The sequence below is a fragment of the Humulus lupulus genome, chromosome 5 (assembly GCF_963169125.1).
Source record: "Humulus lupulus chromosome 5, drHumLupu1.1, whole genome shotgun sequence".
NCBI classification, from domain to species: Eukaryota; Viridiplantae; Streptophyta; class Magnoliopsida; order Rosales; family Cannabaceae; genus Humulus; species Humulus lupulus.
In genome coordinates this window covers 104,251,666-104,323,754 of record NC_084797.1, presented here as the reverse complement: position 1 = coordinate 104,323,754, position 72,089 = coordinate 104,251,666, and positions in this window count along the sequence as shown.

The following is a 72,089-nucleotide window of genomic DNA, read 5'->3' as shown; positions in this document are numbered from 1 at the left end:
CTTTCGAGTGGAGAGCCTTGGATCCCTCATCAGGGAAATCCAACGACCCTCCTCATGTGGCCTTTCACGTATATAAAAGGGGTGGCCACCTTACGCATGGGCCACCCGTTCATTTGAAAATTTTCAGAAATTTTCTTCTTTTTCTCTCTTCATTTTCAAAAGAAAAACCCTCTTCTTTCCGACTGCCATTCCTAGCGCTCAAGAAGTTTAGGTGAAAGGTCCCCCTTGAAGCTTTGGAATCAACTGATCTGACGAAGTCCCAACCTAGGTGATCCCTTCATCCTCTTCTCAGCCAAAACACTCTGTAAGTCTCCTGGCTGTGCATGTTTCGAAATTATTTTTCACTGTAGCTTAGGTAAATATTTACTGTAGCCTCATGCAAGGTTTTGCTGGTTTTTTGTGGGCATGAAGGGTGAAAGCCTTTTAGGTTAGGGTATCTTTTATAGTAGGAAACCATTTAGGAGCATTGGTGCGTTTTTTGGAGAAATTTTCTGGGTAGGATTTTAGGCATGCTTGTTTAAAATACCTAGTATTTTGGGTGCAAAACCAGGTAGCTTAGGGGACACGCTTCACAGGCAGTTTTGCCTTTCTTGCCTACTGAAACTTTCCTTCCAAGGAAAATTCTATCCTGACCCTCCTGACACACGAATTCCGAGTAATCGGGGATTTGTTGGGAGCATAGGCGCGTATTCATAGAACCGCGTGGTCTCACTCTCCACGGGCTGGGCTTACCTCAACTCGTGTCAAGGAAACACATTTAGATGCTTCTCCATTTTTATGTCGCCTTTTTCTAAAATTTATTCTTTTCGTTCGCTAGGCGACCGGATTGGACCCAAGAAGAGCGCTCCCAAGAAGTCCGTAGGCAGCTCGTCCTCCCAGCAAGACAAGGGAAAGGAGGTGATGGTTGAGTCTCCAATTCCCAACTTCGGGCCAGCAGTGGAACGGGAGCTCGAGGTGGCCCCCGACGCATTCTTTGAGGCGGAGAGGATCGTCTCGAAGATTACTGACCAGGCAAAGGTAAACAAAATATTCCTCTCCCACAACATCGAGCTGGGGAGAGGAACCGTGATTGCCCGACCTCCCTTAGAAGGTGAGCGGAGTTGCGCGCCGCTTGATGAGGCGTTCTCGGCCTGGAGCGACGAACATTTCAAGGCGGGGGCCTTCCTCCCGTTGGACCAGTACTTCGCCGATTTCCTCAACTACGTGAGGTTGGTCCCATTCCAGCTCCCCCCCAACTCTTACCATTTTTTGGCGGGGTTAAGATACTTGTTCTTGAAACAGGAGTGGGAGGTCCCCACTCCTGCAGACATCCTGTATTTCTTCTACCTCAAGGCCAGCCTGGAGCAGCGGGGGCGAGGTGACGGGTTTTATTACTTAACCCGGTTCCCCAACACGGCTGCGGTCATCGAGCTGCCCAGCCACCCCAACGACTTCAAAGATCAATTCTTTATGTCGACGGGGTTCCGAAACTGCGAGCTGCACTACTTCAACCGTCCTCGTAAGTGCCTCTCAACCTTAGCTCATAAGTTAAGTATCGGTTAACTCCCCCTATATCCGTTTCTGACTTAGAATTATTCTGCAGCTATCTTCGCGAGGACAGAGAAGTCTGTGATCCTCGGGAGCTAGTACGAGACACTGGCGGGCTTGCCCCTAGTGAAAAGGACTATCGTCAGCTCATGACAGACGAGACGATGCTGGCCTGTAAGCTGATCTCCCCAGGCCAGACTCTGAACCTGAGGAGGCCCCGAGTGCTTCCCCCAGCCCGCGATACGAGGCCTATCATTGTGGAGGTGGTTGCAGGGGATGAAGATGAGGAGGACGAGGTGCCCCTCGTGAGGACGAGGAAACGGGCGTTGGAGGTCGCCTAGAGAACGGACGAGGATAGGATCCGGTCCGGAGCAGTTGCAGGTCCCTTCGGCCAAGGTAACCCTTATACATTTAGGAACTTAGATAGGGCCACTGCAGACCCCCGGATAGCTAGGTTCAATCCCAGACAGATTTTCCAATGCCATCAAAGTGATCCAGACTTAGATGAAACCCTGCTCCATTGCGTCGACCAGCTCGTGCTAGACTATGAAAGTAGCCGCCCTAGGGGGACCATAGTTGTAGACAACACCCTAGCTTTTAGGTCGGTCCTATTCGAGGAGTATGGGACTAACCTTCGGTCATGGCCATCACTCCGGGAGGGTACTGTAGCTCCAGGTCTTAGGCAATACGTAGAAGAGTCTAGTCCTGAGACAGGCTCGGATCCAGAACCTGCGCTGGCTCGGGAAATAATTGCCTTAGATTCCCCCGCGGAAGCTCCGGGGCCGATGGTCGTAATCATAGATTCTTCGTCTAGCTCGGGGGGTAGGATTCCCTTTAGTATACATACATACGTGAAATTTGCTTTTTTCCCCTTTGTTTTTGTTTTTGCATGACTGTTAACTTGTGTACTAACCATGTCTTTGTTTTGCCAGAGGAGATGTCTCAGCCCGGGGGAAAAATCTGCGGTCTGTGTTCACCAGGGGGAACTCTTCAGCCGGAGCCTCTGGGCCCAAAATGAAGAAGCTCCAGATGTCGAAGAAAGCCGCCGGGACCCCCACCAAGTCTCTTGCAAAGGAGAAAGAGCAGCCCCCAGCCGCCCAGGTCGAGGAAATTGTTCCTCCTGCTTCAGGGGGGAGCATGCCCCCACCCCCTCCGCGAGCTCCGGCCTTCGTCTAGGATACAGGGGCGGAGCCCGGGGCTTCGGCGATCGTGCCTGCCGAGGTGCGCATCCCGGTTGATCCCCAGGACCTGGAGAAAATTCCAGACATCTTTCGGGGGACGGTGTATGAGACGGCGAACTACGCCGTCAGCCACTTCTACTGCTTCAGCGAGAAGAAGCTCAGGGCCATCGAAACCAGGAGCCCGGTGGGGGTACTGGAATCTTCATTGGGCATGGCCCTAACGGTAAGCTGACCTCACCCTTTTATGGTTTTTGATTATCATTCCTTGCCCTGTTTTTCCTTTCTCCCTTCTCTTTTTTTTTTCTAAGGCAGTTGCCTCTCCATTTTTGCAGAGCGCCCTGGCCCTTCATCAGAGCATAGCCAGGACCAAGGCCCAGCTCGAGGATATGAGGAGCGAGCATCAGGCAGTTGTGGCCACCCACCAGACTTCCTTGCAGACGGCTAAGGATGCCCTGGCGGGCGCACAGGCCGAGCTGGAAGAGGTCCGTCCCAAGCTTCAAGAGGTCGAGGCAACCAAAGCCACCCTCGCTGCCGCTCTGGCAGAGCTAGACACTGCAAAGGCTGGGGCCGAGGAGGCCAAGGCCGCCCTGGAAGCTGAGAAGGCAGCTTCAGGCACCGCCATGGAGGACATGTTCTACCATTACTGGGCCTATAACCTGGACGGCGACTTCTCCTTCTTGGGAGCGGACGTCTGGGAGCCCCTACTGGAGGGGTTTAAAGCTCGCCTCGAGAAAGAAGCACCTTCCGAGACCGGGGAAGTCTCCGGCGCAGCTGAGCAGGGCGAGACGACGACCTCCACAAGGCCGACTGGTGGAGCCTAGGGTCTTTCCATTTTGCAACCTTTCCTTTAATACTCAATTTTTTTTGTGTAACTTTTGCATGAGGTGTTTCCACCTCGAGACAATTAATTTTTACTTTTAATTGGTTTACTTCCTTTTGCCTTTACGCATTTTAGTTACTATTTTGGAAAACTTAGTTCGCGTTAATTTTTATCAATATCTCGTGCTTTTTAGGAAAAACAACGATCAATCGACTTAAATTATCTTCTAAGTTTTATGACCTGGTTATGTCCAGGAACTTAATTTGAAAACTTAGTTCGTGTTAATTTTTATCAATATCTCGTGCTCTTTAAGAAAAGCAACGATCGATCGATTTAAATTAACTTCTAAGTTTTATGACCTGGTCATGTCCAGGAACTTAATTTGAAAACTTAGTTCGTGTTAATTTTTATCAATATCTCGTGCTCTTTAAGAAAAGCTACGATCGCTCAATTTAAATTAACTTCTAAGTTTTATGACTTGGTTATGTCCAGGAACTTAGTTTGAAAACTTAGTTCGTGTTAATTTTTATCAATATCTCGTGCTTTTTAAGAAAAGCAACGATCGATCGATTTAAATTAACTTCTAAGTTTTATGACCTGGTTAGATCCAGGATAGGACATAGTTCGCGTTGATCCCCTATCAATATCTCGCGTTTTTTAAGAAAAACAACGATCAATTGATATGAATCAACTTCTAAGTCTTTAAGGCGACCTGGTTATATCCAGGTACCATATGCCCCCCAAGTAACTGGGAAAGGGTCTTTAGTGGTTACTTTAGATTACACTTGTAAACATGTACAATCATAAACGAAAAGTTAATTCTCATTGCGTAATACATGAAAAATGGCCTTTTAGGCCTTACAAGGGAATCATTGATAATATCTCTTCAAATGGATGGCGTTCCAAGTTCGTGGGACTGCCCCTCCATCTAGCCGATCTAATTTGTCAGTTCCCTCTTTAATGACCTCGATGACTTGATATGGCCCTTCCCAATTCGGTCCCAATACTCCATCTTTGGGATCCTTACCGGTTAAGAAAACCCTCCTGAGGACCAGGTCGCCAACGCTAAAGGCACGCTCTTTGACTTTTGAGTTGAAATAGCGAGTGATTTTTTGCTGGTAATGTGCGAGCTAGAGTTGCGAATCTTCTCGTCTTTCATCAACCAAGTCAAGGGAAGTGCTAAGTAGCTCGTGGTTGCAGTCCTGGTCATATGCCTGGACCCTATGCGAAAGTACCTTAATCTCCACAGGGAGGACTGCCTCACTCCCAAAGGTCAGGGAGAAAGGAGTATGACCCGTAGGAGTCCGATGCGGGGTCCAGTATGCCCACAGAACCTGGGGGAGCTGTTCTGGCCAGACCCCCTTTGCTTCGTCTAGTCTCTTTTTGAGGCTCGCCTTTAACGTCTTGTTGATGGCCTCGACCTAGCCATTCGCCTAAGGATAGGCCACGGAGGAGAAACTTTTCACAATTCAGTACCTTTCGCAAAATTCGGCGAAGAGATCGCTGTTGAATTGAGTCCCATTGTCGGAAACTATTTTCTTGGGCAGCCCGAATCGGCAGATAATGCTCTTAACCACGAAGTCGAGGACTTTTTTGGAAGTTATCGTTGCCAAAGGTTCTGCCTCAGCCCACTTTGTAAAGTAGTCGATGGCCACCACGGCGTAACGGACCCCGCCTTTTCCAGTAGGGAGGGCGCCAACCAAGTCGATCCCCCAAACTGCAAATGGCCATGGGGACGAGATCATCTTCAGCTTGACCGGGGGAGCTCGGGCGACGGTGGCGAATATCTGGCACTTATCGCACTTCTTGACATATGAGATCGAATCCTTGGACAGAGTGGGCCAGTAATATCCTTGCCTCAGGACCTTTAGGGCCAAGCTTTGCCCCCCAGTGTGATCTCCGCAAAAACCCTCATGCACTTCCTATAGGATGGCCTTTGCTTTGCCTAGAAGAACACATCGTAGGAGAGGTAGGGAGTGTCCACGTCGGTAGAGTATCCCATCCACCATCGTATACTTGGGAGCCTGATACAGCACTCGTCGCGTATCATTACGTCCCTCAGGTAGTTTCCCCTCGGTGAGATACTCAAGGATGGGAATCATCCAGGTCGGCCTAGCGTCGATCATCTCGACCTCCATCCGGACTTCTTCTATACTTGGTTTCTCCAAGAATTCTACCGGAACTAACCCGAGAGCCTCCGTCTCCCCGGAGGTGGCGAGCTTGGCAAGAGCGTCTGCGTTAGCATTATGCTCCCGAGGTATCTGCTCGATCGAGCCTCGCCCGAATGCGGATAGCTCAACTTTTACCCTTGCTAGGTAGGCAGCCATCTTGGGTCCCCATGCTTGATATTCGCCTAGAACCTGGTTTACCATGAGCTGGGAGTCACTGAAGCACTGGACGAAGCTCGCCTTCAGCTCCTGGGCTATCCTCAGCCCGACCAGCAAAGCTTCGTATTCGGCCTCGTTATTGGAGGCCTTGAATCCGAATCTCAACACCAAGTGGAATCTATGTCCCTCAGGGGATATCAAAATGATTCCAGCTCCGGAGCCGTTCTCGTTGGATGAACCATCCACGATGATCCTCCACGATGCCTGGGCCGAGGTGACCTGGGGTGAGTCTTCTGCAGGATCCCTCCGGAATCCTGTGCACTCTGCTACGAAATCGGCCAGGGCCTGACTTCTTATAATAGTTCGTGGGGTGTACAAAATCTCGAACTGACTGAGTTCGATAGCCCACTTTAACAGACATCCCGATGCTTCAGGTTTTTGCAAAACCTGCCTTAAAGGCTGATTGGTCATGACGTGTATTGACTGGGACTGGAAGTACGGCCTGAGCTTTCGAGAGGACGTGAAAAGGCAGAACGCCAATTTCTTCATCAACGGGTACTGGGATTCAGCTCCGAGAAGTCTCTTACTGATGTAATAGACAGGTCTCTGAACCCGGTCTTCTTCTCGGACCAGTACGGCACTAGCTGCATCCTCTATGACAGCTAGGTAGAGAAAAAGAGGCTCTCCTGCATTTGGTTTGGTTAATACGGGTGGCTCGGCCAGATGTGCCTTCAGGTCGAGGAAAGCGCCTTCGCATTACTCTGTCCATTCGAACTTCTTATTTCCTCGGAGTAGGTTGTAGAATGGCAGGAACTTATCGGTGGATTTTGAAATAAACCGATTGAGGGCTGCCACCCTTTCTGTCAGACCTTGGACATCTTTGCGTGACCTGGGTGAGGGAAGCTCGAGTAATGATCTGATTTTGTCGAGGTTTGCCTCGATTCCTTGGGTATTGACGATGAAACCCAGGAATTTTCCCGATGGGACTCCAAAAGTGCATTTCTGTGGATTTAGCCTCATGCCATACTCCCGTAGTACCTTGAAGCATTCTTCCAGGTTGGAAACATGGTTATCGGCAGTTTTTGACTTGACTAGCATGTCATCAACGTACACTTCCATGTTTTTCCCGATCTGGTTTGCTAACATTCTATTTACTAACCTTTGGTACGTAGCACCGACGTTCTTCAGCCCGAACGGCATGACCTTGTAACAATAAATGTTAGTCGGGGTCATGAAGCTGGTGTGCTCCTTGTCCGCCGAATTCATGGCGATTTGATTGTAGCCTGAGTACGCGTCCATTAAGGACATGAGCTCGTGCCCCGCTGTGGCATCCACCAATTGGTCAATCCTTGGCAAGGGAAAACAATCTTTGGGGCAGGCTTTCTTCAGGTCGGAGAAGTCGATGCAGGTCCGCCACTTCCCGTTGGGCTTCGGGACTAGCACGGGGTTGGCGACCCAAATCGGAAACTTGGCTTCCCAGATAAAGCCGCATTTCTTGAGCCAGGCTACTTCTTCATCTAAGGCTTCAGCCCGAGTTGTTCCGAGGCGCCTTTGCTTCTGGGATTTTGCAGGAACGTTTTTATCCAGATGAAGGGTGTGCATGATGACACTCTGTAATGCCCTGGATAGCCAAGACCGCTACACTCTGTGTTTGTAAGGTGCAAGACTTGCTAATCAAGTCATTTAAATAAAACTGTGTCATTGAAACTATAAAGGAACTAGGGTTAAAAACGTTTTGGTCTCAAAAGCCACATTTTCATTAGAAAGTATCATCTGTTACATGGGATCCCAAAAATATTAAGTTCAAAGATCGTTTACAAAAGACACAAGGTTTATGTGCAACAACCGGCCATACTAATGCAAAACAAGCAGTAAGGTGATCCCTGTCCTAGTCCACTCCTCGACCGTGGCGGTCGAACCGCTGGCTATGTACATTTCACCTCGGAGCTCTCCACCTCAGGCTTGGTCCAGCTTGCCCTTGCCTTTACCTACACCACGTAGCACCCGTGAGCCAAGGCCCAGCAAGAAAACACAACAACAACAGAGCATAATCGTTAAGCAGTCAAGTCAATATCTCACATTGCATCACATAGCCTCAGTCAAATAACCATTCAATATAGTCAAGTATTCCTCATACTAGGCATATCAATTCATAACATACACAGTTTATAACGACAACCAGGGCTAGCGCTCACAGGCTGCTCCCTCTGTTATCCCAGTGTTCATGGCTCCCAGTGGCCAAATCACGCTCTACGCGCTATTAGTATGTACGACACCCTTAGGCCGCTTTTACATGTCCCATGGCGTGATACCAACATTGACATAATACAACTCATGGGAGCACTTAGTCCCATCACAATTATATAACCGGGTGCAGTTTTCTTACCTTTAGCTTTCAAATGAATTAGCTACGGGCGACACTCCTTGAACGCGATCCGATCCTCGAGTCCTAGCTAGACACCTAGTCACAACCATGAGAAAAGACACCATAAACAACCTTAAATGAGTTCCCAAGCCAAGTTCTAGTACTCAGAACATTGAACTTCACCAAATATAGTAAAAGACTCAACCCCGAGCACCCTAGGTTAAATTTCCAAGCCTAAAATCTTAAAATCCCAAAATCCCTTAAGCACCGCGGCATAGGCCGCCCATGCCGCGGCATGGCTCCCAAACAGAACCTACTAAGGCCCAAAAATAGGTAAGGGCCGCACAGAACCCCGTTGTGACTTTTCCCGCTATCTAGCCCTAGGATCGCATCGAGTCGCTGGCTGTAGAATTATCCACATCATAATGTGGTTCTCGCATATATCTCAAACATTTATACCACATCATCATATAATATCATCAGTTATCATAATCACGCAATTAATCATATATTTACGCATTTAAATCAATAGCATTCATTCTAATCCCAGTTATGCCCTCCCGGCACACTAATCAAGGCCCTTAAGCCTTATTAGCGAATTTGGGTCGTTACAACTATCCCCTCCTAATGAGAATTTCTTCCTCGAAATTTACCTGAATAGCTCGGGATACTGATCCCGCATCGCTGTCTCTAACTCCCAGGTCGCTTCCTCGACCTTGCTATTTCTCCATAATATTTTCACCAATGGAATTGTCTTATTCCGTAAAACTTTGTCCTTCCGATCCAAAATCTGAATTGGTCGCTCCTCATAGGAAAAATCTGTCTGTAACTCTAAATCCTCGTACCTCAGTACATGTGTCGTATCAGAAACATACTTCCGCAACATGGAGACATGAAACACATTATGAACTCCTGGCAACGATGGCGGCAAAGCTAACCTGTACGCCACCTGACCAATCCTTTCCAGGATCTCGAAAGCTCCAATGAATCTAGGGCTTAGCTTGCCCTTCTTACCAAACCTCCTCACCCCTCGCAGAGGTGAAACTCGAAGAAAGACGTGGTCCCCAACCTGAAACTCCACGTCCCTACGTTTAGGATCAGCGTAGCTCTTCTGCCTACTCTGAGACGCGAGCATTCTAGCCTGGATCTTCCCTATGGCCTCACTTGTCTTCTGTACCATATCTGGCCCCAGATATCTCCTCTCACCCATCTCATCCCAATGAATGGGTGATCTACACTTCCTCCCATATAACATCTCATAGGGAGCCACTCCAATCGTTGACTGATAACTATTGTTGTATGAGAATTCAATCAACGGAAGGTACTTACTCCATGAACCCTCAAAATCAATCACACATGCTCTGAGCATATCCTCCAACACCTGGATTGTCCTCTCAGACTGTCCATCAGTCTGAGGATGAAAGGCTGTATTTAACTTCAACTGAGTTCCCAAAGCTTTCTGTAAACTACCCCAAAACTTGGAAGTGAAGATAGGATCCCGGTCTAACATAATAGACTTAGGAACCCCATGGAGACGTACGATCTCACTCACGTACAGCTCAGCGTACTGATCCACAGTGTAGGTCGATCTTACTGGAAGAAAATGGGCCGACTTGGTGTATATATCCACTATCACCCATACTGAGTCATGAAGTTCTACTGTCCTGGGTAAACCTCCCACAAAGTCCATGGTAATGTCCTCCCATTTCCATTCAGGAATACCTAATGGCTGAATCAGCAACCCTGCGGGTCACTGATGCTCAGCCTTCACCTGCTGACAGGTCAAACATTTGGTAACGTACTCAACCACATCCCTCTTCATCCCGGGCCACCAATACAAAGTCCGTAGATCTTAATACATCTTCGTGGTACCCGGATGAAGTGAGTACGGCGTCGTATGAGACTCATATAGTATCTCTCGTTTGATCCCCTCATCAGCTGGAACACAAATCCGTCCCTGATACCGAAGTAAACCAACCTCAGAAACAAAATAGTCCTTAGCCACTCCCGCTATGACATCATCTCTAACCCTCTGTAACTGAGCGTCTACCAACTGCCCTTCTCTGATCCGCTCTAGCAGGGTTGACTGCAGAGTAATATTAGCCAATCGGCCTACCACCAACTCTATCCCCGCTCTAACCATCTCATCAGCTAACTTCCTCGAAATCTAAACAGAACTATAAAACTAACCTGGACCTCTGCGGCTCAAAGCATCAGCCACTACATTGGCTTTCCCTGGATGGTAAAGAATATCACAATCATAGTCCTTTACCAGCTCCAGCCAACGCCTCTGTCTCATATTCATGTTCTTCTGTGTAAAGAAATACTTCAGGCTCTTATGGTCAGTGCATACCTCGCACTTCTCCCCATATAGATAATGCCGCCAAATCTTCAGTGCAAAGACCACTGCTGCTAGCTCCAAGTCATGAGTAGGATACCGCTGCTCATACTCCTTCAGCTGTCGTGATGTATAAGCTATGACCTTCTCATTCTGCATCAACACACAGCCTAAACCCAACCTCGATGCATCACAATAGAGAACAAACTTTCCTTCCCCCAAAGGAAGACTCAACACTGACGCCATAATAAGTCGTCTCTTCAACTCCTGAAAACTGTCTTCACACTTGTCTGACCAGATAAACTTCAAATTCTTTCTTGTCAATTCTGTCATGGGTGCTGCTATCTTCAAGAAGCCCTCTACAAACCGCCTATAGTAACCTGCTAACCCAAGGAAACTCCGCACCTCCGAGGCATTTCTTGGCCTCGGCCAATCTCTAACTGTCTCTATCTTAGACAGATCCACCTTAATCCCATCTGCGCCAACAATGTGTCCAAGGAATGTCACTTCAGGTAACCAGAACTCACACTTCTTAAACTTAGCATACAACTGATGCTCCCTCAACCTCTGAAGTACCTGTCGAAGATGAAACTCGTGCTCTATCTCTGAACTGGAATACACCAAGATGTCATCAATGAAGACTATAACGAACTGATCCAGAAAATCTTTGAACACCCTGTTCATTAAATCCATAAAGGCTGCTAGAGCATTGGTCAAACCAAAAGACATGACCAAGAACTCATAGTGCCCATACCGCATTCGGAAGGCTGTCTTAGGTATATCCTCATCCTTGATCCTCAGCTGGTGATAACCAGATCGAAGATCAATCTTCGAGAACACCGTCTTACCCTGCAGCTGGTCGAACAAGCCGTCAATCCTTGGTAGGGGGTACTTATTCTTGATGGTCAATTTGTTCAATTCTCGGTAGTCGATGCACATCCTCAAAGTCCCGTCCTTCTTCTTAACAAACAGAACTGGAGCACCCCACGGCGAATAACTAGGTCTGATGAACCCCAAATCCAAAAGCTCCTGCAGCTGTATCTTTAACTCTTTCAGTTCCGCCGGTGCCATCCTATATGGTGCCCTCGACACTGGCTCTGTCCCTGGTGCCAACTCAATAACAAACTGAATCTCCCTACGTGGCGGCAACCCAGGAAAATCCTCAGGAAACACATCCAAGAACTTGCAAACCAATCTGGTGTCCTCCGGTCCAACTGGTGAGACTCTGGTGGTATCCACCACACTAGCCAAAAAGCCTATACATCCACCCTGCAATAGATCTCTGGCCCTCAATGCAGTTATCCTGGGTATGTGGGGACCATGCACCGCTCCCACAAAAACAAAGGGATCCTCACCCTCTGGCTCAAAGGTTACCATCTTCTTCCTACAGTCAATGGTAGCTCCATACCTAACCAGCCAATCCATACCTAGAATCATATCAAAGTCCTCCATACTCAACTCAATCAAGTCTACTGATAACTCCCTACCATGAACTAACACTGGAAGTGCTCTAATCCACCTCCTAGATACTACTAGTTCCCCTGTAGGCAATATAGTCCCAAACCCTGAAGCACTATACTCACTAGGCCTACACAGTCTATCGATCACCCTATCAGATACAAATGAATGTGTAGCACCAGAATCAATCAAAACGGTAAAGGGAGTGCCGGCACTAGAAAGCTGACCTGTCACTACCGAGGGACTAGCCTCGGCCTCCGCCTGTGTCAAAGTGAACACTCGAGCTGGAGTCAAGCTGTCCACCTTTCCTGTCTCCCCCTTCTTCACCGTCGGTCAATCCTTCATGAGGTGTCCCACCACCCCACACACATAGCAGGCCTTAGCCCGACACTCGCCCGGATGGCGCCTCTTGCACCTCGTGCACTCTGGATAAGTCCTCCATGAATCACCGCCTCCCTGACGGCCGCCCTGAGTACCTCGACCTCTCCTATCGGGACTAGGAGCGATCGAAGCATCAGGAGTCTTTCTTTTCAAATCACTGGGGCCTCCGCCCCTACTAGAACCAGAATATGGAGGCACCGCCCTGCGGCCCTCCCTTCTTGCTGCACTATCCCTCCATATCCTATTTTCCGCTTCTTCAGCGGTCAGAGCCCTCTCCACAGCCTGGGCATAAGTAGTCACTCCAGGAACTGTGGTAATTCTTACATCTCGGGCTATCATAACATTCAGCCCTCTAACAAATCTGTCCTGCCTGGCTGCATCAGTAGGCACAAGATCTGGTGCGAACTTTGCAAGTCTATCGAACTTCAAGGCATATTCTATAACTGTCATACTGCCCTGAACCAGTCCCACGAACTCATTTACTTTCGTTGCCCTAATGGCAACGTTATAATACTTCTGATTAAACAAATCCTTAAACCCTTCCCAAGTCAATGTAGCAACCTCTCTAGTCTGTGATGCCACCTCCCACCAAATTCGGGCATCATCCCTCAGCATGTAGGTGGCACAGTCCACCCTATCATGTCCTTCCACTCTCATAAAATCAAGGATGGTAGTGATCAAAGTCATCCACTGTTCAGCTTTCAGTGGATCTGGTCCACCCTCAAAGGTCGGGGGCTGTTGCTTCCTGAACCGCTCATACAACGATTCCATCTTGTTCCCAACATCAACCGGCTGTATCACAGGTACCAGTGCCAGTGGCACAACAGAGGTAACACTCCCAGATGGAGCCTGCTGCAGAATTCGGATATGTTCGTCTTGGCTCTGAAGCCTAGCTTGCATTTCTACCATTAACTGCTGCCAGTTCTCAGGGACTGGCGGAGGGGTCGGGCCCTGGTCGTCGTCTCTAGCCCCTGACCTGCCGGCTAGTCGTGTGGATTTCCTTGAATGCATAACTATTCAAGTCAATCTACAATCAATGACTCGGCAATTAGGCTACGATGACAGGCTAATAATCTTTCCATAATCCATCACTGAAACTCCACTCATTCACAAGCAATCAAAGTATAGCAATTTATCCAGATATTCATCCACATGCACAGCAATGCTAATAACCACGCCTCAATAACATCATGCAATAGTCAAGGGCCAGGCCCTATCAGTATCTCATGCTCCCTATTCATCAAACAAATGTCAACAATCATATCTCACTCAAATCATTTAAGCACATAATCATGCATACACAATTACCAAACCCTGAGTTGAGCTTGTCTCCCGCGGCGAATGTACATATCCAGCCAGTCTTCAGGACCCATAAACCTAGAACGCTTTGATACCAAGTTGTAACGCCCTGGATAGCCAAGATCGCTACACTGTGTGTTTGTAAGGAGCCAGACTTGCTAATCAAGTCATTTAAATAAAACCGTGTCATTGAAACTATAAAGGAACTAGGGTTAAAAACGTTTTGGTCTCAAAAGCCACATTTTCATTAGAAAGTATCATCTGTTACATGGGATCCCAAAAATATTAAGTTCAAAGACCGTTTACAAAAGACACAAGGTTTATGTACAACAACTGGCCATACTAAGGCAAAACAAGCAGTTAGGTGATCCCTGTCCTGGTCCACTCCTCGACCGTGGCGGTAGAACCGCTGGCTATGTACATTTCACCTCGGAGCTCTCCACCTCAGGCTTGGTCCAGCTTGCCCTTGCCTTTACCTACACCACGTAGCACCCGTGAGCCAAGGCCCAGCAAGAAAACACAACAACAACAGAGCATAATCGTTAAGCAGTCAAGTCAATATCTCACATTGCATCACATAGCCTCAGTCAAATAACCATTCAATATAGTCAAGTATTCCTCATACTAGGCATATCAATTCATAACATACACAGTTTATAATGACAACCAGGGCTAGCGCTCACAGGCTGCTCCCTCTGTTATCCCAGTGTTCATGGCTCCCAGTGGCCAAATCACGCTCTACGCGCTATTAGTATGTACGACACCCTTAGGCCGCTTTTACATGTCCCATGGCGTGATACCAACATTGACATAATACAACTCATGGGAGCACTTAGTCCCATCACAATTATATAACCGGGTGCAGTTTTCTTACCTTTAGCTTTCAGATGAATTAGCTACGGGCGACACTCCTTGAGCGCAATCCGATCCTCGAGTCCTAGCTAGACACCTAGTCACAACCATGAGAAAAGACACCATTAAAAACCTTAAATGAGTTCCCAAGCCAAGTTCTAGTACTCAGAACATTGAACTTCACCAAATATAGTAAAAGACTCAACCCCGAGCACCCTAGGTTAAATTTCCAAACCTAAAATCTTAAAATCCCTTAAGCGCCGCGGCATAGGCCACCCATGCCGCGGCATGGCTCCCAAATAGAACCTACTAAGGCCCAAAAATAGGTAAGGGCCGCGGCATTGCTTGGGCCATGCCGCGGCCCGCCCTCCTTCCTCAGCAAGCAACAACTTCGAGGGGCTACGGCTCACCAAGAACCATGCCACGGCCCGACCCTTCGAACCCAGAAAAAAACCACCATTTTCAATCCCTAAACCTCACCTTAAGCCACCCCAAAGCCCCTAACTCAAAACCAATTGATAATAACAACATTAGAATTATTTAAGCAACACAATCCAACCAAAAATCCAGCCCAAGACTCACCAAAACCCCAATTCCAACTTCTAAAATTTCAAACCCACAGAACTCAAAACCAGTCATGGAAACTCTCAAATTCAACCATCAAACTTTAAATTAAACCTTACCCCAGCTGTAGAATCGATTCTCCAAGAGTCCCCTGACCAATCTTCAAAGTTTCAAGCCTCAATTTCCACCTTGAATGTCAAAACCATAACCATTTAAAACTCAGCCATTTCTTTAAGTTCCTAACCCCAAAAATGAAAATTCAAAACTTACCTTAGCACTAGCTCAGACCTTGATCAGTTCCTGGGCTAATCCTCCAGACTATTTCCCCAAATTATAGCTTAATTCCAGCAATTCCCTCTCAAGTTCAGTAGTTCTTCCTTTGCTAAGAGAGAAGAGAGAGAGAAGGAGAGTTAGGGTCAGTTTACACTTTTCTGTCTAGTATCTTCTAAGTCTTCCAAGTATATCCTTAGTTTATTAGACTAATCCCAAAGCTCGGGGTGCCGAAAATGTCCCTGAGGCCAAAACGGTAAAATTCCCCAATAATCCCGCCTAGACATCCTAACCTCAAATATATCTCCAGTTATTCATTTTCCATCACCCGATAGTCTAAATCACTACCTGATACCTAAAATACCCCTGACTTGTCCAAAGTCAATTATAATACTCCGTTGTGACTTTTCCCGCTATCTAGCCCTAGGATCGCCTCGAGTCGCCGGCTGCAGAATTATCCACATCATAATGTGTTTCTCGCATATATCTCAAACATTTATACCACATCATCATATAATATCATCAGTTATCATAATCACGCAATTAATCATACATTTACGCATTTAAATCAATAGCATTCATTCTAATCCCAGTTATGCCCTCCCGGCACACTAATCAAGGCCCTTAAGCCTTATTAGCGAATTTGGGTCGTTACACACTCGGGCTGATTCCCACCATGTCCTCGTGTGACCACGCAAACACATCCAGGTTGTCCTGCAGAAATTTAGTCAGCTCCGCCTTCCTCTCGCTACAGAGGTTTTTCCCGAGCTTGACTATCTGTGAAGGGTTCTGCGGATCGATGTTTATTTCCTCGAGCTCCTCAATAGCCTGGAGCTCGGACCTGTCCTCGCCTATTCGGGGGTCAATATCCTCACTTAAGATGATATTTTCCCCTTCGGCGCTCTGAGTTTTTTCAATCTCAGGATCAGATAAGGGTTCCTGAGATTCCTCTCCACCACCTTGGATGGCCATTGCTAGCTGCCCGGGTTTCGATTTTTCGTTCATGGAAATGTGTAGCATTCCCTGGCAGTGAGCTGATCACCACAGACAGTGCATATTCCCGTGGAAGTAGGGAATTTCATCGCGAGGTGGCGAATGGAAGTGACGGCCTCAAAAGCTATGAGCGTGGGTCGTCCCAAAATTGCTTTGTACGTAGTGGAGCAGTCGATGACCACGCACTCGAGGAGTTTGGAGACTGTCCGAGGTCCTTCTCCTAGGGTGATCACCAGCTTGATAGTCCCTATAGCCACTGATCCTTCTCCCGAAAAACCATACAGCATCATGGAGGTCGCCTTCAACCCGACGACAGTCAAACCCATCTTCTCCAATGTGGACCGGAATAGAAGGTTTACCGAGCTTCCATTGTCGATCAGCACCATCCTAACCCTCCGATTAGCGAGCTGAACTGCTATGACCAGAGGGTCGTTGTGAGGGAACTGGACATGGCCCGCATCTTCTTCCATAAAAATGATCGGTGGCCTCTCCAATCGCTGCTGCTTTGGCAGACGCTGCTCCGGGATGAACTCTAATCCATTATGCGCCTTGAGTTCGTTTACGTACCTCTTCTGGGTGCCCCTGCTCGTGCCAGCCATATGCAGACCTCTAGATATTATGGATATCTCTCCTCCTATCACGGGAGGAGGGACGTCCTGATCTACCCGAGACCTGGGCTGACTGACTGGGACTTCCGGAGCAGGTCGACTTGCTGGAACCCTGTTCCGCGCGTACTGGGCCAAGGGGCCGGCTCAAATGAGAGTCTCGATCTCATCTTTCAAATGCCTACAATCATCGGTATTGTGGCCAACATCGTTGTGAAAATGACAAAACTTGGAGGTGTCTTTCTTCCCCTTTTGGTGCTTCAACGGCTCTGGCCTCTTCCAGGGGAGGCGAGTAGAGTTAGCTAGGAAGATGTTCTCCCTAGAGTGGGTGAGCTCTGTTTAAGCCGCGTAGACGGGCTTAAACTTGTCTATGGACTTATTCTTCTTTGGGCCGTGCTGGCTGCCCTCGCCGTTCCCCTTTCTTTTGCCTCCACCGAGTTGGTTGTTCTGTGTGACGTTTTGGGTCGCTGTCGCGACCTCCGTCCCCACTCCAGCTGGCTGCTCAGGGACCTGGCTGGTTCCTGCAGCTGAGGCTTCGGCCTCCTCCAAGTTGATCCATTCCTGGGCCCTATTAAGGAATTCGTTCATTGAGCATACTCCCTTCCTTTGTATATCTTTCCAAAGTTCCCCTCCGACGAGGATTCCAGTTCTCAGGGCCATGTGCTTGGAGCTGTCATCCGCGTCTCTGGCCCAAGCAGCAACGTTCGCGAACCTGCTCAGGTAAGCCTTCAGAGTTTCATCGGGCTGCTGCCTCACGTTAGCCAGAGAGTCGGCCTTGACGCGGGCAGCCTGGGTGGCTCGGAATGCCCTTTTGAAATCAGCCAAAAAAGTTTTCCAGGAGCTGATTGACTGTCTTTTGCTTTGCTTGAACCACTGCCTAGCTGGTCCAGTCAGTGTGGAAGGAAAGATCAGACACCTCAGCTCAGGGCCAATGTTGTGGGCCATCATCAGGGTGTTGAACATCCCCAGATGATCCGATGGATCTCCATCCCCATTGAATTTGGACAGGTGCAGCATACGGAAACCGGGTGGGTAAGTCGTTGCTGCTATGGTGGGGGCGAAGAGCTCGATCTCGTCCCCTGAATCTTATTCATCTTTCTCTTTCTCCGACAGGAGCTTCCTCATCAGCTCCTCCATCTGAGCCAGGCGCTCGAGGGGTTTGTCCTGATTTCCTGGATTATTTCGGGGTTGTTCAACAGCTCCGGATCCATTGTACATATTTGGTTGGTTATTGCCCCTTCTATCTTGAGATAGTTTATTTGGGGCATTCCTGCCGTTACGTACTTCGGATAGGTCTCCCCCTGAGCGAGCATGGCTGTCACCTCCTACTGGCTCCCCTCTATGGGAGTTAAGGAGATCTCGCAGGTCGCCCCCCTGGGTGGTTTGAGGACTTTGTGCCGAACTTAAAAGCTGACGCAGGTCTCCGCCAGAAAGGTCACTCCGGCGACTGCCGGTCCAGTAGCTCCTGTTAGAGAGGCTCGGAGTCCACCTTTGGCGGTGAGGATCTGGGCTTTCTCTCGGCGCCCTGCTACGTCGGGAAGGTCCTGCGGATGGCGGGTTTCTCCTGCTACTTCCGTAGGCTGGAATATCTCGGATAGGCCAAGGAGGAGATGGATATCTTATTGGAGACGGAGGATGCCTGACCGGAGAGGTGATCCTGGTTCCGTCAAGGCGGATCAAGTTAGGTAGGGGCCTTTCGGCCCTGTCAACCTGCGGGTCCCGCGCCTGGCGAACTGGACGAGGCGCATGACGGCTGGTGGGGACGGGCTGATGCTGTGAGCCCTCCCCGGATCTCCTTCTAGAATTTCCTCGAGCTCTCCTGAGCGCGCTCGAGGGTGGTTGGGAGCTAGGAGTTGAAGTTCGGACCGAACGACTGTACTGTTGTTGTTCGGCTCTAGGCATTTCTCCAAAGTTTGCCTCTCGATGGTGCGATGAGGGAATAGAGTTGGCTGTCGAAAGTCTGTCCGAGCGGCTATGCCTAGACCGATTGCCTCGGCGGGACTTATGAGTCTCGCCTTGCCTCTTTCCAACGTTAGCGTCGGTTGTAAGAGGGGGTAGTTGGGCCAACACATCCTTGATCTGCTGATTAGCTGTTGCTAGCTGGCTCCTCAGCTAAACATTCTCCATCTCCACTGTAGTGTAATAACCTGGGTTTGGATTAGGTGGCCAGGGCGCCGAACTTCCAGTGTCATCTTGGCCCACCGGCTGTTTGCCCAGCCGCTGCTGGACCTCGGGAATTTGTTTACTGAGGATGGCGATATGATGAGCCTCCTGCCCATCATGCTGTTCCATCTCGTTACCGTGTCTGGATCGAGTGGTCACCATAGTTGGATGTTTGCGATAGAACCAATCTAACTTGCTCTCAATGAAAGCACCAAACTGTTGACGCGGTTCTTCGCCAACAGGTAATTAAAAGAATAAGAGGAAGGGATTAGTGCTTATGTATGAACCGAAATAGATGAATGATCTTTTAAATGGAATGGTGACACAAATATGATTTTAGGTGGTTAAAAGGTTAAAATCCTTCTACTCTACCAGTCAATATTATTGCTATATGCTTGGTATTCTTTTACAGGGTATTTCTTACACAATAGAATCCAACCCCTTGCAACTCCCAGGGTCTCCATATTTATAGGAGAAGGCACCTGGGAGTTGGTAAGAAGGTCATCCCGTGACCTTCTTACCTATCATGTCAACTCTGTGACATTCATGATTAATTCTTAAAACCTGACACATAAGTGTGGTCTAATCAATAGGTAAGGGGATAATGGGCCGCACGACCCAACCCAGTCATGGGTGTCTGAATACGCACGTTCATGCTACGTGTCCGAGAAGTCAGGGATATATCAGACACGTGATGTCTGATATATGCACGTTTACCTTGCGTGGTTGACTTCATAAGGGGTCATAGCCTCCGACCGTAGCTCGTACCACGAGCTGGATGCTTCCCTCGACCTGTGGCTTTCAGAGTCCAACTCAGTCTAATCTTGGCGAAACCTTAGGCTACCTCGAGGTGAGGAGGTAGGATCTTTCGATGGCAGCTCCGGTCTGTGGGGATGTCCACGTGGCTGATACAGTTTAGGCCGTATCTCAGCTCGCTAATAGCTCGTGGGAAAATCAGGGCGTACACTTTTAAATTCAAATCCAATTTAAACTTATCAGATTATTATCTCCCACTCAAATAAAGATATTTAATTAATTCTACCAATTAATTAAATCCAATATTTTCAAAAATAAATATTTAATTTATTATAATTTCGAAAATTATAATTAATTAATTAATTATTTAATTAAATTTCGAAATTAATTTAATTATTTAATATAATTTCGAAAATTATACAATAATTAAATATTAATTAATTTTATTAACTACAACTAATTTGTAATTAATTAATTAATCACTATTATCATATAATTGCATATTTGGCATGAAGAACAAATTTATTCTTAAATATGTCTTTAAACTATTTTTCCCTTCATATCAACTGTTACCTTGAATAGTGTTGATAAAGCCGCTATGGGGACCTATGGACCTATAATTCCAAATTTCAATAAATTTGAGATTATTAATTAAACTCTTTAATTAAATAATCTTAATTTATTAATCTCATGATTATTCCACTATAAATATGAGACTGTACTCTTGTAATTATAGACATTTAATTTACTGAGTACTTTATAATTATAAAGCGTCTATTGATATAATCATTGCATACAAATTGACCCTCTAATAATGGTTCATAATTAATCGGGAATAAAATTACCGTTTTACCCTTTTAATTATCTCTTGTCTCCTTAAGTACCACTGACTTTACTAGTGAAGGTTAATTCATAACTAAATTATGAATTTGAGCTCAATAACCTTTCAGTCCCAAAAGTCAACCCTTAAGAGAACCATCATTCAATTTCTTGCGAGAAGGCATAGACTCCATATCTGTATACTATGTCCCCAGCCATCTACATTAATGAGTTCCCAAAACGAAAGTTTCTAGCCTGATCATTCTGACAGACCCTAACAAGTGAATCAAAGAACTCATATAACATAAACAGGAGTTCATAGTAACTTCAGGATTAAGATCTATTTGTATATGATCATCAGTTGATATATTTAATTAATACTTCGAAACAGTATTAATAAACATATCTGGTCCAGTTCTATATATTCTCTAATATATAAAGCACATCCACTAAAGTGTCCTACCACACTAGTGATCCGGATCTAGATCACATGTATTCATAATACTAGTAGACCGTACTTGCAGTAATTAATCTAAAGATTCCATAACTTTATTTTACTGCGAACTATTCAAGTTCATTTATCTCAAACACAATCCTCTCGTACCAATACGTGTTTGAGATCACATATATGAACTTAGGAATTTTTCCTGATATTTACATAATATTATCACAGAATAATATAGTCCATAAAATATATGCAGAACAAATTCAATTTATTTATTTATTTCATAAAACAATGTCTACTACATATGCTTTCAGGACACATTTCCAACAATCTCCCACTTGCCCTAAAGCAAATGATGCATCTCTCTCATTCCCATGTTTCTTACATGCTCCTTAAAAGATTTTATGGATAAATTCCTTGTGAAAGGATCTGCAAGATTATGCTCTGAAGCTATCTTCATAACTGCAACATCTCCTTGATGAACTATCTCTCTTAGCAAGTGATATTTCCTCTCGATGTGCTTTCCCATCTTGTGACTCTGTGGTTCCTTTGAGTTAGCTATCGCCCCACTGTTGTCACAGTATAGGTCTAGTGGCTTATCTACATCTGGTACAACTTCCAAATCGGAATAGAACTTTTTGAGCCACACAGCCTCCTTAGCTGCTTCACAAGCCACTATATACTTGGCTTCCATGGTGGAGTTTGCAATGCTAGTTTGTTTAATACTTTTCCAAACTACCGCTCCTCCTCCAAGAGTAAACACTGATCCAGAAGTCGATTTCTGACTATCTCTGTCTGATTGAAAATCAGAATCCGTGTAACCAGTGGGGTTCAGGTCTCCACCTAAATATACAAGCATATAATCTCCAGTATTTCTAAGATACTTGAGAATATTCTTTACTACAGTCCAATGACTCAATCCAGGATTGGATTGATAACGGTTGACTATCCCTACTGCATAACAAATGTCAGGTCTTGTACACAACATGGCGTACATTAGACTGCCTACTGTTGAGGCATAAGGATATTGTCTCATGTCTTCCTCTTCCTGAGGTGTTTTAGGACACTGCTCCTTGGAAAGGAATACTCCAGAACGGGTTGACATATCACCCTTTTTGGAGTTTTGCATATTAAAGCGTTCTAGCATCTTATCAATATAAGTTGCTTGAGACAATGCCAATGTTTTGTTCTGTCTATCTCTAAGAATCTTAATGCCCAGAACATACTTGGCTTCTCCCAAATCTTTCATTTAGAATTATTCAGCTAACTAGTTCTTTACTTTTGATAATAATGTTACGTCATTTCCAATCAGTAATATATCATCAACATAAAGAATGAGGAATACTACTACACCATCTTTTATTTGTTTATAGACACAAGGTTCGTCAACGTTTTGTTCAAAACCAAACGTTTTAATTGTGTCATCAAATCTAAGATTCCAAGATCTAGAAGCTTGTTTGAGTCCATAAATTGACCTAAGAAGCTTGCAAACCTTTTGCTCTTGACCTTTTAATTCGAACCCTTCTGGTTGAGACATGTAAATGGTTTCGTCAAGGTAACCATTCAGAAAAGCTGTTTTGACATCCATTTACCAAATCTCATAATCCATGCACACAGCTATGGACAAGAGTATACGAATGGATTTTAGCATGGCTACAGGAGAAAAAGTTTCTTCATAGTCAACCCCTTCTTTCTATGTGTAACCTTTGGCTACAAGCTTTGCTTTGAAAGTCTCTACTTTCCCATCTGCTCCTCTTTTCTTCTTGAATATCCACTTGCAACCAATGGGTTTGATATTCTCAGGTGGATCTTCAAGAACCCAGACAGAATTGGAATACATCGATTCCATTTCTTGGTTCATGGCTTCTTGCCATTTGTCCTTGTCAGAATCATTCATTGCATCTTTAAATGTCAATGGATCGTCTTTGTTTGTGTCAGACACAAGCATTTGAACTTCGTGTTCATAGCGTGTGGGTTGCTTACTAACCCTCCCACTACGACGAGGTTCACTACTATTATGATTAGAACTAGCAGTTTCCTCTTGCCGTTTTTCATTGGTTGTTGCTGGTGACTTTGCAACTTCCTTCGAGACCATCTTCTCCAAAACAACCTTACTGCAAGGTTTGTGGTTATTGACATAGTCATGTTCAAGAAAAGTTGCATTTGTCGATACAAATGTTTTATTTTCTTTTGGACTATAGAAAATTCCACCTCTGGTCTCTTTGGAATATTCCACAAACATGCACACGTCAGAGCGTGATTCCAACTTCCCGGTCTTTCCTTTAAGCACGTGTGCAGGACACCCCCAAATTCGAAAATGGTGTAAACTAGGTTTACAACCATTCCATAATTCTATGGGTGTCTTTTGGACAGACTTATATGGAACAACATTTAATATGTATAGAGCACATTGAATCACATAGCCTGAGAATGACAGTGGTAATGATGAGAAACTCACCATTAATCTAACCATATCTAATAATGTTCTGTTCCGTCTTTCCAAAACACCATTTTGCTGTGGCGTTCCAGGTGCTTTGAGTTGGGATTGAATGCCATGCTCACACAAATGGTCCTTGAATTCAAAATCCAAGTTCTCTCCTCCTCGACCAGATCGAAGAGCTTTTAGTGACTTACCTAATTTCTTTTCAGCTTCTGCTTGAAATTCTTTGAACTTTCCTAAAGTTTCAGATTTTCTTTGCATTACGTATAGGTAACCATATCTTGAATAATCATCAATAAAAGTGACGAAGTATTCATAACCTCCTCTTGCTTGTACATTAAGTGGACCGCAAACATCCGTATGCACTAGCTGAAATGGTTCTGTGGCTCTTGAACCTTTAGCAGAGTAAGGTCTCTTGGTAATTTTGCCTTCTAGACAGGATTCACAAACAGGGAGAGATCCAATAGATAGTTCTCTTAAAGGACAATCCTTTACAAGCCTATTTATTCTATCTAGACCAATATGGCCCAATCTTAAGTGCCACAGATATGTTTCACTATCGGAATCAGTCTTTTGTCGTTTAATAGATCTAGGATTAGCTGTTTTAAATAATTCAGAATTATTAATAGATTTCTCTTTAGCTTGCAGTTTATATAGCCCATCTATAGATTTTGCAGAACATATCTTAAAACCATTTCTTGAAATAACAATCGAATTATTATTAAAAGAGATTTTAAAATTTTGTTCATGCAACATAGAAACAGAAATTAAGTTTCTAGAAAATCCAGGAATATATAAACGTTCTCTAAAACAAGAAATTTATTTTTCTCAAATTCCAAACGAGCTATTCTAACTGCTGCTACAGAGACAATCTGACCACTACCTACCCTCATAGTCACCTCTCCATTAGCAAGCTTCCTTGTTGAACTAAGAATCGGAAGAGAAAAGCAGACATGGTTAGTGGCTCCTAAATCTACTATCCAGGATGAGGAATTATCTTCCACTAAAAAAGCTTCTAACACAAGTAAATCAAATTTACCTGTCTTTTTCTCTTTGAGGCCAGCGAGATACTTTGGACAGTTTCTCTTCCAGTGACCATTTTCTCCACAATGAAAGCAAGTCCCTTTTGGGGTCTTCCTTTTGGAGGTTTTAGTGTTCTTGTTCTTTTTGCTTTTGGATGACTTTTTAGGCTTCTCACATATTAATGCAATGTTCAAGTTTGATTTCCATTTCATGTAGTTTTCACCAGTCAACTTTTCATTAGCAAGTAAAGAAGATACGGGATTTGAGCTAGACATAATTGCTGAAAATAAGTAAATAAACAAAATGAATTTATAAATATAATAAGTATCAGTTATTTTCGGAATAGTAAACGTGATGCATGAATGCAATAAAAAACACATAAAAAATAATTACTAATTCCACGATTAATTAATTTGAACATTAATGGACCATCCTTAGGGTAGGTCAGAATAATTTCAAATTAATTTTGAGACAAGTTCTCAAATTTATAAGTTAAAACTTAAATCAATATTTCTCTTTTGACATATAAACAACCGCTTGTTGGGTCAAGAATACACTAGTCTGCTCGAAAGCCTAATGTACCTTGTGAGTGTAACCCATTATTTTAGATCAATGACTTAACTCAAGAGTGTGCCTTATAGGGCCAGTCAAACTTGAAATACATCATTAAATCCTATTCTTGAAAAAGAAGTTTGCCATGAGAATAACACAATTGGAAGCCTTCCTTAGGGGGACACAAGCAATGGTGCCGCGAGGCCCTCTCCATGTTACCTCGGTGCTAACTCATAATGGAGACCATGGGACTTATTGTCATAACTCCCTCTCCCACTCACTATTTTAGAATATGTGTTTTATCAAAACATCCTATGCTTTTTAATTGGTTGTAAAAATAAAGTGATCTATTTTTACCAAATGATATTCTAATAATTACTAATCAAATTAAGCAAAATTAAAATCATAGAACTATGCCCTAATTAGTTCAATTTTATTTTGCTATAATTACTAAGAATATCATTTATAATAAAACAATTTTATTAAATACTAGAAATTAAACAATTTTTAAAATCTATTTCCGCTCTTGAACTAGTTAAAAACTAGATTTATTATTATATGGACCAGCATATAATCACATAGAACAATCATAAGACATGTTTCTACTTATATGAGATGCATGCACAATTTTAAATACTGTGTGGGTTATATGTATGGCATGTCAAAAAATGCATGATAAAGTATTAAACAATTTAATCACATTCAAACATTTAAATAAATAAATACTAACTAAATAAATAAATAAATGTGGGCTGGGTGTGTAACACCCTGGGTAACCAAGACCGTTACACTGTGTATTTGAAATAGTGCAAGACTTGCTAATCAAGTCATTTAGATAAAAATTTGAATCTAACGACACAAACAGGTTAGGTTTAAAAAAATTTGGTTATAAACGAATAATTTTCATTAAAACAATACATGGGATCCCAAATAAGGTTTAAATAACGTAATTACAGAATTTCCAAAACAAACAAATAACCAAGCCACTCTAATGGAAAAATACACGTTTTAGGTTCCCGTCCCAGTACAATCCCTCGACCGAGGCAACCGAGCAACTGACAGTGTACACCTCGCCCACAGAGCTCTTTAACTCATGGTCAACACATCTTACCCCTGCCTTTACCTGCACCACGTAGCACCCGTGAGCTGAGGCCCATCAAGAAAACATAACATCATAACATAACCAGTATTAACAGTTAAGCAATTTACAGAGCATAACCAAATAGTTTACAAGGCATTAATAAATCACCCAACAAGCCATATCATACATTCAATGCAGCACACTGGTCAATAACCAATGATCTAGCTTTAGATACTCATCACATCGTACACAGCAATTAACAATAGAATACATGTCAAGCAACAACTAGGGTTAATGCCCGTAGGCCGTACCCTCTATTTAATCCACTGTCTATGGCTCGCTTAGGCCAAACCCAGTGTTATACCCACTGACTCCGGCCAGCTTAACCGAGCTAAGTGATTATTAAGCTGTCCTTAGCTACCAGTGGTCGAATCGTGCCCTGTGCCCAAGTATTGATTTTGGCAACATTAGGCCGTTTATCACATGTCCCAGTGGCATAATACCACCTCATGACATTCACACAGTTATAGGGAACTCTTAGTCCCAACATACTCACATGGTTTTTCACAGTCACATAGCAATGCATACAAATATAGGGAACACTTAGTCCCATCATATCCACATTTACAGGTGCAGTTCTCTTACCTTTAATTCCAAGTGCTTTAATTAGGAGAGACGACCCCCGAGCACGATCCTGCCCCGAGCCCAAGCGTACACCTAGTCACAACCATGATAAAGGATTCCATCAATAATTGTATAAGGGTTTCCGGATAGAGTTCTAGCCTCCGAGACATCGAATTCCACCAAACACGGTAGTGGGATCGATCCCGAGCACCATAGGCTAGGTTCCCACGCTAATAAACTCCAAAAGGCCAAAAAAAAATGCCCTTAAGGGCCGTGGCCCTCAAAACCCATACCGCGGCCTGCCCCTGAAACAGAGGCTAGGCCTCCTTGAAGACAAACACGTGCTGCGGCCCTGCCCCTCTGGCGCCGCGGTGCTCCTTCATCTCAGAGCCCTCCTGACTCTTCCTTGCTCTGAAGGGCCGCGACACATTAGAACAGAGCCGCGTCCCAGACCCGCGAACCCAGAAAAATCACCATTTGTAACATTCAAACCTCACCCAAATCCACCCTAAACCATCCCAATAACACAATTCAATTATCCCAACATTCTTACATGATTTCAACAACCTAACCCAACAAAAACCTAGTCTAGAAACTCATCAAAACAACATCTCAATCTTTGAAACCCAAAAACTCAAAACCTCTTAGAACAACCACAAATCCCAGAATTCAGATGCTAAACTATTATGAAAAGCTTACCTTTGCTGAAGAGCAAACCCACCAACTAGTTGCTGAGTTAATTCCCAGGCCTTAGCCTAGTTAAATCTTCAATATCAAAATCCAAAAACTCTTAGAACCCAGCCAAAACTATAGTATTAAGTTAGCTAAACTACAATTCAATACTCACCTAAACCCCTGGTCTGAACCTTTAGGTTGCTACAGAAATCCTCCCCACAGCTCCAGCTCAAATTCTTGAGTTTCCAACCAAGTCTTCCCTTGGTTCCATGGTTTCCTTGAGAGAGAGAAAGGAGAGTTGAGCTGAGTGTGAAGGGAAGGGTCGGTTGGCAAAATTCTAGCTATTTCCTCTCCTTTGTTTTATTTTACTTAAGTTGCTTAAATTAAACCCAAGGCTCAGGGTACCAAAAATGTCCCCGAGGACAAAATGGTAAAATTCCCCAGTATTCCCACCTAGGCTTCCTAACCTCAAATATATCTCCGATTATTTATTTCCATAACCCGATAACCCAAATAACCACCTAACACCCGAAGTCCCCCTTGACTCATCCCAAGTCAAGTATCGAGCCCTGTTGTGACTTTTCCCGCTACTTGCTCCCTAGGATCGCCTCATGCCGGAAGCTACAAACACATATATCCACATAATAATGTGGTCTCAACAGTTTATCGCAAATAACCACATTTATGCCCTAACGGGCCAAAATTACAATTATGCCCTTACCAACCAAACAGGGCCTGCATGCTTATCCAATACTCATAACACATGCATTCTCACACCATTAATTCACATAACTTCCAATTATGCCCTCCCGACACACTAATCAAGGCCCTTAAGCCTTATTAGTAATTTTGGGTCGTTACAGGGTGTCTTGGGTATTTCTAGAAAAATTACAACACTTGCAAAAATATACACAAAAAATGTAAGAAACTAAATAAGACCCAAAGAGATCTCTATCTTTAACTTGGGTCTTCACAAGTAGTCCTTATCCATTAAGCCACTTATCCATTTAATTTTGAATTAAAATAACATTTAATTATCTTAAACAAATTTTAAGAATAATTAACTTGGGCTTCAATGCCCGATAAGTTATTAGGCCCAGTTTTGAATTTGGGCTCATACAATTAATTCAAAATAAAACAATTTTAATTATGGGTTAACTTAAATAAGCCCATAATTTAAATGGATAATTTTTGGATGCAAACACTGGGTTTACAACCCTTGGGACGGCTGCATAGGATGGCTCGACATGGGGCACGATTGGGGCACACGGTGGCTGCTGGGTGCGGCACACAATGGCGCGCAGCTGGGTGAGACACACAAGGGCGCGCAGCTGGGTGCGACACACAAGGGCGCGCGACTGGGTGCGGCACATAAGGGCGCGCAGCTGGGTGCAACAACAGCAGGCCCAGGGGCGCGCATGCGTGCGGCTTGGTGAGGCACAGGGGCGCGTTGCCGAAATGTGCAGGGACGCGCAGGGGCGCAACCACTCTGCTAGGCGTGGTACGCATGGCGCGCTGGGTTGGCAGCACGTAGGGGCTGGGCACGCATGCGGCTGGGTGAGGCTCGGGCTTCGGGGATCGGAACCCGAGGCTCGACCCTTTCATAATTTTTCAAATAATTTTAACACAGAAAATTAAAATTACAAAAATTCCTATGCCCCAAAAAATGGCTTAAATTTTTCATCTATAATTTTAAGGACATTTCCTAAACCCAAAACACCATATAATTAACGACCCTTAAGAATTAACTATAATCATACATACATCCATCCATTCACATATATTATAATAACATAAGAATGCATATTATGCCCCCACAGTAATTAATGTATGCAGAGATTAATTACCGCTCTGATACCAATTGTTAGGAACGAGTTTCCTAATACGCAGTGGAATGGTGGTGTGGTTGGCCCAATGTACAACAAAAATTTTGTAACATATTTAAACTACCTTTAAATATGCGGATCCATTAATATACATACATTAATCATAAGCAAGTTAAGGATATAATTCATACTTCTTGAAGCCTATCAAGTGTCCTTGCTATCTTTTCGTATTCAGAACGATCTTCCTATCCAAGCCGCTCCCAGGTACTCACACCAAGATCTTCCAAAGCGTTCTCTACACCTCAAGAAGTGTGTGGATACTTAGAGAATGAAGGATAGTTTATTTGTGATTCTACTTGATGTACTCAACACATGAGATCAAGAGAATATGCATGAGAATTGGTTCTTTATTTTTCAGGAAGAGAAAACTATCGACTTATTTTTCACAGAGCGATTAGACTGAGTTGTCTCAAATATCTGAATATTTTCTGATTAGTCATACTTAAAAGAAAATGTTCGAATTTAAAAAATAAATCTGTAACCAACTTACAATTTACTTTTTAAATAATTAATTATTTTATTAATGAAAGTATCCAAAAACCAATTTTTTGAATTATCCATTAATTAATTAAATAAAAATGAAAATCCTATCCCTGAAAATAGTAGTACACGACTGTGTGTGCACGTGCAGCATCACTATTTTTAGGGATGTTAGTTTTTTTAATTTTTATTTAATTATTTATTCAAACTTCTTTGTCAGATAAGATCTAACAACCTAATAACTAATTCAAATTTAAAATAAATACCCTTTTCACTAATTATCAAATATAGTTAATTATTTGAATAAATATTAATGTTTTAAATTCAAATCCAATTTGAACTTATCAGATTATTATCTCCCACTCAAATAAAGATATTTAATTAATTCTACCAATTAATTAAATCCAATATTTTCGAAAATAAATATTTAATTTATTATAATATCGAAAATTATAATTAATTAATTAATATAATTTTGAAAATTATACAGTAATTAAATATTAATTAATTTTATTAACTACAACTAATTTGTAATTAATAAATTAATCACTATTATCATGTAATTGCATATTTGGCCTGAAGAACAAATTTCTTCATAAATATGTCTTTAAACTATTTTTCCCTTCACATTAACTCTTACCTTGAATAGTGTTGATGGAGTCGCTATGGGGACCTATGGACCTATAATTCCAAGCACCAATAAATTTGAGATTATTAATTAAACTCTTTAATTAAATAATCTTAATTTATTAATCTAATGATTATTCCACTATAAATATAAGACTGCACTATTGTAATTATAGACATTTAATTTACTGAGTACTTTATAATTATAAAGCATCCATTGATATAATCATTGCATACAAATTGACCCTCTAATAATGGTTAATAATTAATCGGGAATAAAATTACCGTTTTATCCTTTTAATTATCTCTTGTTTCCTTAAGTAGCATTGACTTTACTAGTGAAGGTTAATTCATAACTAAATTATGAATTTGAGCTCAATAACCTTTCAGTCCCAAAAGTCAACCCTTAAGAGAACCATCATTCAATCTCTTGCGAGAAGGCATAGATTCCATATCTGTATACTATGTCCCCAACCATCTACATTAATGAGTTCCCAAAACAAAAGTTTATAGCCTGATCATTCTAACAGACCCTAACAAGTGAATCAAAGAACACGTATAACATAAACAGGAGTTCGTAGTAACTTCAGGATTAAGATCTATTTGTATATGATCATCAATTGATATATTTAATTAATACTTCGAAACAGTATTTAACTAAGTATTAATAAACATATCTGGTCCAGTTCTATATATTCTCCAATATATAAAGCACCTCCACTAAAGTGTCCTACCACACTAGTGATTCGGATCTAGATCACATGTATTCATAATACTAGTGGACCGTACTTGCAGTAATTAATCTAAAGAATCCATAACTTTATTTTCTTGCGAACTATTCAAGTTCATTTATCTCAAACACAATCCTCCCATACCAATACGTGTTTGAGATCACATATATGAACTTTGGAATTTTCCTAATATTTACATAATATTATCACATAATAATATAGTCCATAAAATATATGCATAACAAATTCAATTTATTTCATATAACAATGTCCACTACATATGCTTTCAGGGCACATTTCCAACAGATTGCTGGATCAACCATGAGTTGGAGAGCTTCAGGGGTGGTGTGTACATATGCAGCTTGCTCGATCGCCACGGTCGTGGTAGCTTGGGAGGAACTAGGGTTAAACCTTTTTTTTGCTGCTTAGGATGACTAAATTGTATCTGTTTATCTTTTACTAATCTGTAAACTGATTTTTTTGGGGTCCCTTGCATGAACATAATATTTTAATGAAAAATAAACATTTTTTTGACCAAATCTTTTACTACTTGACGTTGACTTAGTCTTTAATTACACATTTAAGTTCAAATGACTTGCTTAGCAAGTTAAGCACTATTTTTAACACACAATGTAATGGTCTTGGTTAACCAGGCGTTACAACTTGGTATCAGCTGTCTAGGTTAAAGGGTTCCTGAAGACTGGTTGGGCATGTACACTCGCTGCTAAAGATAAGCTCAACTCACGGTTATTGTTGACGGTGAGAACTCGTGAACCAAGTTAAGTTAGAAAAACATAAATGTAGACATTATCAAAAGAAAAACTTTGAAGATCAAATTGGAAACTTAAAGAACACTTGCAGAAGAAAAATGATGAACTGAACTTGTATTTCTTATGGTGTAGTGCTACAATGATTTTTCCAACCCCCTTCCAAGTGGAAGTGGGATTGCTTTTATAGTGGGCACTAATGGCCCCTGATACATGGTGGTCCAGGGGACCAAATGGTACATGAGAACACTAGCAGGAGAGTGGTTTTAGGGGTAGTGGTGTCGGCTCCAGTACATGATCAGGGTTGGTGGAAGCACCTCCACTTCGTTACTTGACTGTACCTCCACTACTCGCCCAGTACGGGTGTCAGACGGAGTGGCACCAGACATAGTGGTGCAGGTGACTGTGGTGTCGACCCCGACACATGGTCACCAACGTACTGTAACGTCCTACGTTTTCGGGTACCTTTAAACGACTCGAGTCGGGATTTTCCCCCCCGGGTTAAGAATATTATTTTAAATAATATTATATTTTGTTTGTAAGTATTCCATGAGTTATTGCTAGCCAAAATATGAATTTTTTGATTTTAAAAGTCAAGATAAGACTTTCGGTCCTGGACCAACACAAAAACCCTGATCGGATAAAAATCTCGGAAAATAAAATGAAAAATTATGGCAAATATATTTTGGGCATAAAATACATTCATAAAAGTTAAAGTTTGGTAAAAAATAATAAACCTAAAAGAAAATGGAAATTTTAGGGCATTTTGTGTTAAATGCCTAATTTTACCGAAATGGGGAATTTTATTCCATGAATGGACCTTAGGTTAAATTTTATTATGTGATTAATTAAATTAAATGTGAGAGACATTTAATTTAATTAATTAATGTTATGTTTGATGATTAAAGCTTAATAAGAGTGAAAAAGGTGTCAAAAGCCAATTTGGACTTTTCTTCTTATGAAACATTTATTAGCCTTTATAAAAAAAAAAATTATATATAACATATATAAAATGAAAAGGGTGGCCGGCCATGTGGTATTTTAGAGTTGTGTGAACCCAATTTTATAAAGATAAAATCCCATTTAATTAAGAAGTCAAGTGGGCAAGTGGGTAGAAAATCACTCAAGTATTTTGTGATATTTTGAAGAGTTATGTGAGCAATTCTAACCCTAAGAACCGACCACTCTCCCTCTCTCATTCACTCATCTGATTTTTGAAGACCTCTCAAAGTGTTCTCTCAATATTCAACATCAACAACACCAAGGAAAACTTGGAGGCTAAGTCTTGGTCTAGGAAGTATTTTTCCCTAAGGTAAAGTTTCACTAATCTAGGCTTTTGTAAAGTTTTAAGCATAGAGTTTCAAATAGCTAATTAACTATGTTGTTGGGGGAACATGGTTAGGGTTTTTGAAAGGTTTTGAAGGAGTCAAAGCTTATAGGATGGTACAAACCTTAAGCAAGAACACCAAAGAGGTAAAAAGTTTACTTTTGATGATTTTGTTGTAGGGTTTTTAGTTTTAAGCATGATTTTGTATATTTAATGCTTAAAGTATCTTGTTGGTGATTTAATAAGGTTATGGTAGTTGTTTAATAATTTTTATGATGCATGTGTATTGATTTTTGAAAATGGGAACCAAAACCCCCAAGGGTTTTGTAGGACACCCTAAAACAAAACATGTTTTGAGCTGTGACTTCCAAGGGGTCAAGCAGCCACTATATATGTTTTTGTAAAATTAAATTGTTCTGTGATGTTTTTGAGATTGAGTACATAAAATTGAGCTTTTGAAACACTAAAAAAAGTTTAGAAATGAGTAAGTTATTGTATTTCAAAGTTTAAGAAAAAAAAAATTGTTTTTTCGTATTCTTATTTTCGGAATCAAGTTTGGACAGCCACTGTATAGGGAAAATGAACCCAGTTTTTTCTAAACTTTTGTGGACATATTGCTGGCATAACCTATTATTCCACTGTAAAATTTGGTAAGAAAATATTGAACGGTTTGAAAGTTATTAACTGTCAAAGTTTGGAAAAAAATAAGGACTTGAAAATAAGGTCATTTTTAACTCATTATTGGAAAATGATTTCACCAATCAAAAATGCTCATTTTGACCTAAGATTTTACAAAGACCTAAATGGCATAACAAAAATGGAATTGGAAAATTTTGGTAACAATTGGGTAAGTAAATTTTAAGTTATGAACTAACGAAGTATGTAGTTAAAAATGTGAAAAATATGCTTTTCACACTTAGTGTAAAAATGAGATTTTGGAACATAAGGTAAAAAGTAAAATTTTGCTTATTTCAAGATATAAATTGGTAAGTCTTGAAATCATATTTTCACTAAAATTACCCCTTTGAGTTTAAATGAATTATTTTTATTAAAGAGTTTTTATTCTTTCTAAAAATAAGAGATTTAATTTATTAATAATTAATAAATTAAAAGAGGGTTTAAAACCCTATATTTTGAGAAAATAATTAAATGAATTATTTTTCTAGTAAGTAAAATTGATTAATTGATTTTGGAAAATTAATTAGTCAAGATGGGAAATTTTTAACGGTTTTCCTAATTAAGACAAATTAGGCAATTTTCTTAAAACTGTTTTTAGATATTAAAATCTTAAGAGAAATAAAAGGAAAATTTAAGAGTTTATTTTCTGTAAAAAAAATTAAGGAATTTATTAGTATTTTCTGGATATAATACCGGCTAAAATCTTACATATTTTAACCGACTAGTCGAAAGTGTGGGTTAATAGCGATATCTCGAAAGAATAATATTTTTAGCGGATTTTGGGAAAATACCATTGTGATACCCGAGCCTAGGTATCGAGACCTTAGGATAGGCCTCCCCGAGACTTAGGGTTTAGTCTCAAATATTTTGTATGACTTTCCTTAATAGGTTTAAAACCAAATAAGGATTATAAATCCATACAAATGACTTTTATTAAAATGACCAAATCACCCAAAATAATAATAATAAATTATGAGTGCCATAATTAATCCGAGTATACTGTATGGATAACTAAAGTATTGGCTAAGTGTAACTGGATTGAACGTTGGAGGGTGAAAACCTGCTGAGCGCTAAGGACTCCAAGTAAGTGAACTTATATTGTATGGCTGCAACATGAAATGATTATTGTCTTGTATGTTAGTATAGGGATACATGCACATATATAGACTGTCATAGAAAGTTTCTTAGAGACGTTAGTCTAGTGAGTGCTGATTTAGAAAATATGAACGGTAGATGTCCGTCATATCCTAGACGGTTGATCCCCGTCACACTGCTTGATTTTATTTATGTCCGGTTCATTACCGCGACGAGTGGCCATGAGATGATGATAAGCTGGTTAAACCAAGGGGCGCCAAAATAAATGGGACCTAGGGGCCCTAATGCTTACTTAATCATTGGACGATTAGAATCCGAGCAAGTGCTCTGATAAGTTATTCCCGGATAGCAGCCGTGAATATTGGCCATTCAGTGAGAGTGCCTAGAGATACTAGGGGTTGCCATGATTGAGTGAGGCTGAACACCCTAGGGGCAACTGCTCACCAACACCACTGATTAACATAGAAGTCTCCGTAAAACCGTGTAAATTGGATTACACTCTTGAATAAGTAGCGATGCCCTAGGTAACACGATAGTTACCCTTGATGAGAATATTTATTGGCTAGATCTTAGTGTGGGGACTCGGTTCTCTTTTACAGATTAGCAATTATGTTGGAGGGCGCGTTACGCATGAATTGTTGGAAATTGTCGAGCGTTGGTCTCGAATTATGTTGTGATATAATATATTTGCTTGCTCTGGGATTTTCTGAGTGCAGGGATATAATTGTTGATAAGATATAGTTGTGATATAATATATCTGCTTGCTCTGGGATTTTCCGAGTGCATGGATATAATTGTTGATAAGATATAGTTGTGATATAATATATCTGCTTGTTCTGGGATTTTTCTGAGTGCAGGATTTTTATCTAGTTATGAATTAATTTATCCTTGGTTATCAGGCATGACCATAAGTTTGCCAGGATGCTTTAGCGTTCTTGAAATTGATTGTGTAGGGTCCGGATGGGTCCGGAACCCTAATTCTCTACATGCTTTGTTTGAAAGTTGATCTTACTAAGCATTTTCGCTTACCTAGTTGTTTCATGTTGTAGGTAAGGGCAAGGGCAAGGCAGAGCAGTGAGCGCTTGAGTCTTCCTTGCAAATGTACATGTGGACCGACCTTTTGGGAAGCCGTTTTCTTTTTGGAAATGTTGTGCAATTTTCCTAAACTAGGCTCACTCTACTCTTTATAAAACATGTTTGTAACTAAATGTTAAGTATGGCCATACGACTTTTTTTTTTAAAAGTTTTTTTTCTATGGGTTTTTGAGACATTTTGTTAAATGAAAACATTTATATTTCCGCATTATCGAGTCTTGAAAATCCAGGTCATTACACGTACAGGTAGTGCCTTTGCCATTGGTTCTAACTTGTACCACCAATACCTGTTTAGTACGGACCCCAGAATCGCATCCTTGTGCTCCCCTTGGTCGTACATTTCGCTCCCATACACGTGCTTCATATTTGGAGGTCTGTCTCGTGTGTTCGAGATATGCCCTTGCTACCCCTTTTCATTTTGTGGAATATAAGTGCACTTACAGCATTGAGTATGCTAAGCAGGGGGGAGTTATACCCCACTGGTGACACCTTCCTAAGAGAGTAAAGAAGGGCCTCATCAGCGGGGCCTATGTTTATGCTAGAGTAGGGACGCAGCTGAGGCGAGGCGAGGCCCCACAAACGGCCTCGTGAAGTGGCCTCGCGGATGGTCTTGCGGACGCTGCGGATGGGGGCGCGCAGAGGCGAGGCGAGGCCTCACGGACGGCCTCGCGAGATGGCCTCACGGATGCTGGATCATGGGCGTGCATGGGCAAGGCGAGGCCTCACGGACGGCCTCGCAGGATGGCCTCGTGGAGGGGCCTCGCGGATGGTGGAGCATGGGCACGCATGGGCGAGGCGAGGCCTCATGGACGCCCTCGCAAGATGGCCTCGCGGAGGGGCCTCGCGGATGGTGGAGCATGGGGGAGGTGAGGCCTCGCGGAGGGGCCACGCGGATGGTGGAGCATGGGCGCGCATGGGTGAGGCGAGGCCTCACGGACGACCTTGCGAGATGGCCTTGCGGAGGGGCCTCGCGGACGCTGCGGATGGGAGGTGCGCCGAGGTGAGGCGATGCCTCGGGGATGCTGGGTGCGCCAAGGTGTGGTGAGACATTGGTCTCGCGAGACAGTTGCGGGATGCTAACGGGGGTCCGAGGCGCAATGGTCATTTGGAGCAGGGTCATTTTGAGCATCCACACTTGCCCCCCAGTCTAGGAGAGGACCTTTAGGTGCTTTGGTAGACTCTCCTATTTGATTCTTATAAATAGGCCCTCATGCCAAGCCTATTATTCACACTTCATCTTCTTAGCCTAGTGGTATTTAGACCTTTGCTCCTTTCAAGAGGTAAGGGGTTCAATCCCCCACAACCTCACTTTTGCTATAATTTCCTCCTTTTTTTTTTTTTATATATTTGGGATAATTTTTGGTATGTCTATACCCCTTCATATATTTGGAGGCTAACACATCTTTTCTGTTTATTTTTGCAAGCGCGCACTTTCGACCATTTGGCTCTTTTTGACCGTGACAGTACTTTTGGCCCCCAACCTCCTTTTGACCACGACAGCGTCTCATTTTTCCTGCTTGAGGTATATTCTCTTTTCCCTTGTTTTCATTGGGTCAATATTAGCACCACTCGGGATGGGGTACTTTGGCCTGAGCCTGTCGTGAGTCATTTTTAAGGCATGCCCCTTTATTCACACCCCGTGGCGGGTCATTTAGAGTGTTTGTGCCTAGAAGTTTTGAGCCCATTCCTTTGTGTTTTGTAGCAATCCTCTCATTTATACGTGAACCCCTTTTTGCTTTCGGGAAGAGGTCTCATGGAAAGTGACGGTCCGTTCGGCATACCTCCGGGGGTTGAGTTTGTTGACTTGTCTCAGACTCAGAGTCCCCTGAGGAAAACCCTTACCAAGACTATGACTCCATAAGGCAGGCCCGTATTCGTCATCTTGAGCACATGGCTGAACTTAGGCATAAAATTTGGGTGGTGGAGAGTGAAATTGACTCGGTGTTGAGAGGAGACGGAGCACCTTTCCCCCCTGACCTTAGTGACCACGTAGCGAGCCTTAGGGTGACCCTTTTAGATTTGCAGGAGGAGTTGGAGTTTATGGAGGGACATCTTCCGCCTGAGCCCTCTAGCCCATCCTCGTTTGATGACTGTCATGGTACCGCTTCTACTTCTCTTCAACCCTTATTTTCGATCTTCCCTAGCTTAGCACTTTCGTAGCCGGTGCCCCGGTGGAAGACTCTTGCTAGGAAGAGAAAATGGAGGGTCAAATGTTTTGTCTCTTCCTCACCTTTTTCTTTTGGTTTTATAAATATGCTGAAGGGACGACAACAGGTATCCATCAATGAACAGGACGATGCCCCTTTATTGGCATCCACCCTGGTGTCCCACGTGTCAGAAAATAAATTGAGGGAAATTGTGAAGCACTACCGTGTTCCTCCAGAGTATGCCTTATACACTCCTTCAAACAACTTCCGGGCTGACTGCCCTAGTCCCGACTTCGTGGCCCTTAGTGAGCACATCCTGAAGGCGGGTGGTACCATCCCATTACACCAATTCTTTGTTGCGGTCCTCAACTACTTTGACCTTGCTCCACTTTAGCTGGCACCCAACAGTTTGCTGACCTTGAGCTGCCTTTTTATCGCATTTGCGGAACTTGCCAAACGTGCTCCTACGGCGCTAGAGGTGCACTTCTTGTACAATCTCATGCCCTCTCCCAAGTCCAAGGGCTTCTATTATCTGCAAAAATCCAATAATGAGGTCCCTTTGATAGAGGGCTCAATGTCCAACCCGAGGTCTTGGAAGCAGGACTTTTTCTTCGTGAAAGGCCCTCTTTCTGTTCGCGAGCCATTCCATTCCACTCCTAGTAAGTACCTTGAGCCACCTTTTCTCCTATTTTTCTTTTTGCTGAAACTTATTGTTTTATAACTTATGTTTGTGTCAACAATGGTGTGGATCATGCAGAGCAGTTCGCCATACCCGAGGTTTTTGGGTCGGATGCGGACGCCGTGAAGGATCTTATCAACGCTGACCCTGCCGTGAAAAAGGCTGCGTACCTATTCACTGTGGAAAATCTTAACCTTCACCGGCTGTCCCCGATTTCAGATCCTAGGTTGCTGTGGACGATTCCTGGGTCAAAGAGGATGAAGGCTACATCAGCTGAGCCTTGCCCGGGTGAAGGTGAGGCTGAGGATGTGCCAAAGGAAGTCCCCCTTGGACATGGGCGACCTTACCAGCTATCCTCGTCTCTCGGGGGATGTCCTCCCTTTTTCCCTTTCGACCTAGACATGGTTTCCCAATCCCAAGGTCAACATGCCATACCGGGGCATTTTGTTTGCCCCGACCTCGTGGACTTTGACTCTTTTACTCAGGCTCCCCTCGACCCCGGTGCATCGGGGCTTATTTTCCCAATCTTCCTGCACCCCCTCCTGATCTACCGGGGGCTCATTTTTCCAATTTTCTTGCGTCCCCTCCTGTTTCGGCGAGCGGGTCGTCTGTCCTTACCCAGCCAGGTGCCCTTGACTCGGAAGGGGTGCCCTGGGTGAATCGCACGACGACCTCTTATGGGCGGCGATATGTCCAAATTGCCTCAGACCTCCCCGGAACTGATTGGAATGGTCTTGGGAGTTTCGCCCTGTCGGACCTTGGGGAGACTCTGACGCGCACTACTGCTTGGGTGAGTTCATGCATCTTGTGTTGGCCTTATTATTATTAATTTTTTTTGTTACTTATCATTGTTGTTGTTATCTTTCTTGTGCAGTCCTATACTGTGGCTCAGCAGTTTGCCGACTCGGCTCACAATCTTTCCGCGTCGAGTACCAAGAGGGACCGTCTTACGGCCCGAGTCCAGGAGCTCGAGAGAGAGCTTGATGAAACCAAGTTTAAGCTAAAAAAGGCTCGGGCGAAATTTTTTGCCTCATCAAAAAGGAAGAAGAAGGCGGTTGTCAAGGCCATGATCCTGCAGGAAAGGGTTACCAGCCTAGAGGGCGAACTCCAGGGTGCAAAGGCTATTGCGGCTGCATCGCAGGAGAAGGTCACTTTCCTAGAGGCTGTACTTGAGGTTGCCAAAGCTGATGTAGCTGCGTTGCAGGAGAGAGTTTCCTCTTTAGAGGCGGACAGGGCAGCCACTAAGTATAGGTCTATAGAGCGCGCCCTCTATGGTGTATGGAGGCAGGATCCAAATTTCGATTTCTCCTCCTATGGCGAGCATGCCGTCACCCGGACGGCTGAGTGGAACGGCCGGGGCAGGAGGCCCTGAGATTGTTATTTTATAATCTTTGCCAGTTAGCCCTCTGTGGGTGTATGCTCATTTGAGCCTTGTAATAATTTTTTTTTTTGAACCTTGCCATGTTACCAAGACTCTTTTTTTTTAATATTTATAGCGGTTATTCATTTCTTATTCCTCTGTGTTTGAGGTCTTTTTGAGCCTGTATGATGGGGTTTGGTAGGTTCCCCTCTTTTATTTATCAAGCTAGAGGTCCTTTGGAGCCCATGTGAAAGGGTTCGATGGGTCCTTTTTTGGTGCCTCTTGAGTACTTCTATAAGGATATTTTGACCACTTGGGTTCTAGCTATCCTTTTATATATTTTTGCGCGCGCTTATTATTTTTTGCGAGAAGCGTCCTTCTCGTCATTATTCATAGGACTATTTTTTCCAGAGGCTCTTTTAGGACCCTTTTTGGCTAGACGGCTTGGTGGGCGCTCTAGGCCTTTTGGCTTCCTTGATGTTCATAAGGGTAGCTAATCCTTGTGAACTTTAGGAGATTCCTTGCAAGATCTCTTCCCTATTTGTTAGGGTTCACCACGAATTGCATTCCTTTTTTAACGAATTTTTTTTAAGGCTTTGATGCAAGGGGTCCTTTTTAGGATCCTCCTGTTAGAGGGCCCTTTTTAGGATCCTCTTGATAGAGGGTCCCTTTTAGCGTCCTCCTGATAGAGGGTCCTTTTTAGGATCCTCCTGTTAGAGGGTCCTTTTTAGGATCCTCCTGATAGAGGGTCCCTTTTAGGGTCCTCCTGATAGAGGGTCCTTTTGAGGATCCTCCTGATAGAGGGTCCTTTTTAGGATCCTCCTGATAGAGGGTCCCTTTTAGGGTCCTCCCAATAGATGGTCCTTTTTAGGGTCCTCTTGCTAGAGGGTCCTTTTTAGGATCCTCCTGATAAAGGGTCCTTTTTAGGATCCTCCTGATAGAGGGTCTTTTTTAGGATCCTAGAGCAAGGGTTCTTTTTTAGGATCCTCCTGATAAAGGTTCCTTTTTAGGATCCTCTTGTTTACTGTATGCTTTGCCTTCACGGGCCACTATTGTCCCCCCAAGTGTCTGGTGAAGTTTATTTCGGCAGGCACTTTGATTGATGCCAACATAAAGGAGAAAAAATAGCATGCGAAGATGTGAACATATTCATTCATAGTAGGTAGGTTACAACGATTTGTGTACATATAAAAAGTTTACATCTTCTTGGGGGGTTATCTAGACGCCCTCCTTGATTCTTTTTTACTGAGCTAGCATAACACGTAACAAACTAAGCATGGATACTGCTTGCATTGGATGTGGAGGTCTCACTGGTAGTACTTCTTGAGGTGCTTCGCATTCCATGCCCAAGGCACGACGGTGCCATCTATGCGTGCCAGTTTATAGGTGTTTGGTGGTATGCACTGAGCGACCTGGTAGGGTCCTTCCCAATTTGCTCCCAGTACCCCTGCCCTCGGGTCTCACATGTTGGGGAGTACTTTCCTCAATAATAAGTCTCCTACTCTAAAATTTCTCTCCCATATCCTTGAATTGTAATACCTCCCTGCTCGCTGTTGATACGTAGCCAGCCTTAATTGTGCCTTTTCTCTTTTGGCTTCCAGCAGGTCCAAGTTTTCGACCAACGTTGCGGTGTTAGCCTGGTCATCGTATGTTTGCGTGCGGAAGGAGTTTACCTTCATTTCTACTGGAGCGACAGCCTCGCAGCCGTAGGCCAAGGCGAAAGGTGTTTCCCCAGTGGTGGAACGGGGGGTGGTCCTGTAGGCCCAGAGTACATTCGGGAGCTCTTCGACCCAGGCCCCTTTCAACTTCTCCAACTTAGTTTTCAAGTTCCTTTTCAGGATCTTGTTGATGGCCTCTACTTGCCCATTAGCTTGGGGGTGTACTACTACGGAGAAACTCCTCCTGATCCCTTTGGCCTTGCAGTACTCTTCGAACACTCTTCCTTCAAATTGCGTTCCATTGTCGGAGATGATCTTGTAGGGTACCCCAAATCTGCAAACAATATATTTGTTGACGAAGGTGGTGATTTGATTAGCCGTTATATTGACTAAAGGCTCCGCTTCCACCCACTTAGTGAAATAGTCAACCGCTACCACAATGTACTTGGCTCCTCCTCTTCCGGTTGGCAGTGCCCCTATCAAGTCAATCCCCCACACAGCAAAAGGCCACGGGCTGGTCATGCTCACCAGCTCATTTGGGGATTGCCGTGGGTAAGTCATATGTCTTTGGCACTTGTCAGACTTTCTCGCGAAGTCACTCGCGTCCTTCTCCATGGTAGGTCAGTAATACCCTTGGCAGACGACCTTTTTTGCTGTGGACTGCCCCCCAGCATGGTTCCCACACTCCCCTTCGTGTATCTCTTGTAAATTTTTTGACGCTTCTCCCTTATGGACGCACCGTAGGAGTGGGGTAGAGAAGCCTCTCTTATACAAGATCCCGTCTACTAGGGTGTACTGGGCGGCTCTGTAAGCCAGTCTGCGGGCCTCCTTCTTGTCCAAGGGTGAGGTCCTGTCATTCAAGTACCTCCTAATGGGGGCAAACCATGGCTCCGAGGAGCTCTTGACCGTGTTGATCCTCTCTTCGGTTATGCTTGGCTTGGGGAGATATTCCACCGGTATAGACTCAAGCGTTTCTTCATCTCTTGTGGAGGCAAGTTTCGTGAGTGCATCGACGTTCGTATTCTGCTCTATGGGGATTTGTTCTATCGTGTATTTTTCGAACTGGTCCAAATACTCCTTCACCTTGGAAAGGTATGCAGCCATTTTTGGACCTCTGGCTTGGTATTCGCCCTTCACTTGAAACACCACCAGCTGTGAGTCACTAAAGACATGCAAGTGGGATACCTTTAATTCCTTAGCTAGCCTCGAATCCAAATCTCAAGGCACAGTACATCTTGTGCCCTTCAGGTCCTATCATCACTATGCCAGCACCGACCCCCCCTTCGTTAGACGCCCCATCTACATGGAGACTCCATTCTTTGGGGTGCCTCTCTTCTTCAGGTGCCAGCTCCTTCTCCTCTATTTCCCCCTCCTCTTGGGGTCGGTATGTGAACTCGACTATAAAGTCTGCCAGTACCTGCCCGTTGATGGAGGTCCTTGGGTTGTAGGTGATGTCGAACTGACTCAATTCAATCGACCACTTTAGCAATCTTCCTGAAGTTTCTGGCTTGTGCAAGACATGACGCCGGGGGGTGTTGGTGAGCACCTCAATCGCATGAGCATGAAAATAGGGACTCAATTTTTGAGAAGCCACCACCAGGGCATATGCTAACTTCTCTATTTTTGGGTACCGGGTCTCCGCGTCTACCAACTGCTTACTTATATAGTAGACCGGGTGCTGGTGCTTCTTCTCACCCTTGACCAAGGCGGCGCTTATGGCATGCTTAGATACGGCTAGATACAGGTACAACTTCTCTCCTTTTTTTGGCTTGTCCAAAAGGGGTGGCTTTCCAAGGTGCTCCTTCAGCTTGGTGAAGGCCTCCTGGCATTCGTCATCCCAAGTGAACTTTTTGTTCCTTTTTAGGATGTTGAAAAAAGGGAGGCATTTGTCAGTTGACCTGGAGATGAATCTATTGAGGGCTACCACTCTCCCCGTCAGGCACTGCACCTCTTTTTTGCTCTGTGGTGGGCTCATTTCCAACAAGGCCTTGATTTTTTCAGGATTAGCCTCAATACCTCGGGAATTCACCATGAAACCTAGGAATTTTCCTGACGAAACTCCGAAGGTGCATTTGAGTGGGTTAAGATTCATTTTGTACTTGCGAAGGGTGTTGAACATCTCCATGAGGTCGCTAGTGAGCTCTTCCGCTTTTTTTGTCTTCACCAGCATATCATCCAAGTACACCTCCATGTTCCTTCTTATTTGATTTGAGAACATTTTGTTTACCAGCCTATGGTAAGTGGCACCTGCATTTTTCAAACCAAAGGGCATCACTTTATAGCAATACAACCCCTTGTCTGTTATGAATGAAGTGTGCTCCTCATCAGCAGGGTTCATTGGTATTTGGTTAGACCCTGAATACGCATCCATGAAGCTAAGTAGCTCGTGTCCCGCTGTGGCATCTACCAACTGGTCTATCCTAGGAAGTGGGAAGCTGTCCTTAGGGTAGGCCTTGTTGAGGCTGGTAAAATCCACGCACGTCCTCCATTTTCCATTGGGTTTTAGAACCAGCACTGGGTTCGACCCCATAGTGGGTAAAACGCCTCTCGAATGAACCCGTTCGTCTTCAGCTTGTCCACCTCCTCTTTTAGGGCCGCGTATCATTCTGGGTCTAGTGCTTTGTTTTTCTGCCTTACCGGCCTTGCTTTCGGGTCGATGTTCTGGTGGTGACACATGACCGCTGGGTCTATACCTACCATATCCTCGTGACTCTAGGCGAATACATCGAGGTTGGCTTTCAAGAACTCTACTAGTTTCTCCTTTATGTCATCGGCAAGGTTTTTTCCTACTTTCAACTTCCTCAACGGCTCATCCATGACCGTTACTTCCTCCAATTCCTCTACTGGTTAAGCTCTCAGCTCTTCTATGACTCGTGGGTCTAACTCGCTTGGGTTCGCACCTTCATGCACAACCATCGCCATAGGTGCTGTTGGCTTTGTGGCTGTGTGGAGGGACGTGTTATAGCATTCCCTCGCTTCCTTCTGCTCTCCTTTCATACACGCTAGTCCCCCAGGGGTTGGGAATTTCATAGCTAAATGGTATACAGAAGTTATCGCCTTCAATTCTCTTAGGGAAGGTCTCCCTAATATCGCATTGAAGGCTGGGGCGCAATCTACCACAACGAAGTTTGCCATTATGGTGGTTTTTCTGGGCTGTTCTCCCATAGTAAGGGCCAACTCGATTGCCCTCAGGGGCTGTATCGAATCTCCCGTAAATCCATACAAAGATGTAGCGCAAGGCTTTAGGTGATGGAGGCTCAATCCCATCTTCTCCAGCGCTGGTCGATACAAGATGACCACAGAGCTCCCGTTATCCACCAAGACCCGATGCACCCTCATGTTAGCAAGCTGGACTGTCAACACTAGGGTGTCATTGTGGGGGAAGTGCACACCTCGAGCGTCTTCTTTGGTGAAAGTTATTGAGTCATTTTCACCCTTGAAACTCTTCAGGGGGCGTTGCTCCAGACTCAGGACGCACGGTGGTGGACTTCGCCTGGCCTCCCTGGCATATCTATTTCGTCCCTTTCTTGATTCGCCCCTGAATCCTGGTTCTCCAAAGATGGTCCTGACCTCTCCTTGCACTTCTGGGGTTACTTCTGGCGCCCACGGCGAGGACGCTGCTTTTTCCGACCTATGATTCTCCTTGCTCGCGTATCTGCCCAAATGCCCCCTATGGATGAGTTCCTCAATCTCCACCTTCAAATGGTTGTATTCCGTAGTTGTGTGGCCTATATCTTTGTGATACTGGCAATACTTGCTGGGATCTCTCTTGGACCGGTCTTTTTTCATCGACGGGGGCCTTCTGAAAGGGACCTGATTTTCGTTCGTAACGAAAATATGTTCTCTTGCATGAGTGAGGTCAGTATAATAGGTGTAGGGGCCTTGTCTATGCTCGTCAGAGCGCTGGTGCTTTCGGGGTCGATCATCCCTTGCCCCCTCGTAGGCCCTCTTTTTCTTGGCGTTGCCTTGGTTCTCCCAGATTGAGGGCTTCGGTGAATTTTTGTAATGCCTTGGATAGCCAAGACCGTTACACTGTGTGTTTGTAAAGTGTTAGACTTGCTAATCAAGTCGTTTAATTAAAAGCGTGTTATTGAAACTATAAACGAACTAGGGTTAAAATGTTTTGGTCTCAAAAGTCACATTTTCATAAAGAAACATTTCCTGTTTACACGGGATCCCAAAAATATTAAGATTTAAGGCCGTTTACAAAAGACATAAGGTTCAAATACAATATCAAGCCATATTAAGGCAAAACAGACAGTTAGGCAATCTCTGTCCTGATCCACTCATCGACCATGGCGATCGAACAGCTAGCTATGTACATTCAACCCCGCAGCTCTCCACCTCAGGACTGGTCCAGCTTGCCTTTGCCTTTACCTGCACCACGTAGCACCCGTGAGCCAAGGCCCAGCAAGAAAACACTACAACAGAGCGTAAGCAATCAACAGACAAATCAATATCTCATATTGCATCACATATTCTCAACCATATAAGCATTCAGTATAATCAAGTATTCCACATACTAAACATATCAACTCATATCATATATCAGTTCACAGATGATAACTAGGGCTAGCACCCTCAGGCCGCTCCCTCCGTTATCCCACTGACTCCAGCCCGCTTAAACCGAGCTCAGTGAATATAAAGCTATCCTCGGCTACCAGTGGCCAAGCCGCGCCCTGTGCGCAAATATTATGTACGGCACCCTTAGGCCGCTATCACATGTCCCATGGAATAATACCATCATTGACATAGTACAAGTATCGGGAGCACTTAGTCCCATCACAAACATATAACCGGGTGCAGTTTTCTTACCTTTCGATTCGTTACCTTTGATCACTTGACTCCTTGATCACGATCCCTCTCGAGCTCTAGCGCTCACATAAACACAACCATAGGCCAAAGTAATCATCAAACCTCAAGTCCAAAACCTAGCCTCGGGACCAATGCCGAGCCCCCGGGAAGTTCTAGTTCCACCAAACAAGGTGGTGGAATCAAACCCTAAACCCTTGGTCAAAAACCCTTTCAAATAACCCTAAAATCCCTTTCTGAAGACAGGGTAGCGCTACAACGCTCATTGGAGGGCGCTACATCGCTACAAGCAGAATCAAAACAACCTCATCATGCATGGCCTAGCGCTACAGTGCCCAAAGGCTAGCGCTGTAGCGCTAGTCACAGACAGGCAACCTCCAAATTTTCCCTCCTGCGATTTCCTCGAACTAAACTCAACCAAAACTCCTCCAAACCTTCACCAAACTAAAAAAAAACCTTATTAACACAATCCACTCATCCAAAGCACCCCAAATACCCAGAACTAAAGCACATGCATTCTTAATCTCAAAATTCACCATAGCCACTTCTAGACATCAAAACCCAGCAGAAACCAGTTAAACATCAAAGTTAGAAGCTTAGAATTCATACCTTTAATGGGAATTTGATATCAAGACAACCCATACACCTACTTAGCTTGCTCTTCCTCAAACTTTGGCCTGAATTCCCTAAAGTTCCCATCAAGTCCAGCTTATACACATAGTTCAAAAACCAAAACCAGAAACTGAAGAAGCTACAAAGTTTACCTCAAGTGATGGTGTGTTCTTGCTAAACCCTTGCCAGTTCTTCAAGCCTAGCTTAGGATCCTTGATGCTCAGCCTAACCTAGCTCTCCTCTGAGCTTTGCTCCAAGAAAACCCAAGAAAAGTGGTGAGAGAACCACAAACCGACCCTAGAGATAACAACTCTGTTTTTCCTCCCTTTCTTTCCTTTCTTTTCCTTCTTTTCTCTCTTTCAGACTTCTATACTTTTCTACAACTTCCACTAACATAAATCCTTAGTAATACCCATCTTTAAAAGGCCAAATGACCTTAATGCCCTCCCTATTAATTCTAAACCCTTTAATCCACTTAGGGGAATTTTAGTCATTTCACCCCAATTCCCACTAACTCCTCGAGTGTCTCTAATATTTATCGCTTACCTAATTAATCACCAATAATATTCCTCGATATCGAAATAGACTCCAATATACTCACTAAATTCACATTTATACCCCTAACCTCACCCCGAGCCGGGTATAAATCCCCGCCATGACTTTTTTGCTAATCTGCTCACTAGGATCGTCTCGAGTCACAGATCACAAATATATCCACATAATAATGTGGTCTCAACAATTATCACATATATCAATACAATTATGCCCATAATGGCCAAAATTACGATTAGGCCCTTCTAACCTAATCAGGGCCTACATGCATACTAATACAGATAGTCATGCTTCTCAAATATTCAAATAGTCATATAACATGCTTTAAATCATAATCATGCTGTTTACTCATTAAATTCACACATAATTCCCATTATGCCCTCCAGGCACACTAATTAAGGCCCTTAAGCCTTATTAGCGAATTTGGGTCGTTACAATTTTGGTCTTTTCCGGCCTTGAGGCTCTCGTGACCATCTTCCACGCGAATATACTTTTGCGCCTGCTTGTAGAAATCATCCAAGTCCGTGACCTCCCTCTTGAGCATGTTGTCCCATAATTTGCTTCCTAGGCGCACTCCAGCTGTGATGGCCATTTTCAGCTCTCGGCGGGTCAGGCTCCCCACTTTAGCCGCCTCCATGTTGAACCTGTGAATGTAGCTCTTCAGACTCTCATTTTCTCCTTGCTTCACATTGGCAAGGCTGGTGCCTGGCATCGTGTAGTCCCGCACGGCGTGGTGCTGTTGGAGGAATTCATCAGAAAACTGTTGCCAGGACCTGATGGACCCCGGTCTAAGTCTTTTGAACCATTTGTACGCAGGTCCTTTCAATGTGACAACAAAGCAGTGGCATCTGGCCCCGCTACTAATTCCCCTTAGTTTCATCAGGTCGTTAAATGCATCCAGATGGTATTTTAGATCTGTACTTCCTTCGTAGGGGGTCATATGGGGCTCCTTAAAGTTGGCTGGGAGCTGGATGGCTTGGATCTCCCTGATGAAGGGTGACTAATGATCGAATTCTTCATCAGAAGCTTGGCCTCCAGAGGTGGTGATGATTTTGCTCCGCAGGCTCCTCTTTTCTGTGTCTAGGTCCTGCCTCCTCTTTCTTAGGGAGTCTCTCAAAGCGGACGGGTTAAGATCCTCCTTTCCTTTGCCTTCTCGAGGCGCCATTGGGGGTGTGGTCCTTTTACCCGCCCTCTTTTTGTTGAGCTCCTCTCATAAATATGAGGGTGCTCTCTTTGAGGTGACCTCGTCATCATTGAGAGGGGCAGCATTGGTCTTCGGCTCTGGCCTCTGGGGTTGTTTCGGTGGTTCAGGATGTTCGCGTTACTTCGTTCGGGGGGTGTTACTAGTGGAGAGTCGCGTCTTTCCATCATCTATTGGGACAGTGGTTTCTACCTCCTTCTGGTCTCTCTCTTTGCGCTTAGGGAGTGTCACATTTGATCTCCCTTGCAACAACCCATTTAGCACCTCTTGCATGTTTTCCAAGGTGGTCTCTAACCTATGATTCTTGCGGTGAAGTTCTTGTATTTCGTCTTCGTAGAACAGAGACTTTGAGCTTGAGCTGACGGAGTGGACCCGAGGGTGCTTGTCAGCCCAGCGCTTCGACGGGCCTGGATCCTGTCGACCAGGGTTTGGCACCTGCGGCGGCTTTGGAGGCAAGAACTCATCGGCACCCCTTGCCGGGGCAGTCACCGGCCTTGGGCGATCCTCCTCAGGTGGGACTGCCGGGGACGAGGCCTCCCTTTCGTCTTTGGGTGCCTCAGGCTCCCTTGGGGCCTCCATGTTCACAGGAGGAGGAGGATCCCTCATGGAGGCTTTTAGCTGGTCTCCGTCAAGGTGGACTCCCACCTCGCGCGGCTCTCTCAACCGTTTCGAACGTTGCGGCATTTTTTCTTATCGGAATCGACGGAAGAACAGTGACTTACAATCTATTCTTCCCACAGACGGCGCCAAACTGTTGACGGTGAGAACTCATCAACCAAGTTAAGTTAGAAAAACAGAAATGTAGAGATTATCAAAAGAAAAACCTTGAAGATCAAATTGGAAACTTAAAGAACACTTGCAGAAATGGTGTAGTGCTACAGTGATTTTTCCAACCCCCTTCTAAGTGGAAGTTGGATTGCTTTTATAGTGGGCGCTAATGGCCCCTGATACATGGTGGCCCAGGGGACCAAATGGTACATGAGTACACTAGCAGGAGAGTGGTTTCAGGGGTAGTGGTGTTGGCTCCAGTACATGATCAGGGTTGGTGGGAGCACCTCCACTTCGGTACTTGACTGTACCTCCATTACTCGCCCAGTACGGGTGTCAGAAGGAGTGGCACCAGACATAGTGGTGCAGGTGACTTCGGTGTCGACCCCGACACATGGTCACCAACGTAGAGGTAGTGCCTTTGCCATTGGTTCTAACTTGTACCACCAATACCTGTCAAGTACGGACCCCAGAATCGCGTCCTTGTTCTCCCCTTGGTCGTACAACCCGCTCCCATACACATGCTTCGTATTTGGAGGTCTCTCTCGTGTGTTCGAGATATGCCCTTGCTACCCCTTTTTCATTTTGTGGAATATAAGTGCACTTACAGCATTGAGTATGCTAAGCAGGGGGGAGTTATACCCCGCTGGTGACACCTTCCTAAGAGAGTAAAGATGGGCCTCATCAGCGGGGCCTATGTTTATGCTGGAGTAGGGACGTAGCTGAGGCGAGCCGAGGCCCCACAGACGGCCTCGCGAGGTGGCCTCGCGGAAGGGCCTCGTGGATGGCCTTGTGGAAGCTGCGGATGGGGGTGCGCAGAGGCGAGGCGAGGCGAGGCCTCATGGACGTCATCGCGAGATGGCCTCGCGGATGCTGGAGCGTGGGCGCGCATGGGCGAGGCGAGGCCTAACGGACGGCCTCACAGGATGGCCTCGCGGATGGCCTCGCGGAGGGGCCTTGCGGATGGTGGAGCATGGGCGCACATGGGCGAGGCGAGGCCTCATGGACGCCCTCGCAAGATGGCCTCGCGGAGGGGCCTCGCGGATGGTGGACCATGGGCGCGCATGGGCGAGGTGAGGCCTCACGGACGGCCTCGCAAGATGGCCTCGAGGAGGGGCTTCGCGGATGGTGGAGCATGGGCGTGCATGGACGAGGCGAGGCCTCACGGACGACCTCGCGAGATGGCCTCGCGGAGGGGCCTCGTGGATGGCCTCGCGGACACTGTGGGTGGGAGGAGCGCTGAGGTGAGGCGATGCCTCGCGGATGCTGGGTGCGACAAGGTATGGTGAGACATTGGTCTTGCGAGACGGTTGCGGGATGCCAACGGGGGTCCGAGGCACAGTGGTCATTTGGAGCAGAGTCATTTTGAGCATCCACAGTTATGTATCTAATGACATGAATATGTGGTTAATTGTTTAAATTGAACCTATGTGTCTTATCCGCTTGTTAGTGCTGGAAGCATGATATGTATGAATATATATGGTAATAATGGAATTTAATAATTAATGCACGAGTAATGTAGAGTGGTACTTTGATATGCTTATTGTGCGTGTGATTATTGTGAGTGTTTACTTGCCCGTGGGATGTTTCTGGATATGAACATCAGGGCTGAGGGGTTTAGTCGGTGATTGCGGACTGACTCAGAATGTATGAACTCAACATGTCTAATTGGACTTGGAATTGTTAGAATGGGGGGCTATAGATGATAGTTAGGGTCGAAATTCTCCATCTGCCCCTGGAATTTGTAGCAGACATTCGCTGGTATGCGAGTAAGGCTACTAGATCAGGATAAAGAGATCATATTGTTGAGACATCAGGTTTCGTTGGGGAAAAGCTGCTTCGTATATCTTGACAGTAAGGACACCAGTGTTGGTTCAACCTGAGGATGGAAACAGGTAAGAGTTACCGTATGAACGACATTAGAAGCATTATCCTCTAGTTTGCGGGGAAGGTTTGGGGTTTGCTTAGGAACTGATCAGTGGATGGGCATGATTAACTCCTTCCTTGATGGTATGAGAATGGTAGGCCATGATAGCGTAGTTCCGCCATGCGTAAGCGGCGGGAGGATGCCCTGATGTGGTGGGAAGTAGTACCCCAGACCCAGAATGTTGTCATGATGGGTTGGGAGGAATTTAAACAGTGACTTGACAAAAGAGACTACTATGACGCAGTTTGAATTGCGAAGACTAAAGAGGTTATGAATTCGGTTCAGAGTGGTAGGATGATGGCAGAATATGTCAATAAATTTGATGGGTTGGTCAACCTGTTTATGATTTGATACAAGTATGTGTAGGCCAGGAAGAATGATTTTATTGAAAGATTGAACTCTAGGATGGCCCAGAGTGTTAGGGCCACTCCAGTGCATGAGACTTTCTTCTATGCTCGGGCAGTAGGGAGGGCCTCATTACTAAGAACATAAGTGATGAGGTATGAAGTGAGAGTGTCGTAGGGCAAGAAGCGCGGTCAATGGTATTCCCATTAGCGGGATTAAGTAAGGGAAGATACAAAGTAATAAGGAAAGAAGGACCCCTAATAGTTCTACTACTCCTGGTTCTGGCAGGAAGGGTTATAGTTTACAGGTTAGCCGCCAGGGTGACGATAAGGCCTGGTAAGGTTACTGAGTATGCGCTAGATGCGGGAGATGCCATCTAGGAGGACGCTAAGTGAAGGCATGTCTTCTACATGGGATAGTTGACCACGTTAGGACAGATTGCCTGAGATTAGGGAAGGGAGGGCGGGTCTGTCTCGTTACAATCAGAGCCTGAGGCTAGTCCCTCGGGGGCGACCAGTTGACTTGTTAGTCCTCGTTCTTTATCATATAATGAGTTGGAAAAGAGTTGGTAGCTTCCAAGAGAAGAATTAGAATACTAGTGGTAAAAGGTTTATAGTAAAAGTGATTGAACTCAACATATGAGAGTTTCAATATGAGCCTGAGTAGGAGCTAATCTATTAAATAAGGGACAACTATGGATTGCAGGAGACTAAAATAATGTCTTGATTTGGAAGGGAAGGACCCAGTTTCATCTACGGGATGTTTAGACATTGGGGTGGATATCACCTGGAATATACCAGTTAGACTGAATGGAAACTAGAATAGCTAGTAAGGTTGCAGATGGGTGCACAAAGAATTATGGAGTACACTAGGGGCTTGGGTATGGATAGACTCGGTATCAGGGACATCGTGAAGAATGGTATTAGCCTAGCAGAAAGAATTAATGGTTTAGTTGATGAAAGTATTTGATTTAAGGATGAATCAGATGGAGCATTGTATCGTAGGACAAATCGACATCGCCTGTTAAGGATGAAGGGTTCAATTGCCTAGTTGCAAGACAGGACAATGTTCTCAGGAATCGATCTTCGATCTGGTTATTACCAACTCAGGATCAAGGAGAGAGACATTTTAGGAATTACTCCTTGCACCAAGTAGGATATGATAGGTTATCAGTGGATGTTCTTAACTGACCAATACTTCAACAACACAGGTATGTTTGACAAGTAGAGAGTACGGAAATGACACAGATAAACCACACCCAGATTGGTTAGGAATGTGTTGGTCTACTCTTAGTTAGAAGCATAACAAGAACAACTACTACATTGATAATGTTAAGACTGATGAAGCAAGGTTTTAGGTAACGCTCCATAAAATGTAAGCTTCGATTTCTACAAAGGTAATCAAGGTCACGTATAGGGACTGATGGGATCAAGTAGGAAGGAATTTAGTCAGAATCCATAAAGAAATTGCTGATGAACGCCTGAGGGATAGTAAGTACAATGAAACCGGTAGACACGTCATCTACTACTTGAAGCATCTTCGAAGACAGCTACACCCGAGATTGGGATGACACAAGAACCTAAAGTTGGACTGAATGGATAGCTTTGTATCAAATTTTCAGAAGAAAGAATAAGGATTGGTAACACCCTATGGTATTAGAATTTGTATACAATGGATGGATACGGAAGGGTAACATGAAGGATATTATCTTTGTTTACGACATGAAACTGTAAGGTGGTGCATCAAAGACTAAGACGCGCCCAGGTATAGACTGAGAGGATGGTTGTGTTGGGGTTTTATGCCCTAATTAAAACCCAAATTCTTTGTAATCTCATTTTATTATCAATAAAAGAATAGAAATCATTTTTTGACTTGGTCAATCACTTTTCTCACATGTTTTATTTTCATGATTATTTGTTAAATATAAACTTCTATTAAATCCCGAGCATATAGCTAATCTTATTTATAGTGACGTAATCACAGTGGAATATAAATATGATTATATGTTCAAAATAAGTTAGTCCTAAGATTAGTCAGTGCACAGGATTTACTCTGACTTGCCAATCTACGATATCATCTACTTACACATTGTGGTGTTATGTTCTTTCCAGAACATTAGCAAAGTAGATAAAATCGGATGTATTTGTGACATCATACTGGACCAATATTGACAGTTGATTAGATAAGTAAACATACCATTTTTATCTATTCTAGTCATATCATATAGTTGACCATAGGTCAATTCAATCTCAATTCTAAGTGGTTAGTATTCTAAAAGATTGTATTATTTGAGTTCTTTGACTTGTTCGTTACCAGCTTACCCTACGGATTAGCCCATACTTAAATCTTGGGAGCTCGGTAGTATAATTGAGTGGGAGTGTTAATCATAGATATCAACATCTATAGCTTTTGATGAAGAAGTGAAACGATGGTTTCCTTTTAGTTTGGTTCAAGGTGTTAAATGATAGAGATCTCATTTAAGTAATTAAATTAGTTTACTGAAATATCATTTACAAGGAACTAAGTGTTTTAAGGATAAAATACAATGAGGGGTAAAACAATATTTTAGTCCTATCTCATTGTAGATCGTTTATAGAGGATTGAGTGACAATTATGGTTGTAACAATGGATAATTAATAGCATATCTATATTTGTTATAGAGCGTTTTATGAATTTAAGAGTGCAATTCCGAGTCTATAGTGGAGTCACGAGGAATTAATAAGTTAGTAAATTTATTCATTAGATTTATGATAACTTATTGAAGCATGATTTCATAGGCCCATGGTCCCCATTGTACCTTGGATAAAATCATCTAGATAGTCTCAATTAATTAATTTAATCATCAATTAGAACTATCAAAGTTGCCCAGGTCAATTTTGGATAGTTTCACAGAGTTATGTATTTTTGAGAAGAAAAGAGAAATTATGACAGATTTATTAATTAAGATAAATTGGTATCTAAATTAATAAATAAGTTTAAATCAAGGTTCAAATTATAAATAATTTATTTGATGAAGGATTTAAATAATTAAATCAATAGAAAATAATACAGGTCTTGATTTTAAGTCCAATGAGCTTATAATCAAATGAGAAATTTCATAGGCCTAAAGCCCATGATAATTTCGACCTAAGGCTTCAAATTGGCTATTATTTTATTGATTTTTAATTAAATTAAATGGGCTAATTGAGTCTATAAAAGGAGTGCTTAGAGAGAAGTCATAAGTTAAGATTTCTGAGACGACAGACAAGTTTAATCACTGGTTTTCTGATAATTTTAGATTCTCTCTAAACATAAGTTCTTTTCTAAGCCTCTATGATTTTTTACTCTTCTTCTTCTATGTATCTATCTCATGTGTTGAGAATTTCCCACACTAGTCTAGGTGATTCTAAGGATACATTGGAATACTGTGAAGAAAATAGAAGATCGGTTCACATTCTTGATAATACTCTGCGAAAGAGAGGATACAAGAGTTAGAGAAACTGAAGGAAGGACTCTTTCATTCCGCTGTGTATACTGTAAGTATTCTATTCTTTGTTTCTTTTTGAATTCAATGTTAGAAACATGTTTTAGGCTATCTCGTATTAATTTGTTTAATGTTAGATATATATGAAAATAAATAAAGATCCTGTATAAGTTTTCCCAACAAGTTGTTCGTGTTTAATGGTAGATGAAAGAATAAGAACACGAATGTTATGTATAGAGAATTAAGTTGACGGTAAGGCTAGATAGCCACAGTTAAGATGCAGTGCTAGCACTTGCAGAATAGAAGTGAATGTATTAGTGCAAACGATTTGAGCTTTTGGTCATCTATAGAGGAATGACCTTGAGCCAAAAGAACCTAGTGGAAATTAAAGGATGATTCATATTAGAAACCCTTGATTTCATAAGGGAAAAGTTAATAAGGAAGTTGAACTCCTAAGTTGGAAAGATCTGTGCCAGTTGGATAGGATGCTACGAATTATAGTAAAGTCAGATGAGGTAAAAATTAAGATTGATATAGTATCTTTAGTTGATAGTGTGCAAATATTTCTCTATACACAATGAAATTCAGGGAGAAGATCTTGTAGGAATGGTTCAGGATCCTACCATTGTAGTATGAATGAATTAAGATATGAAGAACAGATAAGTGATCCGATGGAACCTAGTGTTGAGGTGGAGATTCTAGATGAATATTGTACTACCTCCTTATGGATATTGTAACCAAGAAGTTTAATGGATGTTAAGATCTAAAATCCATATATTGGAAGGTAAAAGGTATAGTAGGGGACCATACGAGTGGACCACATTAAGCAAAAAGTAAGAAGGTTGGACATGAAAGGTTGTGACTCAACAGATTGAGTTAACACACTTCGGTTCGTATGAACAGGTATCATAGTAATGCGTATAGGTGAAGGTAGACTGTATGTCTCCGTGGGACACCAAGGTCGATGGTATCAGATTGAGAACCCTTATTTTTCAAAGTTTTGGAAAAGGATATAGAAGCCAAAGAGTATAAGATTGAAACCTAGAATTATTGGTTACCTTCAGATAGACTGCCAATCTGAAGAAGTGATTCAGATTTTGAAGAATTATGCATCGAATGTGCAAGTATTTGGGGCATCAAGACAAGTACGACCCCTTGATGGGATAGTCATAGTGGTGAATGCTGGTGAACGGTTAGGGTGACTCGACATAAGATATAGTAAGGTAGAGAGCAAGAAGTACCTATTCTAAGTAGTGAGATGAAAGACAGAGAATATTATGATTCAGTACTGGTTCGGGGAAACCAATGAAGTTATTAGGGTTATTAGGGTAGAAGTGTCTGTCTATCTGAAAGGACATAAGAGTTCACAAGTTTTAAGTATGGGAGCACGAAGTTCCAGGACAGAAGACTTGTATTTCGCCAATTATTGCAGTCAAGAAAGAATATGATATCTTGGGAAAGAAAGAGGAGTTTTGACTCCCGATTTAATAAAGGTTCTGAGATAATACCAAGGAATAGGTCGGGGGCTTGCACGTTAGCCTTAACCTAGTATGGGTGGTGGCTTATGATTGTTACTGGTGCTAATGTCAAGGAAAGAAATGTATGATCTCATCGCTGATGAGGTAAGGAGACCCTAGAATTCCAGCGGGAGTTATTGCGCAAAGAGAAGTTAATGGAATTATGGTAAATGAGATAAGGTTTTATGGATTAAGATTGTCACTCTAATTAGAGTGTTATTGAAGGATAAAAGGGTAAAAGACTGAACTCTGTGGTTACATGCAGGTTTATGGGATTTGTGTTCCGAAGTGTTTGAATAAATTTCGAGGATGAAATTTCAATAAGGAGGGGATAGTCGTAAAGTCCCAAAAATGCTAATACGGTTTAGTGCCTTGATTAGCGTGTCGGGAGGGAATAACTTGATATATGTGTGATTAACTGATTAAATGCGTGACTATGTGGCATGCATGATATATATGATAATATGAGTATGATTATATGCATGTTTATGAGTATTAAATATGCATGTGGACCCGTTATTGTTTATAAGGGCATATTTGTAATATTGGCCCATAGCGGGCATAGATTTGATTATATGTGTTAAATGATTGAGACCACATTATTATGTGGATATATTTGCAGTATATGGATCGAGGCGAACCTATTGAGCGAATTGGAAGAATAGTCACAGTGGGGTTTAATACCCGGCTCGGGGCGAGCGTAGGGATATTTTGGGAAGTTTAAGGTATATTTGGGGTTTATTGAGTAATGGTAAAATAATTGGAATTTAAATGGGCATGTCGGGATTAATTGGGAATTTATAGGACTACACGAGGAATTAGCGGGAATGTGGCAAATGATGATTTTGCCCTTGGGGCCATTTAAGGTTAAGGATATGCCTAAGGGTGTTTTGGTCCTTTGGGCAAGGGATAGGCTTGGTTTAAGGCTTTATAATTTAGTAGAAGTTTCGTGATGGACTTGAATCATCTTGGGAAGAAATTAGAAGGACAAGAAACAAACTAAGGAGTTGTCTTCTCTCTCTCTATCCACCACTCACGTCTATCTTTCCCTCTCTTTTGGCCTAAGGGAGTTTTGAAGATTTGAAGAGGAAAACCTAAGAAAATAAGCTCGGATTTGAGCTGAAGGGAATTGGGGAATTAAAGCTGGGGCAGTCAAGACTTTGCTGTGGATGAAGACTTTCAAATTGAGGTAAGGATTCTGTTTTGTTATGTTGGAATTTAAACTTGTTAGGTTTAATTTGTTTAAGTTTATAGTGAAGAATTGTTGTTGGTTGAGATGATAGGATCAGTGGAATTTTTGGGTACTTAATGCTTAAAATATGTGATTAAGGTTCCTAGACTTGTATCTAAACTTGGTTTGGGTTTCAGAGTATAATTGAACTTGAATTTTAAGGATTTGGCTGGGGAAAACGCTGGAAATACCCTGTTGATTCTGGGTTCACGAGGGCGTGCCGCAACCTAGTTCATAGGCATCGTAGCCCACATACCCAGATGCATTGAGAGGATTTTCTAATTCTTAGGCGCGCCATGACCCTAGGAGTGGCAAGTCACGACCCGCCTCCCTCTAGATGCAGAGGCTATGCCTCCGACTTGAGGCACGCTGCGACCCTCAGGGCCAGGTCGCGGGCTGCCTAGAGAGTTTTAGCCTAGGTTTGTCTTAAGGATCAAGGAAGCTTGAGAATCTAAACTTAACTGCTCGAGACAATTTCTACTACCTGGTTGATTAGAAATCAAGGTTCCGGAGGCTAGTGTTTTAATCCAAAGTTTTTAAATGGTTTAGAATGTTATGGTTATCCATTATCACAGTTTGACTAGGTTTTACCACAAGGGCTCAGGAATTAAGGATTGTGCTCGGGGCCATTATACGCTTGCTGCTCGGGATCCGAGGTAAGAAAACTGCACCCATGTAGTTATGTTTGGGACTAAGATTCCCTGTATCTGGATATATGTGTAGTGTAACTGTATTGTTATTATGTGAAATGTGAAAGTACAACCTAAGGGAGCAGGGGCTGACGATTAGCGCATTGGACGTGGCTTGGCCACTCTGAGCCGGGGTCAGCTAAATAAACAATGGGCTCGACCTAAGGGCGCCGACCCTGAATATTTGTATTACTGATTGAAATGTATGTTTGAGAATATATGTTTGGCATTGTGTAGCTTAATGCTTGTAATCTGTGGAAAAATTGGACTGGTTGGGTCAAGGTTGATTAAATGCTACTGTTGCTCTTTTATTGGGATTGTTGCCTATAATTTATTATCATACGAATCTGGTATATTTACTGTATTTATACTGTTGCCTATTTGTGCATGTTGTTATAAGTTTTCTTGTTGGGTCTTGACTCATGGGTGCTACGTGGTGTAGGTAAGGGAGTTGATTGCTGGACCAGCCATGAGTTGGAGAGTTTCAGGGGCGGTGTGTACATATGCAGCCTGCTCGATCGCCACGGTCGGGGTAGCTTGGGAGGAATTAGGGTTAAACCCTATTTTTGACGCTTAGGATGGCTAAATTGTATCTGTTTATCTTTTACGAATCTATAAACTGATTTTTTTGGGATCTCGTGTCCGAACTTAATATTTTAATGAAATATAAACATTTTGTTGACCAAATCTTTTACTACTTGACACCGACTTAGTCTTTAATTACACATTTAAGTTCAAATGACTTGCTTAGCAAGTCAAGCACTATTTTTAACACACAGTGTAACAGTCTTGGTTATCCAGGGCATTACACTAAGTCTCACGGAGACTTATCCTATGGTCTCGGTATCTAGGCTCGGCGATGTTATTAAGTTTCCAAATAGTTCGCTAAAGCTTCGGTCTTAGTCGAGTTCTAATACTTACCGGATGGTGAATTTTATCGAAACTTTAGCTTCTTAATAATTTAGAAAAAATAATTAATCTTATAAATTTTCTTTTGAGGAAAAATAAATGTTTATTTAGTCCATAATTCTAAGTTTTACTTAAATTTTAGCCATTTTAAGAAAATGAGTTAATTTTACTTAATTAGAAAAAAATAATTTTAAAATATGATCATTATTATTTAATTGATTCTAGAAGTCCAAAATTGATGTTAAGAAAAGATAAAATTTACTTCAACTTTTTCCTTTAAATTTTAGGGCTTGGACCCCTTTTATTTTTCAATAAAAATAAATCAATTAGCTACTAATTTTTTTTATTAAATTTCCAAATACATCCTAACCATATCTTAAGTGGTAATTTCAAATCTTTAAAATGATTATACTAAACATAAACTAACTCCTTACTTAAGTGTCAAAAATCTTATTTTTACTAAGTGTAAAAACTGTACATTTTTAGTCTAAATCTCAAAATTTCGTAACTCATATTTTAAAATTTACTTGTCAATTATTTACCAAAGTTTTCAGATTACCACTTTTGATATATCAATAATGTTCTTACCAAAGTATAGGTGAAAAATATATTTTTTGCTTGGTGAAACATATCTTTAAAACTCGGATGTCAAATTGACCAATTTTCAAAGTCTAAATTTTCTTACCAACTTTGGAATTTTATAATTTTCTAACCCCTTGTTATTTTTTTTTTTGTAAAAATTTCTAGATTCGATCTTGGGTGTATCGTGAATTTCCTTAGAAAATTTTAAGTGAAAATGAGTTGTTTTCTTGGTGAAATTACTGTCCAAAATTCGGACCTAAAATTGGGAATTAAAAAATTTCCGAATTGCACCATATTTTTTAAATGATCATAGCTTTGTAAATACAAAACCTTTTTGTACATTTTAAAAGTATAAAATCATCTAATCTTCCTAAAAAAATACAACGGTAACAACATATTTCATAAATTGCATGTTCAAGGATTGCTTGAACTTTTTGAAGTCAAGACTAAAACATTGCCAGCAAGCTTTTCACTACAACACCTAGAGGAACTTTAAGTTCCATATCCACAACTAAGCTATATAACATGCATGCAACAACCAGATCCAATATGATCAATATTACATCATGTATAGTAGATTAAACTACAAAAAATTACAAGAACTATGCTTTACTCCTAATACATTACTCTAAGTATAAAATCACAAGATTTTACCTTTTGTGTTCTAGCTTTGGGATTTCAGTATTCTCTCACTTTGTTGGACCTCTTATTAGCTTCTAACAGTACCTTTAAATATTTCCCCCAAAGGTTAGATCAACTCAGCTTTTTTTTCTTTTTTTAAAAAAAAGCGCAAGGAAAAGAGAATCAAGAATCCTAACTTTAGAACTCCCCTCTCTTGCTCTTCAAAAGATATGCATGAAACTAGATCTTCTCTAGCTAGTGTAGAAACATTAAACCTTCAAGCATGCACAAGGAGTTTGAAGCTTGAAACATAGAAACAAAGAAGAACAAGAGAGTGAGAATTTGTCCTTGAGAAGGAAGGAGAAAGAATCTCTTACCTTAGTTTTTAGTTGTTTACAACCCTAGCTTGTATGGGGCTTCAATTGAGCTTTTGTTGAGAGAGAGAGACCCGAAATGGCCAAAGAGGGGAGATAGCTTCTGAGTTTTTTCTTTTCTTTTGATGAGTGAATGAAAAGAGAAATGGAAGTGAAGGAGGATGTTTTCAAAGTGTTGATGGGAAGTTGAGTGCCTTGGGAAGAGCATCCACTATAGGGCCCCATACCCCTATTTTTTCTTAGTTGATTAACACTCCACTTCCTTTTAATCCTCTTGAGATTTTAGTCCAAGGCAAGTATAATCAACCCCAAAATATTTCATTTATTCTACTTGCTTTTTTTTTATTCCTCAAATAAGCAAAATCATGCACTTCTCCACTAAAATCTACCACCACGAAAGACCTATATCAATTGGTCAACATACAAGAATGTGACAAGTTGTAACGCCCTGGATAACCAAGACCGTTACACTGTGTGTTTAAAATAGTGCAAGACTTGCTAATCAAGTCATTCAGACAAAGTGTAAACTCTATACCATTATCAGAGTAAGAATAAAAAGATTTTGGTCACAAACAGGCTATTTTCATTAAAAATGACGGTTTAATACATGGAGACTCAAAACAGGGTTTAGATGTCTTAGTTACAACAAATTCTAGAAGTTACAAATAGTTCAAGCCACTCTAATGGAAAAATATACATTTTAGGTTTCCGTTCCTGTATAATTTCTCGACCGTGGCGGCCGAGCAGCTGACAATGTACACCTCGCCCCCAGATGTCTCTAACTCATGGTTGATTCAGCCTACCCTTGCCTTTACCTGCACCACGTAGCACCCGTGAGCCAAGGCCCAGCAAGAAAGCATAATAACATAGCAAGATCAGCAACACTTATCAAATATTTCACAATGCTCAACCAAGAATTCAATATTTCATAACATTTATCCAATCAGTAACAACAGTTTCTCATCCAAACAATCATCCAACTATATTCATAACACCATATTCACATTCATAACCAATAGATTGTTATATCCATCGAATAACATTCAGGGTTGGCGCCCTTAGTCGCACCCTCTATTTAACACACTGTCTTCGGCTCATTAGGGCCGCCCCCAGTGTAATACTCACTGACTCCGGCCAGCTTAACCGAGCTCAGTGATAAATAAGCTGCCTCAGCTACCAGTGGCCGAGCCGCGCCCCAGTGCGCAAATATTGATTCCGACACCCTTAGGCCGGTAATCGCATGTCCCATGGCATAATAACACCATCTCACGACATGATATACAAATGTAGGGAGCTCTTAGTCCAATCGTTTCCACATGGTTAATCACATTCACATAACAATGCATACAAACATAGGGAGCACTTAGTCCCAACCTAACCACATACTCAGGTGCAGCTTTCTCACCTGTATCCCGAGCTTCCGATGCCCCAACGCCGCGAGCACGGTCCTCTATCCCGAGCCTCACCAAAGACCTAGTCACAACACAAACAAAACATCCTTTATCACTAACCAATCCAAATCTACTTCCCAGAACCAATCCCACACTCTCTGAATGCCCCAAATCCCTAAAACAATGCACCAAAGACATCTCCCGAATCCCCGAAGCAAAGGCTCAAAATTGCAAAATATCACATTCTGAAAATGGCCTAGCGCCGCGGCGCCTAGCAAGTCAGAGAGTACACGCACCGCCCAGAAATAGCCTTGCGCCGCGGCGCTCCTTCGCGAGCCCAGAATTCTGGGTTTTTCCCCTGCGTTTTCCCGAACCCATAACACTCCAAATCACCCCAAACTTATACCTGAGCCTCAAAATCAATTCAGAACCCCAAATGAACCCCTTTTAACAACCTATAAACATCACAAACAACCCCAATCACACAAACACACCCCAAAATCCTATCTTGAGTTTCAAATTCCTAAAACTTTAACCATGGCTTCCAAAACTACAAATCATGCTTCAAAAGTCTTAAGCCACACCAATTACGAAATTAAACATGCTAAAGATTCTTACCTCAATCAAACTCAGCTTGAACTCCTCCCAATTCCAGCTCCCAACCTCTTTGCTCTTGATTACCCTAATTGAATTTCAAAGTAAAACCAGCCATATTCCCTTTAAGTTTTCTCACTTAATCTCTGAAAATTCAGACTTAAATTCAACTTAAACAGAGCACAATTCCTACCTTTGAGAAATCCTAGCATAAACCTAGTTTTGATTGCCTCAAACTCCCTTTGAGTCTCCTCCAAGATCCCAAGTTCAGCCCCTTCTTCATTTCCCTTTTCTTTCTAGCCCTTTCTTTCAAATTCAGCATAAACCAAAATATAACAAAGTATAATACGTATTCCCTTTTCCTACAGCTGAAGTAATCTTAATCCTTGCCTAATGACCATTTTACCCTTCCATCTAACTCCCATTCCAACTAAACCTCAAGGCCCTTCTTGTCATTCCTACTTCCTTACAATTCTACCACTTCTTTTAACCAATCTTGTTACTCTCTACGGTTACTAGCAGTAACACAAGTTACCAAATTACCAGTTACCATTATCTCACAAGAGCTAACTTACAAAATCCCCAAAATACCCCTAGACTCCTCCCGAGCCGGGTATAAAATCCCCGTTGTGACTTCTGAGCTATCTAGCTCTCTAGGACCATCTCGGCACGTGCATCACATTGATATCACCACACCCACGTGGTACAAATCACATCACATAATTATCACACTTATGCCCTCAACGGGCTAGAATTATCACATATCATAATACACATAGTCATGCCTCTCAAATAGTCATATAACATGCTTAAAATCATAATCATGCGTCTTAATCATTAAATTCACGCATACTTCCCATTATGCCCTCCAGGCACGCTAATCAAGGCCCTTAAGCCTTATTAGCAAATTTGGGTCGTTACACATGATCTTTAAAAAGGAATATACCTTACTACATTTAAGCTCCCCACATAATATTGTAACACTCTGCAATTTAGATAATGTCACTTTGAATACAATAAGTGTAAAAATTCACAAAACTGTTTCCTCCTTTAATTAAAATGTTATAATAATAACTTATTGTAATGATAGAATAAGTGTGACACTATTATTTAAATGTATCACATTTATTTAAGTACCCTATTTAATTTGTATAATTTATTTAATGGTTAATTTCCACAATTATGCTTAATAAGCATTTTCTCTTTAAAATGCAAATTAAAATTCTTTTCCAAGAATTTCATTAAATTAAAAACTTTAAAAGTTTTATCAAATAAGCCTATGCCCAAAATAATTTTGACATAATTAAAATAATTCTATTTTCTAAGATTTTTCCCCATTAAGGATTTTTGGTTTGGTCCAAGACCGAGTGTTTCGATTTGCTTGAAACCACTATTTTCATATTTTTGGTTAACAATCTCATCGTGAAAATTATTTTCCCAATTATAAAATATTATAATCCTATTCAAAATAGGGAACATTGTCTCAAACCTTTTGTTTAAACGGTGCCTGAAAAGTGGGGCGTTACAATACCTACAATTTATAGAAGTTTTGTCCTCAAAACATAAAACAAATGAGGATTCAATTCCTTCATCTTGTCCTCTAGTTCCCAACACATTTTCTTTTCGGTTCAGGATCACCACCGACTTTTCTTCATAATTAAGCTGGGGATCCACGGTTAATTATTCATAGTTGAGTACGTGAGTGGGGTTGTCCATGTAATTTCTTAGTATAGATACATGAAACACGTCATGCACTTGAGACAAGGCGGGTGGAAGATATAATTGGTATGCTACTTCTTCAATTATTTCTAATACCTTGGAAGATCCAATATATCTCAGGCTAAGTTTCCCCTTCTTCCTGAAGCACATAGCTCCTTGCAGTGGTGCTGTCTTCAATAAAACCGTATTACCAACCTTCAACACTAGAGGTCTCCTTTGTCGGTCAACATATTTTTGTTGTCGATCTACCAAAGTTTGCAAACTTTTCCTGATCTTACAGATGTCTTCATTGACTTGATCGAGTTCATCAAATCCCACAAAATTTTATTCATATCGACATTTCCTCCCGTAGAGTGCTTCATACGGATCCATCTTGATTGAATCGTGATATCAGTTATTGTAAGCGAACTCTATTAACAAAAGCTTCTCGTTCCACGACCCTTAAAATTTGAACACGCAGGCTTTCAAGATATCCTCCCTGCTTAAAAAAAAATCCCAAAAATACAATATAATAAACAAAAATAATCAAAATACGGCAATTAATAGACTTAGATAAAACAATACCCACCACAAAGAAAAAGAAAAAAAATTAAAGACAAACCACAAACAAAGTTGAAAATCAATGGCAATACAAACTGAGAGAAAGACAACAATAGATGGCTTTGGAGGTGGCTATGGGTGGTTCTAGATGCGAAAATGGGTGGCTCTGAAGGTGAGAGGACGACAAGAGGACGCGTCTGGGACTCTCGGTCTGATAGAAGAGGAGGTGTCTGTGTTCGACAAAAGAGGAGGCGTCTGTGTTCGACAGAAGAGGAGGTGTCTAGGTTTGATAGAGGAGGAGGCGTCTAGGTTTGAAGAGGAGGCGCTTGGGTTTGACAGAAGAGGAGGCACTTGGGTTTGACAGAAGAGGAGGTTGTTGGGAGAAGAGAGAATAAAGAGGGATTTGAGAGAGAGTGTTTAGGGTTTAGGTATATAAAGTAGTTTTCATTAAATAATAGATATACGTTTATAAGAGTATATTTATGTTATTTTTTTTATAAATATATATATGTTTATGTTTTTATGAAGAGATATTGAAGGATATAATGTTAATGTTGTACATAATAGCGTTAATTTTAATAAAAAAAATGAAAAATGAAAATAAAATTTGAAGGAAAAATGAGCTCCAAAACTTGAAATTTTTCCCTCCAATATATCCGTAGGCAAAACCCTTTACCTACCAATGTTATTGGTATAGAAAATATAATTCTAGAATATTTTGATTTTTACCAATATTTGACTACCAATAGTTCGTACCATTAAATATTGGGTAGGTAAAAGTCATTTTACCTACCAATATATATAGTGTTGGTATTAAAAGAGAAAATCAAAGATACACAGCGGGGAATGGGCACTTTTAATTAATTATTAATACCAGCCAAGATCATACACACACACACACATATATATATATATATATATTAAATCTCATACAATCAGATTAGAGATTACCTCTTGTAGCCTATCAAGTGTCCTCAAATCTTTTTGTATAAAATCAACGATCTTCCTATCCAAGTTTTGAAATTCAAATCCCAGGGATAGAAAATCCCTGTCTGTGGCGCCACACTCACTGTAGAGTGAGTGTTTCGACCACACCATTAGGGTTATCCCTAATTTTCTCATATGTTTATTTAATTAATATTTAAGACAATATATTTATCCCAAAATAAATATCAGTTTATTCAAAACTAACTTTATCTTAAAATATTAATTTTAAATAAATAAAGAAATATCTTATTTTAAATGAGATAATTATTAACCTTTCTTTATATATTAATCTAAACAAGATTAATATTTAATTGAACCTACAGTTTTCAAAATAAAAACGACATAGTTAAATAAATAATTAATCAATTGCCCATAACTATCACATAATTATTTCATTGTCCTGGAAAATTAATTCATTTCCAATTAAGTCATTCTCTCTACACATCTTTCTTTTGACATCCTTACCCTTAACAGTGTAGGACATAGGTGATCTGGGGACTATGGACCTATTATACGAATGTCCAATAAACCAGATTATTAATTAAACTCTTTAATCCAATAATCTCATTTATTAATCCCATGGTTACTCCACTATAAATATTGAATTGCACTCTAAGTATTTATAGAATTATATTTACAGAGTTTTCTCTTATAGTCCGTTGATATAATCAATAAATGTAGTTTTGTCCTCCTTTTATTGGTTCATTAATTAGAGCTAGTCAAGATTAGCGTTTTACCCTTCTTGATCCTTAAGTACCATTAATTCACTAGCGAATAATTAATCTATAATAAAATTATAGATTTGAGCTCAATAACTATTCAGTCCCAAAATTAACCTTTAAGGGAAGCAATATTCGATTCGTTAGGAAAGTATGGATTCCATTATTGTAATTCATGTTCCCAGCCATTCATGATATTGAATCTCCAAAACAAAAGTCATTAGCCTCATTATACTAAGAAACCTTAACGAGTGAATCAAAATATCCAATAAACATAAAAAAGAGTTCATGAATACTCAGGATTTAGTCTGATCTACAAATAATTATCTATTATGATAAGAAATAAATCTTTATGTCAAACGACAAGTTTATAAAGATAATTAATTCTTATATGTCCTATCATATATAATCTCTATTATATACAACACATTTACTAAGATGTCTATCCACATCAGTAATCCGAGTCTAGACCACTTGCATCCTATATGCTTAGTAAACCGCACTAGTAACCATTCATTAAAGATTCATTACTTTAATATGTTACTGACTATTTTATTCATTATATATGATCTTAACTATCTCGTACTAACACAAGTTCATATTATCATGAATGAATAAGGAATTTTCTTGATATTATCATATAATTAATTCAAACAATAATTATAATATTCAAATATAATAAAATTATTTATTTTATTTAATTCAATAAAATGTCTTAACATGCTTTTACGACATTAATCCTAACATATAGGTAGGTAAGAAATTGTTAGGTAAATGTCAAATTTCTTGTAGTGATTTCATATTTCTCTCTCTCCTTCCTCTCTCAATCAACTCTCACACTCTCTCTCTAGGAGAAAAACTCCATTTGAGCTTGAAGCAAGCTTAAGGAAGCTAGTTACTAAGGTAAGCTCCCTAGAATCTCTTCCTCTCTTTCTGTATGTCGATCCTATGGCTCCTTGATCTACATTTCTTCTCTAAGTTTTACTCATTTGGATCAATGGTTTCAAGGTCTAGAGGTTCAAGAAGCAACCCTAGTTGTTCAAGCTTATCTATGTGCATGCATGCAACTTTGAGCGTTAAAGGAGGTAACTACTCTAGGGTTCGAAAAGTAAATCACTATTAATTATTCCTTCCTTTCATTGTTGTATAATGTGACCCTTGTATTGTTCTACAAGTCTTTGAAGTGTTGTGAGCCAGGGGAGTGGGGTCTGAAACCTTTAGAGCTTCAAAACTCAAGGCTTGAACCAAAAAGAGGTATAATCTTGTGTTCTAGTCAAGCTCTGATTTTTGTATTATGATCTAAGTTGCATGTGCTATTTTGGTTGTTAAATATTTCTTTTGGTATGTAATTATGTTTTTAATGTGGATGTTTGATGCACGTATGGCTATGGTAGTGATTTTTATCTTGGAATCCAAAGTTCCAATAGGTTGTGTAGAAATATACTTGCTATCAAGCTTTTGTCTTAACTTCCAAAGGGTATAACAGTGCCAAAAAGACTTGTTTCATGAAAATAAACTCCATTAATCTATTTTATAAAAAGACTTCTTGACTTTAGGATTTTGAAACGCTAAAAATGTTTTGTATGATGGGAATTATGCATTTTTTTTTGTAAAATTAGTGCAAATCTGGAAAAATTCTACCAGTTTGAATTCATGAACTTTGAGTAGTGTTTTGATTGGGCAAATCAAATTATTTTTGGCTAAAATTTTGAGAAAATGTTCAAATCATATCAAGGTTCCAATTTGAAAATTTTTGTGGAAATATAATCCGTATAATGGGATTTTTAAAATGTCTAAGTTGAGAAGAAAATCTGGAATTTGTGTTTTGGTAAGTCTGACCTTTGTATTTTAGAAAGGTATTTTCGTGAGAAAAAATAGTTTTTTGAACCTAAAATTTTGTGAGAACAATCTTGGTATATCCTATTTTATACCTAAGAAAAACCAGACCAAAATGATAAACAAATTAGGTTTTATGCTTAGCCAAAATATAAGAAATATCAAGACAAAAAAGAAATTGTTTTAAGCAGCATTTTTTGGTGATAGCTTTCACTTGGTAAAAATGCGTATTTTTGTCTAAAAATGAGCAAGGGACTTCAATGCTATGTAAAAGTTAATAATTTTTGGGTTAAATGATTTATAATTCTAGCTTTCTAAAGTTTGAAAATTGTCACAAAATGTGGCAGTTTTTCAACACATAAATTTTTTTGGGACTTTTCTATCAAAAGCTAAGCTTTTAATTTTACTTTCATCTTAACATGTATAGGAGTTAGAATTTACCTTAATCAAATGTTAGGGTTAATTTTATATCTATGAAAGGAATATTTTGTAAATTTTGGATTTTCTCTAGAAATATATTAAAAATATAAAAAGTGTTCAAAGCCTAAATTTTTCCAAAATAGCTAAGGAAAATAACTATTTTACAAATTAGACTTTCAAAGGGTCTATAAAATAATTTAACTATACTAATCTTTCTAAGACATGATTAAAGTAAAAATCAAATTAATTTTTAAAAAAGGGTACTATTTGATTAAGTTTATAAATTAAGAAATTTATTTATAAATATTTATCTAAAGAGGTTAAATAGGTAAAGGTAATATTTTCTAAATTATAATAATCCAGCTCGAGTCGAGAGTGTAGTGGATCATGGAAAGTAATTAGGGTTGAGCCTATATAGCGAGATCTAAGGTTAGGTTACCCGTGGCTTTTAAAGGAAAACTTTTAAAAACCCAAAGGATTTCTTTGTCCTTATTAAGTAATTTTATATTTATCTTGATCCCCAAAGAAATCTTAATAAACATTAATTCCCATAATTAATCTGAGTGTAGACTATGGCTAACTACAATATTGGCTAAACGGGGACGAGACATCTAGTAGAGGAAAATATCGTATATTGCTAAGGACTACTGGTAAGTCAACTTTTGGCTTATGTGGCTGCAACATGAAATAGCTCGTGTTATGTACGTTAGTATAGGAACACTTGCACATGCATACACTTATCGTAGAAGGTTAACAAAGAGACTGTTGACCTAGTTGGTGCTCATCATGGTGCGGTTTGATTTTGCATTTGATCGCAGTTTGATTCCTCCCATTATTATTAATAGGTCTTGTTTAGGTTTGAGACAATTATCAATAGGTCCAGTTCAAGTCCGTGACAATTCTTGTTAGGTTTGGTTCAACTCTGTTACAATTATTATCAAGTCCGGTTCAAGTCCATGATAATTATTGTTAGGTCTGGTTTTCGTGACAATTATTATTAGGTCCGATTCAAGTTCATGAAAATTGGCCAAAGAAAATGAGTACGTTGTGATCGCGGTTTGAATTCGCTCATTTTATTATTCGGTCTGGTTCAAGTTTGTGACAATGATTATTATTTGATTTGGTTCAAGTCCATGACAATCATTATTGTTAGGTATGGTTCAACTCCATGACAACTAGTGTTATTATGTTTGGTTTGAGTCCGTTACCATTGGCTTTAGGTGAGTAGCCCAGTATTATCTAGGAGTCTCTATTCACTGATGTAATCACATTTACACCCACGATAATATTATGCCCTAGGGATCGATGCTTGCCCTTTTTTAGAAATTTATAATTGGATTTAATAATATTGATGCTCGGTTCTCCATTTTAATTGTATTCATGCTTAGGGGTACCTATTAGCCCCAAATTATTTTGGTAACTCTCAAGTTGGCTTCTAGGGTGAATGGTAGTATGTGTCTGTAACATCCTAAAATTACCTAATAAGGCTTAGGGCCTTGATTAGGGGGCCAGGATGGAAATTTATGGAATTATATGCTTATATAAGATATATTTGTGTGTGATTATGTGATTATGTGAGTTATATGATGATATGACTAGATATGCACGTGTTAGGTGTATTAAATATGCATGTTGGCCCATTTCTTACAGATGGGAAATTTTCGTAATTTGGCCCGTTATGGGCATAACTGTATATATGTGCTTATATGTGAGAGACAAAATTATTATGTTGGTTTATTTGGGTTACTCAGCATGAGACGATCCTAGGGAGCAAGTTAGCGGGAAAGTCACAACATGACCCAATACCTGACTCGGGGCGAGTGAAGGGGTATTTTGGGTAACTGATACATTACTGGGTTATCGGGTAATGAGAGTAGATAATTGAGGATATAACTGGAGTAGTGAAAATAGGAGGGGATACCAGGGACTTTGACCATTTTGCCCTCTGGGATGTTTTTGGTACCCCGAGCCCTCAGGATTAGCTTAAGTTACTTGAGCCTTAAGAAAACAAAACAAAACACTCAAACATTTTTATCAGTTCACATACTCTCTCAACCGACTCTCTCTCCCTGTCCCTCATTATCTCTCAATTCTATGGGGATTTCTTGAAGAACTAAGGGGATTTGTGACTAAAAAACCTGGGAATTGAAGGCTTGAACTTGGGATTGGATTAGCTACAACTAAGGGGACTTA